The 72,089-nt window shown below is 32.7% G+C and overlaps 1 protein-coding gene and 2 non-coding genes across 6 annotated transcripts; 2 read left to right on the top strand and 1 right to left on the bottom strand.

Annotated features, from left to right (window-relative positions):
- The first annotated feature begins 30,747 nt into the window (after positions 1-30,747).
- Positions 30,748-30,854, top strand: LOC121220608 (small nucleolar RNA R71). Its single transcript, XR_005917828.1, has one exon. It is a non-coding gene; the product is annotated as a small nucleolar RNA R71 (small nucleolar RNA).
- Positions 30,855-32,448: 1,594 nt separating this feature from the next.
- LOC107917568 (sphingoid long-chain bases kinase 2, mitochondrial) lies at positions 32,449-36,851 on the top strand. 4 transcript variants are annotated; one of them, XM_016846903.2, is made up of 9 exons: positions 32,449-33,138; positions 33,231-33,307; positions 33,376-33,429; positions 33,576-33,616; positions 34,278-34,387; positions 34,621-34,774; positions 35,441-35,503; positions 36,240-36,369; positions 36,449-36,851. In XM_016846903.2, exons 1-6 carry the CDS (start codon positions 32,937-32,939, stop codon positions 34,647-34,649), a joined length of 513 nt encoding a protein of 170 aa, XP_016702392.1. In that variant the 5' UTR covers positions 32,449-32,936; the 3' UTR covers positions 34,650-34,774; positions 35,441-35,503; positions 36,240-36,369; positions 36,449-36,851. The 4 variants fall into 4 exon arrangements, with proteins under 4 accessions (XP_016702392.1, XP_016702386.1, XP_040954068.1 ...); XM_016846897.2 differs by having other exon boundaries at positions 36,467-36,851; XM_041098134.1 differs by lacking the exon at positions 34,278-34,387 and having other exon boundaries at positions 36,467-36,851.
- An 11,911-nt stretch (positions 36,852-48,762) lies between these two features.
- LOC121220567 (small nucleolar RNA R71) lies at positions 48,763-48,868 on the bottom strand. Its single transcript, XR_005917785.1, has one exon. It is a non-coding gene; the product is annotated as a small nucleolar RNA R71 (small nucleolar RNA).
- Between the last annotated feature and the right edge of the window lie 23,221 nt (positions 48,869-72,089).

The following is a 72,089-nucleotide window of genomic DNA, read 5'->3' on the forward strand; positions in this document are numbered from 1 at the left end:
TCTTTGGACAAATGGGAATTCAACTTTTAAGGTGCTTCAGTTTCTCCAATTAGAAAGTAGAGACCAAAACTAAAAAAGCTTATCAACAACCTTGAAAACATGTAGTAGTAATTAATTCAATGGAGGCAAGGCAAAGGCCGCACTTTTCTGGATCCCTTTTTATTATCTTTTACCCAATTCCTTTCCATATATAAACATTTTAATCCAAGCATGTGCACAACTTTCTCCACAAAGCTTTGGAGCTTTGCTACTTCTACTCCTCGCATATTATATGTGAATTTAACGTATAACGCTTAACAACAACATTTCCTTAATTACCATATAACTTGTGAGTTTTTGTCTTTGTGTTTCGTGAATGTTTATCCATTAAATTAATAAACTTTGATCAAACTTTTGTAATTAATATAAGTATTTTCCACTTCAAAATATACTAGAGTTTCGCACTGAAATGGTATCTTGTCATTTCAAGTTAAAATGGATTTGTTTACTGGACTACTTTCAATATTAAATATACCGCAAGCATATTAGTTTGCATTATAATATTTTAGTTATATTAGAAAACACCAATATTAAAAACATTAATCTTGCTAGAATAAAAATTTTGATCTAAATTCTAAACCATGAATTATAAATCTATCAGCGCCAATTTTTTTTTGACCGTTACTTTCCATACAAAAGCAATATATATGTTTTCCTAATTTTTATATGCTTTAGTAGTTATATTTTAGAGAAAATATTTAGTACACCCTTAATGAATAAATTTCATACATCATCAATAAATAATAATATAATATATTATTAAATAAAGAAAAAAAATATTGCAGCATTTATAAATAAATATTAAAGTTCTAAATTCTAACTCAATCCAAAACTTTAAACTAAACATTCTAAACTCTGAACCTAAGATATTAAGGGAGTTATTAATATTTATAGTTAATTAATATTAAATTATGATTAAATAAAATTATAAGTATTTATTTATAAACTCTGTACAATTTTTATTTTATTTAATGATGATATGTCATTATAATTTTTGGTGGTTTATGAAACTCATACACTAACCGTGCATCAAATATTATTCTTTTAGTTTTATAAGTGATACATATAAAATTTAAGGAAATAAATAACAAGACATTATTTGTTCAAGGGATTTTTTTTTTTTTTGATAAATTGGTACTGAAAACTTTTTATTCCATAAGGATTAAATGTTGCTGACTGCTCTATTTTTTTAAAAGGGTTAATATATACTTTAGCCCTTGAACTTGGTAATATGAACTTAGTTGACAATTTTTTCTGGACTTAATTGAGATTTAAATTTGAAAATCATTAATCAAGTTGGTACTTTTGTTTTGTACCAAACTAACATTGTTAGATTTTGGGCTGACAACTAATAAAATGTTGCCATGTTTCCTAAAATTAAAAGTTATATTTTTTTAAAAAAATGAAAAATTAAAAAAACTTTAGGAACTTTTTCTAAATCACAAGCATAATGAATTTGGACCAAGGGTTGTCCAAATTCATTTGCATCAAGACAACAATTTATTTAGATTCGTTTTAATGTGTATTTTTTTAGTAATTTTATATTTTTATAATTTTAAAAATAATAATATAAAAAATATTTTTCTAAAATGAATTCGAGGCACTTTAGAAACATTTCAGTTTTTTTTATATATATATTTAGAAATATTCTTAAATTTTCGAAATTTTATCTTTTTATTTCAAGTGCCTAATGAACCTGCTCAAATGTTGCCATTTAGTTTTAAAATTTCTAAAATACCTAAAATTTAATTTAAAAAATAATTTTTATAGTATTATGTTTTTTGAAATTATAAAAAAAAATTACTTCAATAAATGGTTTCCCATATTCAAATATGGATAACTGTTTATTCAGATTCATTATACACATGAATTCAGAAAATCCTAAAGTTTCTAATTGAAAAATATTTTTTTAGTTTTTGGGACATGTGTTGACGTTCTATTAGCTATCACCCCAAAATCTAATAGTGTTAGGTATTAATAGAAAGTACCAACTTGATTAACAACTTACATTTGCAAGTACCAATTAGGTCTAAAAAATATTTAGGCGAGAATTACGTAGTTGCCAAGTTAAATAACTAAAGTATACAATAACCCTTTTAAAATATTATTTTTTTATTATTATTTAACTACACCAAAAAAATATGTCACCCATTTAACACCGCTCGTGGAGTTTTTAAACTCCACTAGTAAGTTAATGTAAAAAGGAATTTGAAACAACTCAGTTTTTAGTGGTGTTAAAAAATATGGTTTCGGAATCCCATTTTAATAAATCGAGTCTGTAAATATAAAATACACTACACCAAAACAAGCTTTTAGCGGCGTTAAAGCGCCGCTAAAAATATTTACCGCGCTTCCAAAAATTTCGCAAAAAATGTCGCTATTGACAACGTCGCTAACATTTGCGGCATTTTTAAGCCATGACCTTTAGCGGCACTTCTCCCACAAACGCCGCTATGATCGTGACTTTTAGTGGTGCTTTTCCCACAAACGCCACTATAGAACATAAGTTTTAGCGGTGCTTTACCCACAAACACCGCTAAAGAACATGACCTTTAACGACGCTTTACCAACAAATGCCGCTAAAGAACATCGCCAAAGAATATGATCTGTAGCGGCGCTTTTATCACAAACGCCGCTAAAAGTACGGTTCTTTAGCGGCGTTTATAAAAAAATGCCACTAATTTTGACAAATTTGTAACACCCAATTTTCATCCATATACAATCCTTCCTGTAACATAAAATCCAACCAAAAACGACAAATTTAAATGATACTTTAAATTCAATGAAAGATATATGATATAAATTGATAACTGAATTATAATTCAAAATATTCTTACAATAATATTAAAATTAATAATGTTAAAAATATTCTTACAATAACTAAAGCACATTAAAATGTTTACACAATCATCTCCCAGAAACAGGGGCAGCAGTAACCACAAGAAAAAAAAGGAAAATAACAAATCCAGAAACAGCAGTTTTTGGCAATCACTTTTTCAGGAGTAATACCGAAAAAGTAACCCCCTGGTTTCAACAAAAATGACATTACTTAGAAGTCTCCTTGCTGTGTCTTCAGTTTCAAATCTTAACTGCAAATAGAAGAATAGAAATGCACTTCAGATTCATCATATTTGTTCACATGACAGATCAAAACTCAATGTTCACAACTTAAACTACACAAAATACCTGCAAATGCTGCAAGCAACAGACTAGATCAGCCTAAATGTCCTCTTGCAACAGGATTTCAAAATTATCCTGTCAAATGAATGTGCTGTCAAGGGCAGGAGAAGAGAAAAGCTTTGAATAGATTCAACCTTTTTAAAAGTTAAAGGCTAAACTGCCACTTTTACCATAATATTTTTCTCTTTTCTTTTCTTTTTCAAACCAAATTCACAAAAGAAATCATTCAATATTAAAAATAAACTCAATTTATGTCATTAACCCCTGTACTATGCATAAATTGCAAATTTAATTTAACTACTTTTAAAATTTTGAATTCCAAAAAACATATGTTAAATTCTATTCTTTTCAAGATCTTATACAACAAACATATTATTATCATTAAAACGCCTAGCTATTAGCGTACTTCTTTAAGTGCTTCAATGGTTGATAGAAAATCCTGACGCTCTTTCTCTAGGCTAGACATTTTCTTTCTGCAAAATTCAGAATGAATAAGATGTCCTATAACTATTAGAAGAATCAACATGAAAATATATCCAAATGAAAGTCTAAACATGATAATATATAGCAAACGGAAGGAAACAACATTAAACATTTCACACAGGAAACCTACTTAATAAGCAAATAACTAACAATTAAATATCTCCCACCCTATAGGCACACATATTCTTTTTCTTCCTTTCTGGTTCTTTAGTTGTAATAAGTAACAATAATAAATTAGATATTTATTGCCAATAATAGTGATAAATATTTGTTAAAGAAATAAACGATCAATCTTGAAACATACATACATGTATATATACTTACATACATATGAGGCTCTAAATATGCTTTTTTTTTTTAATCCGAGACTCCTAGTACCTCAACTAAACTTGAAGTTGAGCCAACCAAATTTTTAAATGATAAGCAAGTTTCAAACCCAGAATTGAACATTGAATTCCATCCCATTCAATCAACCGATAACATACTTGGTTTATATATATATATAAATGAGTCCCCTATTCTATTTCCTCCATTCCCCCCTCCCCGGTACGGATGAGTAGGCCTACTCTTTCTTTCATAGTTGTTTTTTAGCAGATTTAAGAGATGAAAATTCAGACAATGCAATAGGGAAGGTCATTGATGTACACCAAAGAGAAACCCCAATCATAAAAGTATATGCGACAAAACACTTTGAAATTAAAAACCAATGCCACCCTACTGACCCACTTAGCTCTTCTTTTTTACCAACAATAAATTTATGTGTTGGTAAAAGGTCACACGACACGACAACATCATCAATTATACATTTTGGTTATAATATACACATATATAATATATCACTGTATATTCTTGCAGAGAACAATCACGAGGCATTGGCCCCTCCATTTTTTTTAAAAAAAAATTGATCTGATAGAAAAAAGAAAGAAAGAAAAAGAAGAATATTAGTGACCTTTCAATGGTGAAAAATAAAAAAAAATCTCATTTAATGATAAACAAAATGTCAAACAGTCTGACAGCTCCTGCATGAGTTTCAATTTTTTTTTCCTGCAGGCACATACATAAGAATACAAACTAGAATTCAATGGTTTTTTTTTTTCTGAAATGACTGCTTATAGCCCAACAATCATTTCAGTAAAATGGAAGTAAAACTAAAACACATGAAGCTCCTTTGACTGCATGATGCCATTGCCATTTTTGTAAGGTAAATAATATTCTAGTTTTTTTTATTGTGACATGGTAGCTCAGGAGGGATAGACAAGGTAGAAGATGATGAGTTAGGTGAGAACAGGAGGGATAGACAGGGAAGGAGATGATGAGCTGCGTAATTACAGAGTTTCAGAAATGTTAAATTTTGATTTTATTTCTAAAACTATTTTTTACAATCAAACATGACAACAGCATTCAGTTTAATCTCTTAACTGTTAAGTAATTTATTCTCATCTTTTCCTCATTACCAGCACTTTTATGAGAGAAAATCAGTGGTCAAACCCCGTTTCTACTTTCTAGTTTCTACCTTGTTGCTTCCCAATGTTCTAGCGATTAGCAAATACAATCTAATCTAAACTAAATAAAAACAGTTGTGCAAATGCTCAAAGGAAAAGAGTGCTAGAACAAGTTAACCACGAAAGAGAAAAAACTTACTTTTCTCTAACAGTCTTCATAACATTTGCATACTGAGAGACAGCAGCTGGGTCATCTGGGTCAATGGTGATTTTCTCCTTCCTAAATATTCCCAATGCTGTCTCGAATTTGTTCTTAACCTCCACAAAGATATTTTTCAATATCTCTTTCTTATCGAAGCAAAATCAAATTCATCAGTAAACCACACACAAGAACAAGAATCAGTAACAGATAACATGAGCTCAACATGAAAAAGACACTTCATCCTGCTACATTCACATATGCATCAAAGCATCAAACCTCTAGGTTATGGTAAATGAAACCACATCGACAATGCACCAAGGCCCAAGCATAAAACAGGTAGTCCACAGAAACATAATGGTTAGGTTCCAGAGAAAACAGCAAAAAATCAATAAAATTAAGTCTCAAAACGAGTAACATAAAAACTGAAGTTCCTCCTCAAAAGCTCATATTCCTTGACCTTCAAACCGCTCTCAAGAAGCTGCATAGCCTTCTCTCCCCTCACTGTCACGCAGCAAGCAATATTCTCATTACGCCTGATTCCAAAAGATCTCACAGTGTACCTAGCTGCTCACATCAAACCCACATTCTTATTTTCCATAAAACAACAAAGGAAAATTAAAAAACAGCATTTGCGTTTCGGTATTTTACCTTTGGAGAAGATAGGGGTTTGACCACTGAGTTGTTCCAAAACCTAAAGAATACCAAAATAAAGAGAAATAAACAAAATAAAGAGAAATTAAAAAACAGCATTTGCGTTTCGATTTTCGAGATTTTGACGAAAAGATAAAGATAGAATAATCGTCGGTCGGGAAATCTTTCGGGACAATTTCCGGAAAATACAGACCGGATAAACGAGAGAAAAACAAAAAATTGAGACTAAGCGGTGAGAAATGGGAAAGCGAATGAAAATTTGGGAGAGAAAAACAAAGAATTGAGACTAAGCGGATGGAACTTTTTAATGATCAATTTGTATTCACGGAGGGTTGAAAACAGCGGTGGTAGAGTGATGAAGGGGCAGTTGCGTGATTTGGTCTTTTAGGGGAGAAAAAAGAGGGCAAGAATCAGATTATTGCCCTAAAGTTCAAGCAAATGCAGAGACTGTGTTTTTTATTAGTTCCCATAGACCGTGAACTCCCATTTTGGCTTGCTCAGTAAGAATTCAAAATCTTACTGAAGTAGGAGGAGGAGGAGTTACTGCTCTTGATGAGGGTGGTTGAGAAGAAGAGGAGATTAAAGTAGCAAAAGTAGGGGAACGATGATGATTAAGACGATTGTGGCGGAGAGAAACACCTAAAGGGTGTTCTGAGGATACCAATTTCCGGGGAAAATTTTGGGACGAAGCGCCATTTTTTAAGGTGAAATAATTTTTTAAGGCCTTTTTTATAAAAATGTCACAACGTGGTTTTGCTATGTTAAAATTTTTTTATTTTCTCTACTAAAAATTATTAGTTAAGTAATTTTATAAAATATTTATTATTATTATTTTTTATAAATTAATTTTTTATAAAATAAAAAAATTAAATATTCTTAAAATAAATATATTATATTTTAATAAAAAAAATAAATGATAAAATGACTGTAATTAATTATTAAGTTAGAATTATCTAACATAAGCAATCAATCTCTCATATATCAAATTTTTATTAAAGATTGAGACGTTAATCATGATTTTAAATTATTCTTTTCTGATCTAATCTCCATTTTATTAGAGATTTTTTTTTCTAACTAAAATATAATTACTATTATTTTGCTAGATGTTCGATGTGGAATGATTTTAGTTTTTGTATTTTATTTTTATTTGTTATAATTTGGTCCTATCCAAAATAGATAGTTACCTATCCATATCAATATGTTACTTTTATTTATTTATCAATGTTTTTTTTCAAATCTAATATTTAAATATATCAAATGGTTTAGATTAAATATTTTTAAATATAAAAGTATTAATTGATTGTATAAAATTTCATCATTTAACAAATCTCAAGTAAACAATAAATCCTAAACTATTTAATATATATAAAGTTTATCTATTATCTCTTAAATAATTTAAACTATAATCATAATGTTAATATATTAAAATTAAAATTATCTCTTTTATAATTAGATAAGAAATTATTTAATATATAAATTAAAAAACACTAATTAATCTAAACCCTAAATCCTTAACCCTTATCTTTTAAACCCTAAACCATAAAACATAAACCCTAAACACTTAGCCCCTAACCCCTAAACCTTAAACCCCAACCCTTAAACCATAAACCATAATCTCTAAACCCATAATTCATAACCCATAAACCTTAAGATAGTAACTCCTAAACCTTAAACCCTAAACTATAAACCCTAAACTATAATGATAATTAATTCAATATTTTAAAATTAGAAAACACTAGTTAATCTAAACCCTAAACCATAAACCTAAACCCCAAAACCCTAAAACCATAAACCCTTAATAGATAACCTCTAAACCTTAAACCCCAACCTTTAAACCATAAACCATAAACCATAACCCATAAACCCATAATCCATAAACCTTCAAATGGTAACACCTAAACTTTAAACTCTAAACCATATACCCTAAACTATAGTGATAATTAATTCAATATTTTAAAATTAATATTATCTCTTTTACGATTATATAAGAAATTATTTAATATATAAATTAAAAAACAATCAGTAATGTACCCAAAAAAATTTAAAATTATTTCAAATAATAGTATTTTAATTTTTTCATTTTTAACAAATATTTTTCTATGTTTTTTATTTCAAATTATTTCTACGTGTCATTATTTTTCTGAAGATTTTAAATATTCAATTAAAAATAAATTGAATTTTAATTAATATAAATAAACAAATTAAACAGGTAAAATGGTTTTTGCGGCGCTTTTTCAAAAACGTCGCTAAAAATAAAGCATTAGCTGCGCTTTTTGAAAAAGGCCACTAAAGCCCAGAGCATTAGCGGCACTTTTTTAAAATCGTCGCTAAAGCCTCGAGTATTAGCGGTGCTTTTTTAAAAAACACCGCTAAAGCCCCGAAAGCTCAGAAAACGGCGCCGTGGGGCTTAGGTTTTTTGCGGCGCCTCCTGGAAAATGCCGCTAATGCTCTATTTTTAGCGGTGTTTTTCAAAAAGCACTGCTAATGTTCTATTTTTAGTGGTATTTTTCAAAAAGCGCCGCTAATGCTCTATTTTAGCTATGTTTTTCTAAAAGCGCCGCTAATGCTCAATTTTTAGCGGCGTTTTTTGTCCAAACGCCGCTAAAAATACCACCAAAAGCCTGTTTTGTTGTAGTGATAGGAATATTTACGGGATTAGTATAAAATTATAATAATGATCAGTTAAGTAATTTAGCCAAAAAGTAATTGATTAAAATTTAGGAATTAAATTGTAAAAGTCTAATCTTGAGTTTTAATTAAGAAAACTCTTGCAAGCCTATATTACAATTATCCAAAAGACTAAAATAACTATTAAACCATTCTCCTATTAAGTTTAGTGGGAAAAGATGATGGATGACACTTAATTTAATCTATAATAAATTAATGTATAAAAATGTCTTAATTAAAGGTTAATAATAGTTAATAAAGTTAGTTAAACTATTAACCTTATTATAAATAGCTAGGAAAGTGGGAAGAAAGATGAAAACACTTCATCTTTTTCCTTTCTATCCACCATTGGTAAAGAATCTTGTTCCTTTCCGTCCACCATTGGTAAAGCAATAAAGAAACTTTCAACATCTTTTTAACATTCAGACATTATTGTAAGTAAGTTCCTAAGTTATTTTTCTTTAATTCTTATAGATTTATGATCATGAGAGTTTGATTTAGCTAGCCCATACATCAATCTGATCACTTGTTAAGTTTTTAGCAAGTTGCCATTATAGAGAAATTGATGAATTAGGCTTAAATTTGATACCTATTAAGCTTAGATTATGAAAAGGGCAAAATTGTAAAGCTAAATAAGCTTATTAGTTAATTTTGTAACATTAACGGCCAAATTGAATAAATTGAAAATCTGTCATGAAATCATGTAGGAATAGAAAGTATAGGGTCCTTAATGAAAGAATGTGAAACTGGATTTTAATTCGATGCTAGATATTGAAAGATACAAATATCTCGAGTATAAGAACTTAATTGAATAAAATACAAAATATGTATGGTTTTGTATGAATGTGAATTGGATGAAATCTGATGTTGTTTTATTATTGGATTACCGTGCGTAACTAAAGACGACGTCGGCTCGTCGAGAGGGAAAAGAAAAGAAAGAGTTGTCTACGAGTGACGAGAGGAATCAATTTGTACTTTTATTATTCGAGATCAATATATTTGTTTGCATATTCATGTTAATTGCATGATTGAGTGTAGAGGCAAGTATATAATTGCCATATGAATTTATTCGTTGTGAATGATATTGAATATCAAGAATTGCACTAAAATGAACAAAATAGAAAGTAGCATGATTTAATTGATACATGATAATGTGATATGAAAATGGAATGAAACATGTTATGTGATATGAGATAATTGTGAATTGATGATAGATTGAAATGAGACTATGAAATTGAAATTGGAATAATATTTGAATTGTATTGTATAATGAAAATTGGATCATTGGTACCCTAGTAATTGTTCGAGCAGAATTAGATATAGTTGACATGCCATAGGATAGATTGTGTATGGGTTACTTCGACTATGTGTCGATCAGCATTGGACTCATATTGCTTCGAACGTTCCTATGAGTTTTGTCTTTGATTATATCGATAAGCGCTGGGCGCAATTTATATACTTTAGACATTCTAATGAGGTACTATGTGCCAAATTGGTGTGTTAGTTGGAATCCTAATATCCGTTCGAGTCCGAGTTAAGTTAATAGGGAATATAAAATGTGAATTGGTTAAATGATATTCTAATTGATTGATAATAAGAAATGGTTCTGCAAATGTACATATGAGATATATAAATATCGATGACATGTGAAAGATCATGCAAACTAGTTATACGAGCCCGAAAAGATGATACGGAAACATGACGAATCAATGGATTTGATTCGAAAATGGAATAATGATACATATAAATAGTTGAAATTGAATGTATTAATGTTAAGTAGAAAGTAAGGTATGTTATGTTACATTGATTGTTAATTGTGATATTTCATAAATTTGGTCAAATGTGATGGTGTATAATCCTAATTTTTGATATATGAATGATAAAAGTTTTGGATGATTACTAGATGTTACATAGAAGGTGTTATATATGATGTTATAAATGTTTAGTTGACTAAAATCACGAAAGCACCTCTAAGCTTTGTCTCTCAGCGTACGATTTGTTTATTTCGTGTGCATGTATAGGTGAATCCCAAGGTTACGAGAAGTGATCCAGCATCTAGATCACGACACTCAACACATCAATTTTTGTATAGTTTCTTTTGTTTCGATAAATAACATATTACCTAGAGTTTGAGCCGACTTTGCATCATAAATGGTCGTTTTAAAATTTGATTGATTAATGTTAATTTTGAATCAAGATTTTGGTATATTTTGGCATGTATGGAATTGGTATATCATTGAAATGGCTAAAATTGAGGTGTTTGAACTTTGTTTCATGTGTTCTAAAATTTGTACCATATGGTTCGTTTGGAACCAATTAGTCACGCCGTGATGACGTACTCTCAACATCACGGCAAGGAATTTCCAATGAGTTACATCGCGATGAGGAACCCTCAAAGTCGCGATGTAAACTCGATAATTTGAAAACTTTACAAATTGGTCCTTATTTAACCTTAAGCTAAATAAAGAGCTTTTATAAGCTCATATAAGACCCGAAATTTATTGTATAATATAGTTTAAAAGTAATATAATTATTAGTTCATGGTTAAATTAAATTATATTTTATCATAGTTGCTTTAACATCGATGGGGCATCCTATGGCTCGAACCTAGCGACCAGATTAGGTAGGGGTTTTACAGAATTCATCCATTAAATACATATAAAAAGATTATAACAAAATTTCAATAAAAAGTGCAATGTTTGAAAGTGAAAATCTCTCCCTCTCTCATGAAGAAGAAGAAGAAGAAGAAGAAGAAGAACTCTTTAATAGTACAAAGAAAGTTAAGCAATATAGTCTTATGAATCAAAAAGCTCATAAGATAGCATCATATAAGGATACCCTTCTAGGTGTAGAGTTTGGCAACTACAAGTAAATGATTGTGAATGAAGAAGAAACAACTAGAGAATTGAATGAAGACATAGATGAAGGAGAAAACAATAGTACCCAAGCTTTAGAAAAAAACAACTATGTTTGCATCAATATTTCGAAAGAAGGGAAAAAATGATAAAGAAGAAATTGTTTAATACACTTATTGTTAAATTCTTTAGAAAATATGTGGGTATTCAACACCTACCACTCAAACTTAATTAGTTATGGACCCTCTAGTTATCTACAAGTTATCGAAATAGGGGCGGAGTATATCCTTATAAAGTTCTAATGTCTAAAAGATTGTAATGAAACCATTAAATGTGGACCTTGGTTTATTAATGGGAACTTTCTTACCATGAGAAAATGGAAGCCAAATTTCAGGGCATTAGAAGCCTCATTCAATGTTGTTGTTTGGGTAAGATTCCAAAAAATTACCAAGAGAATAGTATGATATAGACATGTTTTCCTAGATAGGTAGAAGCTTTGGGGGTTTGCTTAGAGTCGAAAATGCCACGAGTGCTGAATCAAGGGGAAAATATGCTAGGTTTTGCATTCAAGCTAACCTTGAAGAGCCTTTAAGTTTATTATAGTGAAAGGTAAAAAACAAGAAATATTCTATGAAGGTATTGAAAAAATGTGCTTCTCTTATGGAAGAATAGGTTACAAAAAAAAATTTTGATTTGAGAAAGTTCCACTAGAACTTAAGACATATAAATCAAATGGTGGAGAAAAAGAGGAAAGGAAACTTCAAATTGTTCAAAACCTTACCAAGGAACAAGATTATCAACCACTAGCTTCACTAACTACGTCTCAGGTTAAGATTGATTAGCGGGAGGAAGAAAAGGGATATGGCCATTGGATATTGTTTCAAAGGATAAATGAGGAAGAAAAGTTGACCCCAAAAGCCTGAAAGAAAGGAAGAAAAGCACTAATAAAACAAGTTACAAGCTGACTGTAAAGAAAGAAACAAACCTAGTACTAGTAACCACGCTAACTTTTTTAGCTGACAACACATTATTAGATCAACATATAAAAACAAAAATACGGTATTGCCTTGAAATAAAAAGGCAATGCAAATAGTACTATTCAAAAAGAAAAGGACGTGCCTTAAGGTGACTATATGGTGTTTGACATTTCAAAAAAAACAAAATTTATTGCTTTTTAGAAGGCTTTGCCAATGCTTGCATGGGAATAAAAAAATTCTTATGCACAACTTAAGAAAAATGGAGAAACTATTACTTCTAAGTGTAAGAATACGAGAAATCCCTTCCAAAGTCATTTGTGAAAAAAAAAATCTACCAAAGGTATTATCTTCAAGGAACCAACTTCTCAGCTTAGTTCTAATAGAATCTTGATCCCTTCTTTCCACTTGCAAAATCAACACTTTAAAAAAATAGAGATTACTAGAAGTGATGTACTTTAGGGGACTCAACAGACGATTTCTAAGAAGGGAGAAGGGGAACCAAGGCAATCATAGAAGGTAAAGCAATAGCAGGAACTCCCTTATGAAGGGGTCACTAGTTTTGATTGGTCGTACGAGGATAGATGAGATGGTCTCTTACACCTAGAGATAAATCTATTGACTGGTCAATATCTACTTCTCCCAAAGAGAGGTTTTCAAGTGCCGCGAGGATCTTTCGACTACTAGCCAATATGTTTGTTCAAAATCTGTTTGATGCTGATATTGCTACAACCCGGCTAACATTACAAGGTCGAGTTTAAGACCATCAAGGGACTTGAACAATCCAATGAACAATGTAACAAATAAGTTGGCTTGGACACGATGAATCCTCATATCCTTCCTAAGAAGAGCCATGATTACAACACATGCTTGAAGTTATCTCCCAGAGATGATGATGTTAAAGGTGGATACAATGGTGGGAAAAAAATAAAAAATTCTGCTTGACATCCATGATGGTGCAAGGGACTTAAGACATGCTAAACAAGATGGAATTGAGACCTTTGATGGAGAGGGTTCCATTACCAAAAGAGGAAAGGTTTAACAAGTACCTGGGACTACCCTTCGACCCAAAGTATATAACGATAATCATATGGAACAATAATGGATCTCAAAACCTCAATTTTGAGACCACTGTTAAAAATTTAGTTAGGTTGCACAACCTACAAATTCTAACAATTCTAGAAACTAAAGTTAGAGCTAGCGATATCTTGGAAGTTGCGAATAAGATGCCATTCGAATCTTACTTTAACGTGAGCCTGGTCAATAGAAAATGAGGTATTTGGCTCATTTGGAATTCTTTTATAAGGACTATAGAAAGATCATGCGACACTGAACAAGAGATTCATGCCACAGTTAAGGCACCTCGTTGAAACTCAAAAGCTCTTTATTATTTATGCTATCCTTATATTTAAAGAACATAAACTACATTAGAGTAACACTGAATTGTATCTAGTAAGCACAATTTACATTGGTTGATAATGAGTTTAATGATTTTTTCTCAATTAATGATAGAAAATGTGGTCTCCCACCCTCCCAATTGTGACTTAGGAAATTTCATCAATGCCTTAATGATTGTCAAATTATCAATCTTGGTTTTAGAGGCCCACGTTTCAAGTGGTACAACCTTAGTGACTATGAGTTTTTTACTTAATAAAGGTTGGATCATGCTTTTGCAAACCCTAATTAGAGACTCCTATTTTTGGATGCTCAAGTACATCATTTTCCAAGGACCAAATCATATCACTACACGTTGAAGATCACTTTCTTTAATCCTCAATGGTGAAAAGGAAAGAATCTCTTTTGTTTTCGAAAAATATAGCTAGAGCACCCAATCTTCCCTAGTATATTGAATCATTTTTTGGAGGAATAATGATAAATGATAAGTGTGTAGAATTGCACAAGTTCCCAAGTAAATCTGAAGTTGTTTCAAGCTTTAGAAGACTTGTTTCAGCGAGGTTCTAAATCGATTCCTTCGTCTTTGTCAACAAGCAAGGGCATTTATAAGACTTGAAAACAACAAAGGGAATGTGAAAACTCATGTCAATATATGATATAAAGAACAAAAAAAATAAGAAAGAAGAAGAAAATTAAAGAGAGAATTGGCTGGAAATAAGACTTTTTGTTCTCAAGTATGAAAATTAGTAGTAAGCTTGCTGATTTTGTTCTCCTAATTAAATTGTAAGTTCCAGAGGACTTAAGAGTTTGGAGAACTTGATTTTTGATACTAGAAAAAAGAAGAAATGAAATCATCAATTAAACAAAAACAAATTGATGAAAAATGTTATTAGAGTCGATTTGAGGCAAGAATGATAGAATGTCTAGAAGCCTCCAAGGGAGAAACTGGCTTTAGAATATGCTCTCTTGATACCTAAGAACACGAAAACTGCAAGAAAATTAAGAACAAATAGTTAAGATAATAAAATACGAAGAAATTGGGAAAAAGATATAGTTGTGGAAGAATGAATTTGATAGATCGAAGGAATAGAAGGGTTAGTGCCCAATTAAACCTTTCGAGAAAGAATACTCGAAAAGCTCAATTAATGGCTCTAATTGACCCTCAAGGAAAGAATTCTTGGCAACATAAAGTTTGAATAACTTCCCACAAAATCTTGAATAAGATTAAGTAACAATAATTTTCTGAACAAAAAACAAGAATTGAATCTTGTGAAATAAAATACTGAAAGTATCTTTAGATAGGATGCAAATTGAAAAAAAAACAAATTCCTAATTTAATTAGACTTCTAATTTGGCTAAGCAAGAAATAATTCTAGTTGAACTAAACCTTCTTGCAAACTAAAAAACATAAAAAAATTCTACAGAAGTTAAAACACATAAAATATCTTAAAATTCGAAATAAATAAATGCCAAAAATATAAAACTTAATAAATACAATGTTGGAATTATATATAATCAAAATAAAGTCTTAAAATCAAACATAATATGATTTAAACATGAACTAGAGTACAAAACTCGTAATTCTTGTAATAATCTTGTCTAGTAATTTCTACTCGCCTAATTTTCACTAAAGCGATCATAACTTGAGCTCTGAAACTCAAAATATGGTGATTCAAAGTGTGTTTCAAAGCTATGTGATAGATATTTCAATGGTTGTAAGATATCTCGACAAAAAAATGTCTAGATCTCATCAAAAAATGTGTCACAAGTTAACGAATTTTCCAAAGTTGAAAATTGGCAGTTTTAGTGATCATAAGTTAATAAATTTTACCCTATCCATTCATGTATCAATAAGCCTCTAACACATACAGTTGAAGATTCACTATCTCTTAGAGTGGAATAAGGTTACATTCATAAATGTTTTCAAGAGGAAAAAGAAACTTCTTTTGATACACATAGGAATTGAAATAACAATCACTCAAGATTCGAATGATTTTGTAGTCAATATTCAAAAATTGCTTATTGAGGTGTACCAAGAGGTACTTAGAAAGGAGGAATCAATTTGGTCATTTAAATCTAGGATTTAATGGATTTTAAAAGGGGATAGGAACATAAGGTTTTTCCACACTACCACTTTGATTAGAAGAAATTAAAACAAAATTCAAAGCTTGAATGGTAGTGTGGGAAATTAGATCACCGACCAACCTTTATTTGAACGATTAGTGTGCGGTTACTTCAAGGGACATTTTACCACTGCTATAGTCTCAACTGGTAGGTATATCAACAATATGGACATGGCCTGAACAACTCTTAATGCCTCAAAAACTTAAGCTTTAGGTTTAGAGGTTTTGAACATTGTAATGTAAAGGCAATGTGGTCTTTCAAACCCTTAAAGCACTGGGACTGGATGAATTACACCATTTTTTCTTCCAAAAATGTTTGATATATGTGATAAGCAAGAACTAACAGTGAATGAAACTTTCGCCTCTTTAAAACTATTGACGGGTAGTAACGAAACTTTTATCATGTTAATTTTAAATATTAAAAGGGGCCATTTCAATCTAGAAATTCTAACCTATAAGCTTGTGCAATACAACTTATAAAATTACTACTAAAGTCATGGTGATGCAGATTATACCACTCCTCAAGAAACTATTTTTCTTGCTTTCAAGGAAGCTTTTTGATTGGGAGAAAAACATCAGATAATGTAATTATTGTTCGAAAGGTAATACACTCCTTCAAGCACATGGAATGAAAGAAAGGAATCATGGTTATTAAGCTTGACCTAGAAAATGCTTATGAAAAACTTAAGTGGAGCTTTGCTATAAAAGTTCTTATCTTTTTCAAGTTCTCAGATAGTTGGATTAATCTTATTCTACAATGCATTTCAACCTCATCAATTCAAATATTTCTTAATGGTTCTAAACTTGACAAGTTCATTTTAACACAAGGGATTAGATAGGGAGATCATTTTTTCCCTTACATCTTCATTTTGTTTTGGAGTACGTCAACCACCTAATTCTTAAAGTAGTTGAAAACAAGGCGTGGCATCCTATTCGAGTCTAGAGTGGATAAGAATCTATTGAGACTATAAAAACCATTCTTAAAACTTCTGTGCAGCAATCTGGGTAAATAATTAACTTTCAAAAGTCAAAAATCCTTTTCTCACATTGGATGGAAAAAGCAAAAAAAATTTAAAGTGTTAAGAACTCTAAACATGAAAGAGACAAAGGACCTTAGGAAATATTTGGGCTTTCACTCTTCATGATATTCTAAAAAATATTTTTGATTTTATCATTAAGAGAGTACTAGGAAATCTTAGTTCTTCGAATGCCAACTTATCGTCCTTGGCTGGAAGATGTCTTGATTAGGGATAGTAAAAAAATATGAATCCAACATATTCTAACTCGATTCAATCCATTAGGGATGGAATTTCTTTTTGAAAAATTGGGTTTGGGGTGGGTCAAATTTGGTAAAATTACAAAAACAAAGTCAAGTCAAATCGAGACTAGGGTTGAAGTAAATCTACCACTCATCAAGTTATTTTTCACATCCAAAATTCCTAAGGACCTAAACTCAAAGAAAAGTCGGGGAGTTGATTGCATAGAAAAATAAATTTTTATACTTAAATAGGATATTTAAAAACTTAAGTGATTGGTTGGGAGTGATTAGATTTCAATCCTGGTTCAATTAGATTGGAACCGACTATTTTCATAGTGGGAGACAAAATGATTAGAATTTAGTGATGGTATTAGTTTGTGAAGACTTTGCCAATGGAGTTTATATAGGTGTTTGTGGAAACAAAATTCTTTTCAATTTTGTTTATCAATCTTTTTCCCTAGAGCATTGTTTTCTATAGTAGTTCTGAAGAAGAAGAGGATGTTACTGAAGGAAGCTTTGCATGTTGCGACCGTTGCGAGGATTGAAGTCTGATGGCGGAGAAATTGAGAAAATGGTAAGCTTTCTTACCCCTCTAAACTTGTGAATTTAAGGAAGGATTAAACTGCCAGGGCAAAGGAGGCTCTGGCATTTGGACAAGCTAAGCTGACAAAAATGAGAAGCAAGGTGAGCTTCAGTGTTCTATTTTTGAGTGATTGTCAACCATGTACTATTTGAATGATTTTGTGTTTAGTTGTTCTAAGTTTTCTAAAACTGTTGCTATGTATGGATATGGTAAATAAGCATGCTGGACATGAATTCGTGTTGAGTTCTGTGAAGATGCATGATTTTCCGTTGGTTGTAAATGTTAGGCATGTATAGGATGAAATAGGTAATTGATTATCCGCAGGTGTGGCGGTATGTTGAAATGGTTATGATATTATGCTCGAAAAGTAGCATACCTCATGAAAATATGTTATGCACTGCATGTATTGCATATAGTGGAGTATGGAGGGAAAGATATGGATAGGATAGATGAAGCTAGGATTTGAGAATTAGAGTTTCAGTTAGATATTGCTATACGGTATTATTGAGTGCAAACCCTGATGTACAATGCTCCGGGCCATATAGAGGGAACACAATGATGTTCGAGCATCAAGCTATACAAATGGAGAAATGGGAGGATGAATGAGAAAATTAAGTTACGTTATCATACCACAATATGGGGTTGCTATCTCGTGTGAATATGATATATGAATTGTGCAAGTCTACACATCGGATCAAGTAATAAAGTGATGAGTGAGTATTGTTCTCATGAGGATTGGATTGAGGCACAAAAGTGGTCAATTTATTATAATAAAATGCGATTAATGCTATGGTAAAGTTACGATAAGTATGCAGTGGCAATTAAAAGGAATAATGATGTATGCAATATGTGGAAATAATGACTACTTGGAAATGCTATGGCAAAACGTGAGTAGAAATGTAATGGAAATTATGAAAATGATTATATGAATAATATGTAACTTGACAAATAAAAAACTAAGGATGCGATGTATAACAGCCCAAATTTGACCCTAATCAGACAAAGTGGTTTTGGGACCACAAATCCAAGTTAGAAAAATATTTTAAAATTATTTTTGGCATTTGAAGTATGTGAATTAATATGTGTGAAAATTTCGTATAAAAATTTGCTCGGTTGAGTGCTCAATTTGATAAAAAGGGCTTAATCACGTAAAATGAAAACTTAGGGATTTAATTTAAAAGCATCTAATTGTTGTTGTCTTTTAAATTAGGAGGTTTAAAGCTTCAATTTGACCACTATTTAGATAGTGGGTGGCTAAGGTCAAAACTAACCTTAATATATATGTTATAATTATTTTAATAAGGTTAAATTAGTAAATTATTAATTATTATAATACATAATAGTTAAAAACATAATTCTATAGCATATATCATCTTCCTAGCCAAAACTTAGATGAAAGAAAAGCCATTAAACCTTGAAGAAGGTTCGGCCATGTCTTTGCATAATTAAAGGTTCGTTTTTGTTCGGTTTTTGAAAATTTTTATGTTTTTGAGATCGTTGCTTTGTGTACTACAAGACCCATACCTTAATTTTAGAATTTGGTGTTAATTTTGTGATATGCCATTGATGAATGCTTGAGCTTTTTGTTAGTTAATGATGAAATATGAAAGATGTGTGAAAGATTAACATGTTTTGTATTTGAATTTTTGGTGAAATTGAGTAATTGGGCTAAATTGTGAAATTAAATTTTTAAGGGACTAAAATGTGAAATAAATGAAATATGTGAACTTGTATGAGCACTAGGGATATTCGGCCCTTCTATAGTGTGGGCAAATTTTATATATTTTGTGTTTTATGCAATAGGGACTAAATTGCAAAAAGTGTAAATGTTAGGGGAAAAATGGTAATTTTCCCATTTAACTGTTTTTGGACTAAATTGAATGAAGTAATATTTAAAATAGTTCATTTTGAATATATTTAGATCAAGAACCAAAGAAATCGAAGTTGGATCGGGGAAAAGCTAAAGTCGTCGACTAATCGTCCGGTTCCGATTTTTAACTGTCCGAGGTAAGCCTATTAGTTATTTAATGTTATTATATCAGTATATATGTATGTATATCTATTTTATTTTTGTTGAGCTATAATTAAAAGTACTTCGATTGAATAAATTTGAAGTATAAATGGTATACATGTGTATATACAATATTCGAATATATAAGGTATATACTTATATAGATCTTTGAATTTAGTTAAAGTAAGAAAGGTATATAGGTACATAGATATATATAAAATGTTCGAATATTTATATATGAATCTATATATATTTGTGATGAATTTAATTGAATGTATGAGAGTTATATGTGTGCACAAGGTTCGAACAAATATGAGTATATATATGTATATATTCTAGGTTTAATCAAAGATATGTATATTATATATATAAGATTCGAAGATATATACAGAAGAATATACATGTATAAGCTTTTGGGTTGATTAAAGGTATGTATTTTAAATTGTTTAAGTAGTTTCGAATATATATTCATATGTAATTTTGAAATATGTATGAGATTATATATATGTATATGTTTTTATATTGAACTTATGTATGCAATTATATATATGTATGTGATAGATTCAATTATATATATATATGAATAAGTTTTGAACCTAGTTAAAGGTAAAAATTGTGTAAATAAATACATTTATGTTCGAATATAAATGTATATACATGTATGGGTTGTTGATTTTAGTTAATGGTATAAATGTTAAATATATTCATGGGATTCAAATATATATATGTATATTTATGTATTGGGTCTTGGATAGAATTAAAGGTATAAAATCTATCTATTTTTTAATTGATGTTCGACTTTATATATATATATATATGTATATATATATGTTTATGAATTTATAAGCACTTGAGTTGAATTGAAGGTATGATTGGTAAACTCTGTTACGATTTGAATATGGTATATAATGAACATGTGATTGTTATTATGAATGATATGAGGGATTATTTGTACATGTGAAATTGAAATTTTAAGCTCATAGCCTAACAGGTTTATTGACAATGAAGTAATCGAGACATTACGTCTAGAAAGCTTGATGCCGGTGAAACATACCAGACATTACGTCTAGCGGGCTTGATACCGGTGAAACATACCAGACATTACGTCTAGCAAGCTTGATGCCGGCGAAACATACCTGACATTACGTCTAGCAGGCTTGATACCGGTGAAACATACCAAACATTATGTCTAGCAGACTTGATGCCAGTGAAACATATCAGACTTTATGTCTAACAGGCTAAGTGCTGGTGTACTAAAACTGGCTTTAAGCCTAGCAGGCTAAATGTTGGTGATATTGTTTATATTATGTATATACATGTATTGAATGTGTATATGGATTTTGTGGTATGAAATTGAAGAATATGATTACATATTCGGTCTTCATATTTGATGAACATACAAACATCCGTTTATACGTATCTGATGAGTATGTATATATGTATATACAGTTTTAAGCACTTGATAGATATATGCCCATTCACATATATGCATGTGATAAATTTTATTTGCATTATGTATATGCTTTTATTAAGCATCTATGTGATTGGTTATATGCATTTTGGGTAAGTATAAATGTGCTCTGTTATATTAGTTTGATGTACATATATATATGTATATTCAGTTATAACAATTGTTGAGTATATATGTATAAATATGTGTTCGATTATACGCATTTGAAGTGTAGTGTATTCGGCTCTAAGTATTGATAGTAATGTATGTAATTGATTTTAAGTAAGTGATAAGTTCATGTATTTGGTTGTAAGTTCCTGATGAGTATTTAAACATACAATTGGTTGTATGTATATAGAGTATATATATATACTCATTGGTAAGCATTCTACGATTACATATATTTTATATAAATAAGATGACTATGCATATTAAATAATCAGTTAGTAAAATATGTGGTATTTGTGACATCTATAAATGTAATTAGGAAATTATATGATTTTTATGTGTTTTATTTATGTGTTGTTTTAGTTATGCCATAGACTTACTAAGCTAAACAAGCTTACCTTGTTCTTTTACGTCTCTCTGTTTTATAGATTTAAAGATCAAGCTTTAAGCTCGGGGATTGTCAGCAAAGATCATCACTCTATCTACTGTCTCGGTATTAAAATGTTTGAATTTTAGCTTAGGGCATGTACATGCTAGATAATGTTATAAGAGTGTACTTTAATGTTTTGTAAATGAGTTTCATAGCCAGCGAAAATGGCTTATTTCCTTATAGTCTAGTTGGATTGTAATGTTTTCATTTTGTTTTAAATGACTAAAAGAAAAGCTTAAAATTTTGTATGTTTAATATTAAACCTAGCTTATCTGATGTAACTACTATAATTATTGAACTTTAATGAATGTCTATTTTGAGTTGTATTTTGATTCGCAATGCCTTTTAAACCTAATTCGACGATGGATACAAGTTAGGGATGTTACACGATGGCAAAGATACTACGGCAAAAAATGAGGGTTACATGATGTTGATTGGGAAGTTCGGGATTACTAAGAATCTACTTTTTCTGTCAGCAATGCCTCAGCAAAATCATACTTAACCTACTGCTTAGAAGAGTTCTAAAGTGGCCTGCTTCTTTCGAGAGCAAAAACCTCAAGTTACCTTGCCTGTGTCTATAGGCCTTTAATATGGTACCCTGCATTGTTTCTTTCTGTATGAACGCTGCTATATATCTAAAGTCTATTACAAGTATCTATCGAGTACTTGCTTATATAATTCAACCACAGTCTAACTAATCTAACCTATTCACAATTTAGATTAATTTAAGGGTATGTTGCACAGTCGAATATGTCTAGGGATCGCTCACATACATTTTAAAGAATAAAACAATAAAATGGAATAGTAAAACAATTCAGATTTGTACTGTAGCCATTAAAGACAGTCAAAGTTTCATCAAAATAATCCCAACCCTATGAGATTTACCTCATAGGTTGGCAAATAAAATTAAACTCAAACATCATTTTCATCACTGTAATTCACGAAGGAATAAATTAGAAATAATAGAAGAACGTTGGGAAGACAACGTTCATTTGCCCGATCCACACTTCAGCTGCGCAATGTCCTGAGGTGACTGAAAGGGACTACCTTCATTTTTCCTCCTCCTTTCTCTATTCGGCCGCTACCTTCTTATTTCGCTTAAGGATCTTCACCCTTATTCGCTCTCTAAGGTTTCCACATTTTCTTCTTTTAAATTTTTTTTCTTTTTTCAGGATAATTCTAACGGCCCAAGATTTATCTTCTCCTCTTTTCTAGACAGATTTATTTGGTACAAGTTGAGTTGGGCTGAAAATGATATGCACTGGATGCTAACTGGATAACTTCCCGGCATTGCCACGGGATACGAGTTGGCAATCTGACTACCCTTTTGCCCTAGAAAAACTTCACTCCTTTTGTTTCTTGTTCCTCACCCTGCACTTGCCAATACCAGAAAACACTTCCCTTACGCAAGCAATTAAAAGTACCTAATATTTAAATGCAACCCAAGTTCTAATGTAATGCTAAACATACTAATGAAATGTCCTAAAATGAAACTAGATGTACTTAACTGCAGGCAATTAACTAGGTCCAAAGGCATGAAATATAACTCTTTTCAAGAGTTATCACACCCCTAAAGCTGATTTATTGCTTGTCCTCAAGCAAAATATGTATTCATACATAAATGCCAACATTTTTCCAGCGCATCAAACCAACTCATACTGCTAGGCTATTCGAAGAACAAGTACATTAGTTCTCAGTAACCTCCTTTTTCCTCAAACTCGTTCAAGTGTCAAAGGGTTGCTTAACAAAGGCAGTGCAAAAATTTCTCCCTAAACACAGAATCTCCTAAGTACTAATGTATTCTCTCTTTTGGCCTACAGCAACCATCTTCTAATTTACTTAGTTCATTTATTACCTAAACATAAGTTACTTGCATTAAACCCATTTAGAATATATTAATCATATTTATGCTTTTTTAATAGTATTATTTTTAAGATATTTACCATGTTACAAAATTCTTTGACTTGACTACCATAGTGAAGCATACACCAATTTGCCGAGTATTCAACCATGTCATAATTTAAACCAAAAGTCGCCCACGAAGCTCAAACTTTTAATTAAAAAGATGGATGGAGCATACAACTCCCTCCTTAGCTACTCTGTCCTTTTTGCTACAACGGAGTGCCCCTAATATTATTTCCATGAAACACACTCTTTCTTAGACTTACCTTTATTTAAATAATGTTGTGGCAATATAACTAATGCTTGGCTTTAAAAATCCCTAAGTTCATTAAGAGATACTTACTATATCCTAAAAAAACATACCGAGTATAAGACATCCTATTTTTAGGAATTAATTTTCAAGCATCTTAACCTAAACTAAATTCACCCAATCCACTGTCACATGTTCTAGGTATATCAAAAAATGTAAACTCATCATCGAACATCATAAGTATAATTTTTCCTTCTTATAGACAAAACAATACTTCGATGGTTACAATGCAATGGCAAAACATCTATATTATATAAAGTGCAATCTAAATGCACAATACACCTCAAAACCTAAGGGATGCATTGTCCTCAATGCATGTGCATGCAACAAAAATATAGCTATGGACAAACAAATGTCATGGAAAAATGAAATGAAATGAATGATCGTCAAAAGAAAAAAAACTTATTTGGATTAGATTGTATTGTAGGTACTTTATTCAGTTCTTCATATGGACTTGCGGGCACTTGCCTTGTACCTCATATTTCTTTTCATGGGGTTTACTTCTTCACCTTCTTTATCGGTCTCCGTGAGATAATCGATCAACTGATCAATTGCACGATCTTGTGCAGTCACAGAGGCTGGTGGAGATGGTGGTACATGAGTTTTTCCTTTTGTGGCGGTAGGGGTTGTAGTAGTAGTAGGGTCATTCTGTCCTTCCTTTCCTTCTTCTTTATCCTTCCCAGGATCAACGGATGTTGACTTCTCGGTTTCCTCAATAGCTTGTCCAACATTAGCATTGATCTCTTCATTTACTGAGTCAAGTCCGACAGTAGTTGGAGCTGGTTCTACTTTAGTCTTAATAGATGGGAGCAAAGTCGTGGGGAAGACAGGAAATTTTGGCACGGTCTTCAAAAAATTCTTTTGTAGATATCGTTTAACTGCCAAATCCTTATCCCTTACATATGACCAATACCGAGCCTACTGCTCTTTAGCTTGGACCAACTCTTCAACTAGTTGATACTGCTGACTTTCAAACAGGGGGATCCTTTGCCCTAGCTGCTTTAGGGAATTCAACACTTGCTAGTTGAATGATCCCTGAGTGATTGAAGGTGCTGCTGTAGGAATGCACGTTGCAGTAGAAGCCTGATTTTTTTGAGTTGCCGTGGTAGTATCAATACCTTGGAGCTTGGCAAAAATTACCCTTGTGAGTCCACCCTTATTAGGGGTAATATCCTCAGCATCAGTAATAGGAACATTAGTAGTCTTGCATAATACAATAATAAGAGAAGGAAATTTTAAACTTCCAGCATTCTTCTCAGTACAACAATAGACTTCTTGAAAAATGATCCTTCCTACATTAATCATTCTTCCCTTTATAATAGAATGCAACACGAACATCCCTTCCTTGGAAATGGTGGTATTGTGCATTGAAACGGTTTCAGTGAAGCCCTTTCAATAGTGTAGCATTCTTGACTAAAGACAATCCATTGTGTGCCCTCGACACATAAATCCTTCAAAACTTGTGTCAAACCCTCGGTTGTGATGTTATCTGTAAACTTGGTATGTTCATCTTTTACCTCTCTAAGGCCAAATGATATAGAAGTGCCCTACCCATAAATGAAAGGAGAATAAGGAGAGTTCATATGGGCATAAAACTCCCTAACTACTCTACCCAAGATATCCTCTTGGTGCAAACAGAAAATGCCCACCCATGCTGTTCTACTATCGAAAATACAGACTCGTCATATCCCATGCAGGGTTCGTCCTTAAACAAGAATCCCTACTCAAAACAAAAGGGATGCTTTTGAATGTTATTTGAGTACCTTGCGGCCACAACAAAGTTGAATAATGTCTTTGGTTAGGGAGAACCAGTGCGCAATGATTTAGCGATTTTAGAAGTATTCTTGATGCGAGCCATTAAGAAAGAATAAAGAGGAACCTTTGAGACATGTAGTGTAAGGAAAGTGAGTAGAGCTTAAAGATAAAGAAATCGTAAAGGTGGGAGCTTTATAAGAAACGTAAAACATGAACCGTTGGGGAGAGGGAAATAAGAGGGTTAATGATGACAATTTTAGGTAGATAAAACATGCTAGGGTAGTTTATGATGTGGCGAAAAGAAAAGAAAGAAATTTTAAAGGAGAAAAGATAAAATAAGCTAGCCCTACAATATAGGATGTCTTCCTAAGGCTTCCCAAAAAAAATTATTAGGTTAATCTGCTCAATGAATCTCTCCTTCGGACTTTTCCTCCAGGTCAACCCTTGATAATTTAACACCTTATCACCTAGTTTGTCATGATATAATGCTCCTTTGTAATGCTACCTCTGTAATGTTACGACAACCGTCCTCCCAGTACATACTAATGAGTTGATTCCTTTATCCTGCCTTTGAAAAACTGCACTAATGTATAAAAATCAGAAATGAAATGACATAAAAATAAAAATTTAGCACATAACCAACGAACATAAATAACTAAAAAATGAATTTGAAGTAAAGAAAATAAATAAAATAATATAAAAATTGCAAACTCAAGCATTTCGAAGGTCGATGCTTTGCTTGTCACGCTCCACATGAGCACCCTAGTAGTGCTTCAAGCTTTGTCCATTAACTTTGAATGTAACACCCATTTTCATGTCTTTGATAACAATAGTTCCATGTGAGAATACTTGAACTACTTCAAACAGGCCTAACCAGCGAGATTTCAATTTACCAAGGCACAATTTGAGTCTAGATTAAACAGTAATACCTGTTGTCCTGGTTCAAATTGTCCTTGCATAATTCTATTATCATGTCATCGTTTGGTCTTTTCCTTGTATATTTTACCATTTTCATATACTTGTGCCCAAAAATCTTCCATTTCATTTAACTCTAACAACCTTTTATTGCCAACAACAACCCAATCCATGTTCAGCTTCTTAATAACCCAAAATGCTTTGTGCTCAAGCTCAAAAAGTAAGTGACATGGCTTCCCATAAACAAGTTTAAAAGGCGACATCCTTAATGGTGTTTTAAAAGCAATCCTATAGGCCAACAAAGCTTCATCTAGTCTGGTGGACCAATCCTTACGAGATGGGTTCACCACTTTTTCCAGAATTTGTTTAATTTCTTTATTAGAACTCTCATCTTGTCTATTTGGCTGGGGATGATATTCCGTAGCAATCTTATGATTCACCCTATACCTACACAAGGCATTGGTCACCAATTTACAATTAAAATGGGATCTTTCATCGCTGATAATAGCTATAGGTGTACCAAATCTTGTAAAGATGTTCATATGTAGGAACTTCAGTACTGACTTAACATCATTAGTAGCTAGGGCTATTGCTTCTACCCATTTAGAAACATAATCTATCGCCAAAAGTATATACAAATTGCCTACTGACAGTGGAAATGGACCCATAAAGTCTATTCCCCATGCATCAAATAACTCAACCTCTAGTATACTTTGTAGCGGCATTTCATACCTCCTAAATAGATTCCCTGTTCTCTAACAACAATCACATGATTGATGGAATTCATGAGTATTTTTGAACAGATTCGGCCAATAGAATCCCGATTGAAGTACTTTAGCGGCGATTCCCATTCCTCCAAAACTTCCTCCACAAGGAGCTAAATGGCAGTACTGCAAAATACTGTGTATTTTGTCATTAAGGACACACTTTCGAATGAATTTATTAGCACAATGTTTAAATTAGAAGGGTTCATCCCAATAATATTATTTAGCATCATAAAGAAATTTTCGCCTTTTGTGGGTGTTTAAAGCAAGCGGCATTACACCACTTACCAAGAAATTCACTATATCAGTATACCATGGTAATGCCCTTGCTACTAACAATTGTTCGTTTGAAAAATCTTCTTTAATAAAGTTATCACTTCCATCTTCATTACCCGATTCTAGCCCCGACAAATGATTAGCCACTTGGTTTTCAGTCCCTTTTCGATCCCGAATTTCCAAGTCAAACTCTCGTAGTAACAATATCCACCTAATCAATATTGGCTTGACATCTTTCTTACGCTGCTCCAGCAGTATGCACAAGGGTTTAGATATCTTTGAAAAATCTTTAATAAATCTTCTATAAAATCTTGTATGACCTAGAAAACATCTAACACCCTTAACACTGGTGGGAGGTGGCAATTTTCTAATACTTCAGTTTTTGCTCAATCTACTTCAATTCCTCGCTGCGATATCCTATGTCCTAAGACAATTCCTTCACAAACTATGAAGTGGCCTTTTTTCCAATTTGAAACAAGATTTGTTTCTCCATAGCGGCTCAAAACCAATTCTAGATTTTTCAAACAATCTTCAAAATCGTTTCCAAATAGAGAGAAATCATCCACAAAAACTTTAAGGAAATTCTCCACCATATCCGAGAATATGACCATCATACAACACTGAATAGTTGCCAGGGTATTACATAATTCGAACGCCATCTATCTAAACGCAAAAGTACCATATGGACACATGAAATTTGTCTTCTCCTGGTCATTAGGAGCTATGGCAATCTAATTATACCCTAAACACTCATCTAAAAAACAGTAGAAAGCTTTCCCTACTAACCTATCCAACATTTGATCAATAAATGGCAAGGGGAAATTGTCCTTCCTAGTTTCCTTATTAAGCTACTGATAATCCATGCACACTCTCCATCTCGTGACCGCGTAAGTTGGTATGAGCTCATTATTGTTATTACTAACCACTATGACACCTCCTTTCTTGGGACCTATCCGAGATTAGGAAAATAATGCCAGCATTAAGCCACTTGATAATCTCTTTCTTGAAAATTTTTTTCATTAGATTCAATCTTCTCTTCTATTAATAGATTTGCTGTGCCAATCCTCTAACAAGATTTTATGCATGCAAAACAAAGGACTAATTCCCTTTATATCACCAAGGGTCCATCCTAACGCCTTCTTAAATTTTCGTAGGACTTCCACCAACTTGACCTCTTGTTCGAATGTTAATTTCGTAGAAATCACAATTGGCAAGGTGTTGTTATCTCCCAAGTATTCATACTTTAAATGTTGCAGCAAAGGTTTCAACTCCAATGTAGGAAGTTCCTTTATAGAAGGTTTAGGAGGCTTGAACAAATAAGTCAATAAATCTAAAGAGTCAAACTTTTTCCCTGGTGTCTCCACCATATATTTGGCTTCCATGAATTCACCGAGTTCTACTAAACTTACTTCATCAATCCTTTCTAATGAGTCTTCATTATCATCAGAATTACTGTGGCAAAGTCTAGTAAATTCCTCTACAACTATTTCTATCAAACCAATGGCGTGGCATTCTTTATTTTCGTTGACACATTTCAAAGCATCAAAAACATTAAAGGTAACCTGTTGGTCATTTACCTTCATGGTTAGTTTACCTTTCTGTACGTTAATTAGAGTTTTGCCTGTAGCAAGAAAAGGTCTTCCAAGAATAATTGACACATTTTGATCATCTTCAAATTCTAAAATAAGGAAATCAGTACGAAATATAATTTTATCTACTCTTACCAGCACATCCTCAATTTTACCTTCTAGATAGGCGTATCATCGATCAACTAATTACAAAGTCACCATAGTAGGTCTTCCTTTTCCAATTCCTAGCTTCTTGAAAATAAACATAGGCATTAGATTTATACTCGCTCCTAAATCACATAACACCTTGCCAATATAATGATTTCCAATTGAGCAGGGGATAGTGAAACTTCCTGGATCCTTCAGCTTTAGAGGTTGCTGATATTATTTTACTATGGCATTCTAGTTGGCAACACGATCTAATTCTGTCACAACATATCTCTGTATGCCCTTTTTAGGTGTTGTCTGATGTTGAGTAGGTTCTGAGATCTTTTCCTGATTGTGGCTGGATTTGTCTTCCTCTGTCATGGCATCTTGAAAAACTTCATCCAAATGAGTCCCAATTCTAAGAGTGATGGCCTTGTACTACTCCTTCCTTAGGTTCTCGAATTTTTAGTATCACTTGGTAATGCTCCTTGTGGCTTTGAATTTAAAGCATTCGCTATTTGACCCACTTGATTTTCAAGAGCTTAGAAAGATACAGTCTGACTCTGAATTATATCATCATTTTTGGCCATATACTCACTCAAAAAAGATTCAATAGAATTAGAAGATGATACCTGACCTTATTGAGCATTTTGCCTCGGCATAGGATGATTATAACTATGCGGGTGCATTATGGATATTTTGTCTTGCAACATTGTGTGAACTTCTTGCACATTGATTATTCCAACTAAAATTTCCGATGCTGCTTCCACCCCGGATTGTAGCTGTCAGAATAGGGATAATTATTTTGGTTAAAATTACCCATGTAATATATCGATGCTGGGTTTGATAGGCATTCATCAGACATATGATTTTCACCACAATAAACACATGACAGTTCGCCTAAGCTCATCTCCTAAGTTGCAGTAGGCTTCTTCATTGTTTTGATCATATTAGCTAAAGAAGATACATGGGTTGTCAACAAGTTAATTGCATCGAGCTCAATGGTACTTGTAGCTCTCTTATACGTCCTAACTCTTGTGTTATGGTACTGAGAGTCATTGTTGGCAATCTTTTCCAAAATCTTATATGCTTCGTTGTAAGATTTATCCAACAATGTACCATTGGTAGATGCATCAACTGCCATTCTCGTATGTACATTCAGCCCATTATAGAATATTTTCATCTGAGTTCGGTGCTGAAAACCATGCATCAAATATTTCCGTATTAAATCTTTAAATCACTCCCAAGCTTCATATAATGTTTCATCCTCTAATTGCCAGAAATATTTGATATCATTTCTAAGCTTGGCATTCATATTTGGTGGATTATATCGTAGCAAAAACCTGTGACAAAGGTCATTCAATGATATCATTGTCCCTGACAACAAAGCATTCAACCATGCTCTCTCACGATCTTTTAAAGAATATGGAAACAATTTAAGTCACAAGGCGTCTTCAGGAACCCCCTGTTGTCTAAACGAGTCACAGACCTCTACAAAAAGTCTTAAGTGCAATCTTGGGTCTTCATTAGGTAACCCACTAAACTGTCCTCCTGTTTGTAACATCTAAAACATTACTAGTTTCAACTCAAATTGTCGAGCCTATATTTGTGGTCTGATTATCCATGGATTCAAATCATCTAAAATTGGAACAACATGCTCACGAATGGGTCTGTTTCAGTCATCTATCACCTGAAGAATATGAGGATTAACATCCTGACCATTTGGACTATTATCAGACCTGGACCATTTGGATTATCGTTGAGATCAAGGTCAATTCCATTCCTAGCCATTTTCGCAGTTCTTTCCGCCTTCTTCGTAAAATTCTCTCGATCTTTGGGTCAGAGGGATACTCTTTGTCAGTAGGAATGCCTCTTCTCATATACTTCCGGCAAACCTGTAGAAATTAAATTCAATTAAGTTAAATAAAACTAACAGAATTAAATAAAATAACCAAACCAAATTACACCAAATTGCTGATCCCCGACAATGGCGCCAAAAACTTGTAACTTGTAAATATGACATGTGAATTGTGAAAATATACATGTTAGATTAAGTAATAAAGTGATGAGCGAGTATTGTCCTCACGAGGATCGGATTAAGGCACAAAAGTGGTCAGGTTATTATAATAAAATGCGATTAATGCTATGGTAAAGCTATGGTAAGTATGCAGTAGTAATTAAAAGGAATAATAATGTATGCAATATGTGGAATTAATGAATACTTCGAATGCTATGGGAAAATGAGAGTAGAAATGTAATGGAAATTATGAAAATGATTATATGAATAATATGTAACTGACAAATAAACAACTAAGGATGTGATGGAAAAGATACTACGGTAAAAGATAAGGGTTCACTATACAAAAACAGGCTTTTAGCGGCGTTTTTAGTGGCGCTTGGATAAAAAACGCCGCTAACAATCAAGAATTAGCGGCGCTTTTAAAAAAAAGCCACTAAAGATCGAGTATTAGTGGCGCTTTTTAAAAAACGCCACTGAAAATGAGCATTAGCGGCGTTTTCCAAAAATGCGCCGCAAAAACCTTAAGTCCAACGACGTCGTTTTTTGAGTTTTCGGGGCATTAACGATGTTTTTGGAAAAGCGTCGCTAATGCTTAGGGTTTTAGCGGCGTTTTTTAAAAAATGCCGCTAATGTTAGGGGCTTTAGCGGTAATTTTAAGAAGTGCCGCTAATGCCTGAGGCTTTAGCGGCGTTTTTGAAGAAGCGTCGCTAATGCTCGGGGCTTTAGCGACATTTTTAAAGAAACACTGTTAATGCTCGAGGATTTAGCGACACTTTTGAAGAAGCGCCGCTAATGCTCTATTTTTGAATGAAATAATTTTTTGTGGCATTTTTATAAAAAACGCTACAAAAATCATTTTACTTTAAAAAAATCGCGCCAGTTTAGCCCAAATTTCCCCCCTTGAAATCCCTAATCTTCCGATGGCGACAAATATTTTCTCATAGAAAATATTTGATTCTCCCTCCATCTTCCAATCTTTTTAGTTCCCTTCCCATTACAAATCAGTTTTCCATTCCAAACCCTAACAAACGTTTAACAAAAAAACACCCCTTCTTCATCGTTTTGAACTCCTTCATCGTTTTCTCTACTTATTGAAACTTCTTCATCACTTTCTGAGCTCTACAGCAGCAATGAACGGCTACGATTACAGCGAGGAAACCAAGGGAGTGGGCCCTGTTCAACTACATTTTTTATTTTATCTCTTCACCCGAAGAAGTTGTTCATCTTAAAGTTACCGCTAATATAATTTAACACCAATTGCAGTCGCGGCTTCCAATCAGGGAAACACCCGCATGTTTAAAAGATTCCTTGTTCGATGCTCAAAACCCAGACGGCCAATATAATTATTAACTCCACTCAAAGCGAAATATGGTAATGGTTTGCTATTATAATCACTTACTGACGCCTGTTGGTGGGGTACGATTTCCGATTGCCAAGCCTTCCGTTTTAAGAGCCGAGACCAACAACCCCATGGCTTCTGATCTCTCCTCTGACCGCTTCGTCTTCTGCGGCATCTCCTCCTTTTCTCCTATCCGCCGCCGTGATCTAGTTTTCATCTTCAATCCTCGAGGTTCTTATTCTTTTCTTCCCTTTTACTCTAAAAAATGTCTTTGCGTCCTGGATTTATTACGTTTATTTTAACAAGGGGATTTTGAGGAGCAGGTGCTAATGGGAGAACCGGTAAAGAGTGGAAGAAACTGCTTCCTTATCTTCAATCTTGCCTCGGTAGTAATTGTAATGTGAGTGTTCTTTTTTCCTCTCTTTTTTTCGGTTAATATAATAAGAAAATCTCTTGTATTTGTCTCAGATATGTGAATCTTTGACTTCGGGTCCTTCTCATGCAACTAACATTACTAGGGAGGTAAGAATTAAGGGCTTGTTTACATTTTATTTTATTTTTCCCAATTTAGACAATGAAATTGAATTTGGTGTAAGATGCCTATGGAAAACTTGAAGTTACGAATGACTATATATACTTGTAAGTTATAAGTGGATAATGGTTTGCAGGCAATAAGGGAGGGTGAAGGAGTATGCAGTGCCTGGGATGGGTATGCTTCTTTTTCCGCTTTATTTACCAAGTTATGTACATAGACAGATATGGTATTGGTTTCATAATCACGTCTAAGAATGCATGTCTAACCAATATTTTAAGATGCTAAAAGCCTCTTATAACCATTACTTTTACGTTGTACAAGCTGTGGTTATCTGAAGAGTGCATCTTAACTTTTTATCTCAAGTCTGCTACATGCTAAACATAGTGTTTTTTTTAGTAATTTGCACTAAAGATCTATCCCCAATCATTGAAACAAAAGGTTATTGCATTACATTCATGGTGATGTGAATGTAGTCATAGATATATATTATTTATATTATTCAGATTTCGCTGTTAAATATGAGTATTTTAAAGGAGTTTTTGAAAATTTATATTCATATCTAAATATTTATTGAGCACTGTTATAAAATAATTTATCTTAACCTGTTTAATTTATTACTTGCATTACATAATAGTACCTTGTTTTTGCACCAAGATTTATCCACAGTCATTGAATTTAATGGTTATTACATTAGATTCATGGTAATGTGAATGTAGTCACTAGGGCTCAAGTTTATTCGATATTGATGTATACCTGACATAACTATGTTTAATATCTAAGTTTCACCCCACAAGTTGAAGGAATGTTTGCCACTTATTCTTATTCTGCGAAACAGACTGAAGTATGCTTTGACATACAAAGAAGTGATTGCTATTCTTATGCAAAGGCATGTTATAGTAGATGGGAAGGTTAGGACTGATAAGACCTACCCTGCAGGTTTTATGGGTATGTGGGACTTGCCATTGTGAATCAATTAAAGTACTTGTATTTTTATTCATATTATAAAGTCATATAAAGTAGGGTGAATATCCTACATATAGACTTATGAAATGTTGTTGCTTTTACTGAAAGATCAAACTGCATGCTGACAGTATTTTGTTAATTTTGCTGAAAGATCCAGATCTTGTTGGATATCCTACATATAGACTTATGAAACGTTGTTGCTTTTGATATTTTAGGGTGCACATGGTTTCATGAGGACACATAAATGGCGTGATTCCATAGGAGCTTTTATAAATGTGGAAGCATCTGGGACAAGGAGGTCCTGGTTCTTGGCCTTCTTCCGTCTATGCTCAATCAGTAATTTATCCCATGGCACATAGTGCAGCCCAGGTTTTACTTCATTCTTTTATATATTTTACATTCATACAAGAGTAATTTTGTCTTTTTACATTTCAAATAAAACCATTTTTATTTTATTTTATACATGTTGACATTTGAACTCATGACATTAGCATATATAAAATCTCAACTTTACCACTACAGCAAATGTTTCACCTCACTGAATTAGTGTCAATTGTACATTGAGTCGGTTAGAGAAATAACTTATATTCTTACAAGAATTCTTGTCTTTTTTCATTTTAAATTATAAATATTGAGATTTGAAACCATATCATTAACATATAAAAAATCTCAATTACTAATATTATTACATAATCAATGCTTCATTTTAAATTTTTTGTACATATTAATATTATTAAACAAAATTTTTCACCTACACATATTGCATATTTTATTTTGTTCATATTGCATATGTTATTTTTAAATAAAAAATAATTTTATTTTTGTATGTGTTTTAAAATGCAAATCTAAGTTTTAAAACCGTAATTTTAAAGACTACATCTTTTAAAGAAATTATCTTTTTATGTATGATCTCATAAATTTGGTAATATTTGTTTCTTTTCTTCAAACAAAAGCACTAGATGTAGTACTTAAGTGTTCTTTGTTCAGAAATTGATGACAAATAGGCTAAATCTTTGATAACTGGTTTGGATGCAGGGAAGAGAATTAATCATTGCAGAGAAAACAAATTATCTGGTTTTTATGATCAATGCTTTTCAGGTAATCTAGCACCTAAGTATGCATTTTAGTGAATGCTTTTGGATGTTACAAATTCATGCTACTTTATTGATTACATTATCTGGTTTGGATGTTACATTTGAGTTTTAGAAAATGAAAATATTAGAAAAAATTTGCAAATGGTGGTAAAAGGTGGTGGATCTGTATCCTGATGCTACTTTATTGATGGTGGATTTGTAAATTGAAGTGTTTAAATGTTGTAAATTGAAGTGTTTAAGTACTGCAAATTGAAGTATTTAGTTGCTGGAAATTGAGATGTTTTATCGCTGTAATTGAGGTGTATAAATGTTGTTAATTGATATGTTAAAGTGCTGCAAATTGAAGTGTTTAAGTGCTGCAAATTGAAGTGTTTAGTTGCTGGAAATTGAGATGTTTTATCGCTGTAATTGATGTGTATAAATGTTGTTAATTGATATGTTTAAGTGCTGCAAATTTAAGTGTTTAAATGCTGTAAATTGAAGTGTTTAACTGCTGCAAATTGAAGTGTTTAAGTGCTGCAAATCGAAGTGTTTAGTTGCTGGAAATTGAGATATTTTATCGGTGCAATTGATGTGTATAAATGTTGTTAATTGATATGTTAAAGTGCTGCAAATTGAAGTGTTTAAATGCTGTAAATTGAAGTGTTAAAGTGCTACTTTCCATTGTCACCTCCTCGATTTCTTTATGCATCAATAACTATATTAATGAAATCAAGTACTACAATTATATATTATGATAGATGGGGGTTGGAGAATACGATCAAAGGGAAAACATCAGATATGGTGATTCCCAGCCAAGCAGTGGCTTCTTAGGCACCCAACAGTTTGCACAACCAAACATGACCAGAACTTCTAAACCTACATGTTGAGGTTGCTACACACAAGTCGCTTCCTTTTTTTAGTTTATGTGCTATGTGATGATTGTGTTTTAAAATTTAACTTGTTTTAGTTCCTTACATTCTTATAGGATTCACACTCAAGGAGCAAGAAACATCTCAGCAACTCATTGGGATCGAGCAGTCAAAATTCAGAATCAAGTGACACACAAGAGCTAGATTTGGAGCTTAGACTGTCACTGTAATTAGTAATTTTTTTTGCTACTTTAAATGCATGCTCATGGAACTACATTTTATGCTTTCCTAGAATTGTAAGTTCAAATAAGGTGTTGATCTGCAATTTATACATGCAACTTGAGCAAGTTGATATGAACTAGTTTAAATTTTTTTTAAAAAAATTTCAAAGGAATCTTATGTAATCAAAGGCAATTTGACTTGTTGCATGAGATATAGTGAAAAACATTGATCTTGTTGTTCATGAATTTCCATTTTAATACGTCTTCAAATTAAATTATACTTTTTTTAGTTGGTGCAATTTCACTTTTGTTGTTGCTTCAATTTCTAACCAAACAATGGAGTGATGTATGTACTGATAACAGTTCTAAAGGGTAAAGAGATAGGAATGGATTTGTGGCATTTTTATAATAATTTATTTTTTTTATTTTTTATGACCTTTAGCGGCGTTTTTAGAGAAAGCGCCACTAAAGATCATGTTCTTTAGCGGCGTTTTTTGGGAAAGTGCTGCTAAAGGTATTGTTCTTTAGCGGCGATTTTGGGGAAAGCACTGCTAAAGATTATGTTCTTTAGCGGCATTTTTGGAAAAAGCGTCGTTAAAGGTTATGTTCTTTAGCGAATTTTTTAGGGAAAGCGTCGCTAAAAGTCATGTTCTTTAGCGGCGTTTGCTGGAAAAGCACCGCTGAAGGTCACGACCTTTAGCGGCGCTTATTTTTAAAAACGCCGCAAATGTTAGCGACATTGCCAATAGCGGCGTTTTTTGTGGTGCTTGTGAAAGCGCCGCAAATACTTTTAGTGGCGCTTTAACGTCGCTAAAAACCTGTTTTGGTGTAGTGGTTACACGATGTTGAGTGGGAAGTTCAGGATTACTAATAATCTACTTTTCCAATCAACAATACTTGAGCAAAATCATACTTAACCTACTGCTTAGAAGAGATCTAAAGTAGCCTGCTTCTTTCGAGAGCAGAAACCTCAAGTTACATTGTCTGTGTCTATAGGTCTTTAATATGATACCCTGCATTGTTTCCTTCTGTATGAATGCTGCTATATGTTTAGAGTCTACTACAAGTATCTGTCGAGTACTTGCTCATATAATTAAACCACGATCTAACTAATCTAACCTTTCCATAATTTAGATTAATTTAAGGGTATGTTGCATAGTCGACTATGTCGAGGGATCCCTCACATACATTTTAAAGAATAAAACAATTGAATGAAACGACAAAATAATTAAGATTTATACTGCAACCATTAAAGACAGTCAAAGTTTCATCAAAGTAATCCCAACCCTATGAGATTTAGCTCATAAGTTGGCAAATAAAATTCAACTCAAGCATCGTTTTCATCACTGTAATTCACTAAGGAAAAAATTAGAAATAATGGAAGAACATCGGGAAGACAACATTTGCTTGCCCAATCCACACCTCAACTGCGTAGTGTCCTGAGGTAGCTAAGAGGGACTGCCTTTGTTTTTCCTCCTCCTCTCTCTATTCAGCCACTACCTTCTTATTTTGCCTAAGGATCTTCACCTTTGTCCTCTTTCTAGGGTTTCATGCTTTTCTTCTTTTAAATTTTTTTTAATTTTTTTAGGATAATTCCAGCAGCCCAAGATTTATCTTCTCCTCTTTTCTAGGCAGATTTATCTAGCACAAGTAAAGTTGGGCTGAAACTGATATGCGCTAAATGTTAACTAGACACCTTTCCAGCATTGCCACGGCATATGAGTTGGAAATCTTACCACCATTTTGCCTCGCAAAACTTCACTCCTTTATTTCTTGTTCCTCACCCTACACCTACCAATAATACAAAACACAACCCTTCCACAAGTAATTAAAAGTACCTAACATTTAAACGCAACCCAAGTTCTAATGCAATGCTAAAAATACTAATGAAATGTCCTAAAATGCAACTAGATGTACTTAACTATAGGCAATTAACTAGGTCTAAATGCATGAAATATAACTTTTTTCAAGAGTTATCAATTGCTTAGTGCAAATTGTGATGAGTGAAGCTTCGGGCTTTACAGAGGGACACTTTGGTCTTCAAGCATCAAGTTATAATGTAAAAGTAAATAATGTCAACTGGTCATTTAGGGTGGCACCATGAAGATGGTATTTAGGTTCCATAGAGTAATACTACGACAACGGTAAGGTCCTTCAGGACGACACGTCAATAAAGGTTTAAAGTGTAAGACCATAGCTCGGTTATGGCATCATGACGAGTCTATTAGGATACTAAACATGGGGAATAATATTTAAGACCATATCTCAGCTATGACAACGAATGGTACTCTGCTGGGACAATAATGACGGGTAGTCGGCCATGACATTAAACATGGGGAATTATGATGTGTAAGACCATAGTTCAAATATGAAAATGAATGGTAATATGTTAGGATAATAAAAATGGGGAAGTCCGCCAGGACGTTAAACATGGGGAACTATGTAAGACCATAGTTCGACTATGGCAACGAGTGGTAGTCAGCCGGGATAATAAATACGGGGTAGCCTATTAGGATGATAAACATGGGGAAGTATGGTGTGTAGGAGCATATCCCGGATATGGTGACAATTAGACGTCCGCCAGGATAATACATCGAAGGTTGTCATGATGAGGAAAGGAAGCTCTTAGTACAACACTCGTGGAGAGTAGCATGATTTGATAGAATTGGCATGATTGAGAACACAGGTGTAGGTAAATAGATGATTGCTAGTAGATCAGGATTAGTAATGATTATAAGATGATCAAGCGAAACCTAAATCTAGGGGTCCACCGGTAAAAAGGAGAAGTCCATGATTGGTAAGTCTGCTGAAGTCCACTTTGAGATAGTGGTTACTTTGATTGCCTGGTGGTGGAGGATACCATAACATTGCCAATAGGTAAGTCAGTTGACCAGAGTTATGGAATATAGGAAGTTCGCCAATGGCTCATTGGATTGAAAATCTGTTGGAAACCAACGAAAGAGTATGGTCTGATAGGGATTCATCGAATCCGTGGAAATGATAAGGATGATCAGAGAGTTTAATTTCTCCGCATTAAATATTATTTTAAAAAAATTCTTCAAAACATAAGTGTGAATCTGATTCATCGAATCTCACTAAGCTTATCAGAGCATACAGTTGTACTACCTTGATTGCAGGGTAAAAGATTATTGTAGTGGCCATGGGAAAGGACCAATCCAAACTCCGCCAACTTGAGCAAAAAGGGGAACGGTAGCCATAACATGCATATAGAGGGGTATTTTTGGAGGCTTCGCGTCAGGGGTTAAGATAGTATATTAAATTCAAAGTTTGTAAATACTTGTATCGAAACCAAGTTTCGTGAGCTTAATACTGGTTCTGTATGGCAGTAAATAATATATAGTCCCTTATAATTAAGTAGAGAAAGTGTATAAGTAGATAGGTTCAGGATTTGTTAAATTCTATGATTCTCTGTAAAATTCGGTACCCGACTCTAGCGATTGGGTCGGGTATAGGGTGTTACAAATTTAGTGGTATCAGAGCTTCAGTTTAGCCTATCCTCTAAACATGAGAAGTTGGGAAAAGGCCCCTATAAGCTTGTTACAATAGGTTTAGCTTGGTCTCTCAGGTGGATGAAATTAATGTGTATTATGAAGTGGATGCAATTATTTGAATTAATAAGCTAATATTAGGCGTGCTATAGTTGAAAGAGGGATAAGTAGAGTAAAGTATGAAAAACGAAAAAAGAGAATAAAGAAAATCTTCATTAAGATGGTAGGGAAGACTTTTACAAGCACATGTATATTTTAATTTCCTCTAGAGTGGACTCTTTTGGAGAATCAAGGACGGATGCCTTCACGTCTTGATTGTGAAAGAGTCAAGATTCCATTTATCCCTTTTGAAATTCCTCCCAACTAGAATCAGAGGGGTTGTAAACATGGAGGCCAAGGTTCGTGTTGGTAAACTTAGCTCACGAGGCCACTCTTTAATGATAAAATGGAAAAGGAACCTGCCAGCTCTTGGAGAGTGGGCGTGTGAACACTAGAGGAAGGGGAGGAGGGGTAAGCGATCTCCTTTAATTTTGGATACAACTCTAGGTCTTATCACTGTTGAACAACAAAGGGAGAAGAAGGATATTGATCTGTACTAAGATGATTTTTCCAAGAGAAGAAGATTTGGATTTCCCTAAGGAGGGCATATAAGGAAGGGAACCGATAGGGGAAGCATGGGGTATTGGGATGGTGGAAGGCGGGTCTGCAACATTAGTAGAGTCAACATAAGGCTTGAGAAGAATTGAAGGTAGAGACAAATAGTGTATTGGAGAATCAGAAGATGAAAATGTTGTATTCGACACCGACGGGGGAGCAGGGAATTCAACCTCTGTAAAGACTAGTTTCTTGCTAGGGTTGTTGTAGGAAAATATGTTTCCACTACTTTATATAGTGCTAGAGAACCCCCTTTCAAGCCTCAACCTCTTGCAGCTGCTACTACAAGTTTGAACACTTTAAGCAACCACATCCATGGTTTATTGTGCAATCTCAAGCAAAGCCTCAATATCCATGACTCTGGGCTAGGACAGGGTTGTTAGGGGCAAGAAATTAGTAGGAACTACTAGGGGAACAGCGAGTTCAACAACATTTTCAATTAAGTTCCTACTCGAAGGTTCACCCATGAGCCTTGGAGTTAAGGTAAGCCAGCGACAGAGATAAATATTGCAAACGGTAAAGAAGAAATTGGTAGGCTCCATGAATTTTCTTACAAGAGCCCAATCTAACACTTCATTGGCCCCAAATGGCCACGCCTCTTCAACGGATTGAACCATTCTAGGATTCATACATAGATGATGATCGTATGCTTTCCAACCATTTGGGATCCTACTTTCTGACTAGTATCGAAAGACATTTTTGATAGTAAGGAGCCTTCTTAGCTCTAGAGTTTGCCCGTAACTCAATCTTTTAACTTGCGTCACAACGATCTTTGTGGCCAAAGGCTGGATTGGTGACAAGTGGCATTTGTGGGAATAGACTAGCTCATGAGAAAATAAAAATCACCAGGAAGACTATTTTTCCCCAAAATAAATTTGTTATAGTCCAAACGAAGGTTTGGAGCCCAATCTTTGAGTAGGGTTCACCGCCCTGGTGAACACTAAAGTAGATCATTCCAATTGAAGGCCTCTAATTTAAAACTTTCAATCGATAAAAGCATTAGAAGATGCTAAGTAAGGGTGGTTCATTTCGACTATAGCAATTCAAGAACTATACCTTCAAGGTCTACCAAGATAAACCAGTCAATTGCCCTGGTGCAATTCTGTACTTTTTAAGTATTGTGCAAAAAAATGGTGTAAGGGGATATGAAAGCCAGTTTCCAACAAGTAAAGGGGTAAAATGAGGCCCTCACTGGAGTCACTCAGACGTCACTCCATTGAGACGATCTCGAAGTGATATGCAAAGTTAGGCAACCAGATACCACAAGCTACCAAGTAATTTACCATCTCCTTTAAAGTGGTTAGGCAAGTGTACAACAACATTCTCGCAAAGATAGCCTACCTTGGGTGACCCATTTGATTATGAGGACTAGAATCCCTAGCCCTTACTCTCGATGTCGATGTAATGTCGGACATAACAATACAATTTAAAGCTAAAGAAAGGAAAGTGAAAAAAATTACTTGGGATATACGAAGTGCTCACGAGAGATGGGTAATTCTAGTAAAAAAAATAAGAATGGAGAAAGGTAGGAATGAAGAAGTTGAAGAAAAAAGATTTAGGGTTCAAAAACGAACTCAAGTAATAAATGAATTAGGGGGAATTCATTTTTGATGAAAGAAAGCCTATACGCCACGGTTTAAATAACTAAGCCTGTAAGAGAAGATTCGATTGAGAAAGTTAATAAACTGTCCAACTTCTCGAATCTGTTTTTAACATCTATAGATCCAAAGAAGAGTTTTCCATAAACCCCTCGATAAATGCAAAAATTGGAGGGGTCCGTTGGATTAAGTCAACTATCAAGTTTCTGCAAAATGAGTGTATATAAGGTGGAACCAGATAAATAAATTTTTCCATCAAGACAACCTAGTGCAAGGTGTAAGCCAAAGGCTCCATCAGAGAGGCAGATATTCACTGTGCATGAGAAATACGACTCCACCATTTAAGTGAGGTAGTTTAAGGACTTTTGAAAATTAGAAGATCAACTAAACTGCTCAAGTAAGTAGGAACGCCTATCTCGAAATTAAGAAAAGGGTTGTCCTAGGAAGGAAAAATTTACTTGAAGATTGCTCAAGATTAGCCACGAGAGGAAATTTCGAGGACGACATTTTCTTTAAGGGTGAGAGAGTTTTCATGTCCGAAATTCCTAAAGACCCAAACTAAAATAAGAGTCAGGGAGTGGGTTGCATAGAAATAGGAATTTTCAAACTTAAATGAGATTTTTTTGAAACTTAAGTGGCTGGTTGGGAATGACTAGATTTCAATCCTGGATTACTATGATTGGAACTGACTGGTTCCATAGTGGGAGACAAAATGCTTTAGATTTAGTTGTTGTATTGGTTTGTGGAAACTATGCCAATAGAGTATATATGGGTGTGCGTGGAAACAAAATTCTTCTTAATTATGTTTATCAATCTTTCTCCCTAACGCATCGTCTTCTTTAATAGTTCTGAAGAAGAAGAGGATGTTGTTGAATGAAGCTTTGCACGTTGTGGGTATCACGAGAATTGAAGTCTAGTGGTGGAGAAATTGAGGAAATGGTAAGCTTCCTAACCCCTTTGAACTCGTGAGTTTAAGTAAAAAGTAAAATTTTAGGACAAAGGAGGCGTTTGGACAAGCTAACCTGACAAGAATGAGAAATAGGTGAGCTTTAATGTTCTATTTCTGAGTGATCGTCGACCATGTACTATATGAATGGTTTTTATGTTTAATTGTCTTGAGTTGTCTGAAACTGTTGTTATGTATGGATATGGTAAATAAGCATGTTGTACATGAATTGGTGTTAAGTTCTGTAATGATACTTGATTTTTTCGCTGATTGTGAATGCTAGGCATGTATAAAATGTCATAGGTAATTGGTTATCCGCAGGTGTGGTGGTATGTTGAAATAGTTATGACATTATGCTTGAAAAGTAGCATACCCCATGAAAATATGTTATGCATTGCATGTATTGCATATGGTGGAGTGTGGAGGGAAAGATATAGATAGGATAAATGAAGCTAGGGTTTGGGAATAAGAGTGTCTGCTAGATACTTCCATACGGTGTTGTTGAGTGTAAACCGTAATGTACGAAGCTTTGGGCCTTACGGAGGGAACGCTATGGTGTTCGACCATCAATGTATAGGAATGACAAAATGTCAGAATGGGCAGATGAATGGGAAAATAGAATTTCGTTATGATATCGTCATACGAGGTTGCTTAGTGCAAACCATGACGAGCGTAGCTCTGAGCCTTTTATAAGGGACCCTTTGATGTTCAAGCATCAATGTATAATGTGAAAAATGAATAATATCGACTAGTCCTTTTGAGTGGCACTATGATGACGATATTAAGGTTTCATACAGTAACACTGTGACAATGGTCAACATGCTCCATGGGGCAACACTGCGATGGCGGTAAGGTTCTTCGAGGCTACACCTCAATTGAGGTTTAAAGTTTAAAATCATAGCTCGACTATGGCATTATAATAAGTGCTTCAGGATGCTAAACATTGGGAATAATGTGTAACACCATATCTTAGATATAGCACCAAATGGTAGTCCACCAGGACAATAAACACGGGGTAGTCTGCCGTGACGTTAAACATGGGAAATTATAATGGGTAAGACCATATCTCAGCTATGGCGATAAGTAAATGCTTGGAGGTTGTAAAGAAGAAGAAAGGAAGGTCTTGGTACCACTCTCACAGAGAGTAGCATGATTTGATAGAATTGGCGTGCTTGAGAACGTAGGTATGGGTCAGCAGATGATGGCTAGTAAATCAGGATTAGTAATGATTATGAGATGATAATGTGTAACCCAAATCTAGGGGTTCGCGGGTAAAAAGGAGAAGTCTGTCAAGGTTCACTCAGAGATAATGTTCGCTTGGATAGCCTGGTGATGGAGGAGACCGGAATATTGCCAATAATAAGTCAATTCACCAAAGTTATGGAATATGAGAAGTTTGTTAAGGGTCATTGGATGGAAAATTTATCGAAAACCAACAATAAGAGTATGGTTTAATAGGGATCCATCTGTATTATGAGTCGTTTAAAGAATCGGAGTAAGATGAATAGTTAGCTAGGGCTAGATGGCATAGTACGAAGCTACCTCGATGGTAGGGTGACCACTCAGATGGTTTATCCATAAAGTTAGAATGGTGAAGATCGAGCTGGTTAAGGTAAAGCAAAAATTTGGACGCATTGGTGTCTAAGACAGTGAATAAGATCGCCAGTTATGAGTTGGGGAAAATAGGCAATGAAATGACCTCGTCTGCCTTAAAAATTGTTTCAAAAACATTCTTCGAAACATAAGTGTGAAATTGATTCATCGAATCTCACTAAGTTCATTAGAACTTACAGTTTTACTGCCTTGATTGTAGGGTAAAAGATTATTATAGTGGCCATGGGAAAGGATCGAGCCAAACTCCGCCAACTTGACGAAAAAGGGGAGTGGTAGTCGTAACATGCGTATAGAAGGGTACTCTTGGAGGCTTTGCGTCGGGGGTTTAAGTGCATTAAATTCAAACTTCATAAATACTTATATGAAAACCAAGTTTCATGAGCTTAATATTGGATATGTATGGCAATAAATAATATGTAGTCCTTTATAAATAAGTAGAGCAAGTGTATAAGTAGATAGGTATAGAATTTGTTAAATTGTATAGTTCTTTGTATCATCCGGTACTCGAATCCGATGATTGGGTTGAGTATACAATGTTACATTATTTACAAAAAATCCCTTGATATATATATTAAGTTTTTTCTTTCAATAAATAAATATATTATTTTAATTCTAAACTAAAAATAATAATGTTACCTGCTTCAAAATAAAAATAAAATAATTAAAAATGTAATCTTCTTTGCTTCAATATAAAAAAATTAATTAAATTAAATTCGGGTCGGGTCAGAGTTAGAGTTGGAGTCGAGTTTCCAATTAAATTTTGGTTTTGGGGCGGATTTTTGTCTTAAGAGTCGTGGTCAAGTTGCGATCGAGGTAGGTATCTCAAGTTTTAGGTCGACTTGGGGTGGGAAAAAATCCACCGCACCTCGTCTCGTTGCCAACCTTAGTCTTGATCCAAGCAACTACAATGACTATTCTGAACTACTACATGCAATGTAGGCTTATACCAGCTAGTATCTTGTAACTTGATTGCACAAATATTAACTTTTTTAGGGTGGGTTATAGAAAGAAAGAAAGATACATATTAATAATTGGAATAAATTAACCCAACCCAAAGAGAATGGTGGCCTAGGATTTCAAATTTCAAAGCATAAGAATCAAGCTCGCATTATGAAGTTGGCATTGAGGATCTGGCAAGAATAAAATAAATTTTGGGTTCGAGTGCTTCTCAACAAATATTTACCAAGGAATCAATAGGGGCGCAAGAGAAGAGTATCTCAATAACGTAGGCCATCCTTAGAAAAGAAATCCCTAAATTCCAAAGATGACTTAGATGGTCTCTTCGTAATATTAACTAAAATTTTGGAGGATGATTGGTGCGGGCTAAAGCTTCTAAAACTATTGATCGTTGGGCCCCTTAACCATGAAGATAACACGTTGTCCTTTAAAACTGCTAAAGACCTTTTGGAAAATCATGTTTTAAATGGATTATACATACAAATCCATAAATAACTTTATAATGTCGCACTTAGCATTCCAATCTCTTTCAATGAAGCAAACAGAGATGTTTTAGGCTAGAAGCAAACAAATGATGGAGACATTTCCATGATTAATGTATACGATGTGGCAACACGAAGTGTGAAGACTCAACCTTTTGAAAACAAGGAAAAATAGAGATCATTAAGGAAATCCAAATTACAAATCTGTAAAGAAATTATAATGCCACACTCCGGATTCCAATCTCTTTCAATAAAGCAAATAGAGATGTTTTATGCTAGAAACATACGAATGGTAAAGACTTTTCCATGGTCAGCTGAGCTGCCACCTATTGTGGTGATAGTTTTGGTACATTTCGACACTTTAGGAGCTTGTTTTCTAGGCATTTTAGGTTTAATTATGTTATTTTCAGCATTAGTAGCTTAAGTACAAAAATAAGTGTTTTACAAATAAATTGATGTTTATTGACCTATTAGGCCAATTTGGGCCTTAGGAAGTTTTAATGTGTTTCATTCAGTGTGTCAGATGATTATTTAACAACCAAATAGCCTCATGGATGACACCTAAGTGGAGCATGAGTTCCCGAGACGCAACACACGAAGCAAAAGACCAAGTGGGAGTTGTCGGGATTGTGTCGCGACAAAAGGCTAAACGTGGGGAGCAAAGACTGAAAAGGCTAAATTCATTTGTACAATCAATATATTCCGAGATGAGGGCTTCCAATTGACCTAAATATGGTTTCTAAACGTCTCTATCAATAGTAAGGTTATTCCTAATATGTGGGAGACTGTTAGGAGCCATATTTAGTAGATTTAGGTTTTATTATGTTTTTATTTCATTTCAAAAACTTCTTGTTCTTTTAGACTAGGTTCAGTTTGAACCTAAGTCTTTTCTATTGAAGTATTCAGTTTTATTTTACTATTCTTATTCAAACATCGAAGATCAATTAACAATCACGAGATTACACAACTTCTAGCGCATTTGATTTAATCGATTGAGCAATTTCTTATCTTTTTATTATTTAATTTATTTGTGTTGGTTTGCATGTTTAAATTAAACTTAAGAGTTATGGCATTTAGATCGAGGCTAAATCTATAGGGAGATTAATGATAGATGTGGGAGTAATTAACAAATGGATTAAGGTTTCCCAAGAGGAATTAATTGGTTTTAAATTACGTGTGATTAAATCCTAGGAGCAACGATCCTTTGAAGTAGTATAGGATAAACGAGGTCAAGAGATAAGTTTACCGAATAAATCATAATTTATCCTAGTGGGGAAAGTGAAGTCAGGAGATAAGCGAGTACTTGTTGATTAATTAGTTAGTAGAGGTCAGGAGGTAATACCAGTTAATTAATTGTCAGTTCCACCCAAACCCTAACTCTGAAGTTAATTACAATCACTGAAATGAGTTCATCTTCTGCTTGTTATTCTGATTTAGCTATTCATTATTTTATGTTTATTTAATTTCCCTAATTTAGTTATAATTGATTCGCTCTTTTATTGTTCATTGTCATATAATTTTTAATTATTACTATTTAGACTTATTATTGTAGAAATATATATTTTTTGTTTAATTCATCCTCCATTGGGTACGATCCTTGGAATACTTATCAGTGTTTTGTTGTAACACATCTATACTATAATTTGACCCGTATACTTGCGGACACCGCTAATTTAATTATATATATTTGTTGTGACATTATACTATAAATGATAACACGTTTAGAGGAGGTTAAGTTTTTGGCGTTGTTGTCGAGGCGTTTCGGCATTAAATCAAAATTTTAATTTATGCAATTAATAAGATAAATAGGAAAGTTAAAATTTATAAGTACGATTTCTTTTATGTTCTAATTTTTATTTCTTTTTTTTGTTTTAGGTCTTAGTATGACTCGAAGTGGAAGCATCCCAATCAAGCCGTACTATGATCCAAATCAACTTGTAAGGTGTAACCATCAAGTAAGAGGAGACGACCCAATCTCGATAATTGATTTATCTTGGGAGGACCTATTATTTGATGATCCACCCAAACAACATGAGCAAATTTGTGGAGAGCTATTGATGGATCAACGAACATTGTGCAAGTTTGCATTACCAACATTGTATGTCGTATAAGGCAAAATTGAAAGGTTGATAATCAATGCAAATAATTTCAAGATAAAGAAAGCTACAATCCAGATGATCTAAAACACCTTGCAATTCAAAGGAAATGTGATGGAGGATTTGAACCAACATTCGAAGCGATTCTTTCAATTTTGTGATACCTTTAAATACAATGGAGTGACTGGTGATGTTGTTTATCTCTAGTTATTTCCATTCTCATTATGCGATATTGCGACCGAATGGCTAGATTCACTAGAACCATGCTTAATCACAACATGGGACGAACTAGTGGAAAATTCCTCCATAAAATTTTCCTTATCAGCCGCACCATTCAACTTAGACACGATATCACAAATTTCAAATAATTCAAGGTGAAACATTATACGAGGCATGAGAGTGATTCAAATTGATGATACGTAAGTGTCCCCATCATGGACTGCAAGAATGACTCCAAATTCAAATCTTCTACAACGATGTAGATGGTAACATAAGAGCTAGCATAGATGGAGCAAACGAATGATCTCTTTTGCACCACACATATGAGAGACCATATCAAATTATAAATGGTATGTGATCAAATGAGAGATTCACATACAAACCAAAAACTACAACCATGAAGACAATTAGCAAAGAATATATATATCAATAAACTTTAGAAAAGTTAAATTGTTTGGAAACAAGCATCAAACCTACAAGGGTAGAGCCATACATGAAGAACCAATCGGAGGATGTTAGCTATATTAGTAATAGGGTGAGAAATCCCTATTCAAGCACATATAATCCCAGTTGGAAGGATCATCCGAACCTTAAGTGGAGAGGTAACCAAGGAGGAGAAAATCAAGGGTAGAATAGATCGAATCCTCCATACCAACAACACCATATGCAGAGATCGCTAGAAAGATCTATGGGATACGACCATGCTGAATCTGGCCAGAGATTCGAATGAATTGAAGGGGATATGTAAGCCATGTTTGCAAATACAAATGCCATGACGGAGCAGATGCGACAAATGATGAGTTTGTTACAAAAAAAAATTGGTTAAGGCATCTCCAATAACACAGAAAACAATCCTCGGATAGATGGGAAGGAACATGTCAATGCGATCACTTTGCGATCAGGTAAGCAACTTAACAACCCAAAATAACCTATACATGAAGAGGATAAGTTAAGTTAAGTTGTTGATAAGCCCATGGAAGAAACTGAGCACGAAGAGTCGATCGAAGAAGTAATAGAATCGGTAGCTGAACTGGTGATCTCAAAGTCAAGCACGACTAAAGTACCATTCCCGTCAAGATTAGACAATAAAAAGAGGGATGAAACAAATTTTATAAGCTTCCTGAACTTGTTTAAGTCCCTAAATGTCAATTTACCCCTCTTGGAGCTTATTGATAAAATTTTGAAATATGCTAAGTACTTAAAGGAAATTATGACTAGGCAAAAAATTTTGAAAAATGGTGAACAAATCAACATTGATGTTGCATATAGTGCTATTATTGCAAAAAAAAGATACCTCCAAAATTAAAAGATTTAAGTAGTTTTACAATTCTAGTAGAAATAGGGGATAGACATTTCAGTAAAGCCTTCTATGATTTCGGTGCCAATATTAACCTAATGCCCTTATCTATATACCAGAAGCTCAAATTAGTGGATTTAAAAAATACTTCAATAACACTACAACTAGCCGATAGATCTTTAATATGCCCAAAAAGTGTGCTAGAAGATGTATTAGTTAAAGTGAGGAGCTTCATAATACCTGCAGATTTTGTAGTCTTCGATTTTTAAGAGGATCGAGAAATTTTCATTTTGTTGGTAGGCCATTTTTTGCCACGTCTAAATGGACCATAGACCTCAAAAAAATGAATTGATAATGAAAATCTATGGCAAAATATAAGTGTTCAAATGTGGCCATGATTCCAAAAATGAGGAATTAATAGAGGAGGAATGTTTTTTCCTATTCGACTTAACCCTTAATGACCTTGAGCTAAGGTATGCGTGTAGTCATGCAAGTGTGTGTGAGTCTAATCCATGGACATACAACAAATGGAGAGATTCTGGTTGAAACGAACTTTATTAGACAGAGGAGGATGATCGACAAAGACAGAAAAAAGGCGATGGTAAAATCCAATAAATTACCGGATGATTCTGATAGTAACACATAAATGGTTAAACAAATAATTATTTTTTTTCGAGACTTCATGATTATTATTTGTTTTATGACTTGGATATTTATTTTGCTTGGTTGGACAATTTTAATTTTTATGATTAGATATTTTTAATTTATTAGGTAGAACGTAGTTGTATTTTTTATGTAGGATCTCTGGAATTTTTGCTAGCACTACAATATTCATTTTCATTCACGAGGAGATCACCTACCAAAATCTGAGGATTTTTCAAGCTTATCAAGTACTCTCTTCCCTTTATTTATTATTTGCACATTAGAGACAATGTGTTGACTAAAGTGTGGGGGTGACATAAATTTTTTTAAATTTTTATTAATTTTGTTTTATTTTTAGTTTTTTTTAATTTTATTTCTCTTTTCTGTTGTGTGTTTTCTATGTGCTTGAGCTTGAGCTTATAGAAATACAAGTGATTGGTTAGGAGCATGTACATAGGTTGATTGTCTAAATTGTAAATCTAGGCTGAAAATAAATAATTTAGGTTGTTTATATTTATAATAATTAGTTCAATTTATTAAATTGTGAATAGGAAAAAAATTAAATATACTAGGTGATAAAGGTAAATACGAATAGGTATTTATGCTTGTTGAATTATAGGATGTTTGAAATAAGATACTCAGCAAATAAATTCATGGTTACTAAATGGTGCAGTATAAAAAGCACAATCGTTACAAGCATGTGCTTAAATTAAAATGTACTGTGAAGATTAAAAGCATTGCGAGTGTGATAAAAGCATAGAATGGGATAAAAGCTAATAGAGTGTTAAGTGTTCACAGTGTAATAAAAATATGAGGAATTGAGAAAAATATCATTCATATTGGCACAAAAACTCATAACAACTTATGCTTATAAATATTGTATTAGAGTTCAAAGCATGAATAAAAATAAGCTGAGTAGGAAAATTTTGAACTAACAGTATTCTTCACTCATAAATACTACATTCATATGTACATTTTGATGGAATTCTATATTTAATTTTCTTTAACTTTTTTTCCTTTTAATATTCTTAACTAATTTTTTTGAATATAAATAATTGTAATTTGTTTAATTTTCTAACTAGAATTATGAATTTAGGCAATTCTCCCTTGTGTCAAAACTCTGATCTGGTCTTGTGTATGAAGCCAGCTCAAGTACATTTTCTTTTATTTCATGTTTAGTTTTCGTTTTTTACTTCTGTTTTATTTTTTGTTTGTTTGTTTGAGGATAAGCAAAAACTTAAGTGTAGGGGTATTTAACTTGCCACCAAATGTAGTGGTAGTTTTGGTACATTTCAGTACCTCAGGAGCTTGTTTTCTAGGCGTTTTAGGTTTAATTATGTTATTTTCAGCATTAGTAGCTTAAGTACAAAAATAAGTATTTTACACATAAATTGACATTTATTGACCTATTGGGCCAATTTGGGCATTAGGAAGTTTTAATATGTTCAATTGAGTGTGCAAGATGATTATTTAGCAGCCCAATAGCCTTATGGACGACTCCTAAGTGGAGCACGAGTTCTCGAGATGCAACAAGTGAAGCTAAAAGACCAAGTGGGAGTTGTTGGGGTCGTGTTACGACTTAGGCAAGGTGAGTCACGACACAGGGATAAACATGGGGAGCAAAGACCAAGAAGGCTAAATTCGTCTGTAAAATTGATATATTTCGATACTATGGCTTCCAATTGGCCTAGTTAAGGTTTCTAAACATCTCTATAAATAGGAAGATTATTCCTAAGATGTGGGAGGTCGTTAGGAGCAGTATTTAGTAGATTTAGGGTCAATTACATTTTTATTTCGTTTCAAAAAATATTTATTCTTTTTACTAGGTTCGGTTTGAACCTATGTCTTTTCTATTGAAGTATTTAGTTTTCTTTCAATGTACTTATTCAAACATTGAAGATCAATTAACAATCACGAGATTACGCAACTCCAAGTGCATCCAATTCAATTGATTAAGCAATTTCTTACTTTTTTCTGATTTAATTTATTTGTGTTGATTTGCATGTTTAAATTAAACTTAAGAGTTATGACATCTAGATTCAAGAGAGGCTAAATCTCTAGGGAGATTCATTAGTGGAAGTGGGAGTAATTAACGGATGGATTAGGGTTTCCCAAGAGGAATTAACTGGCTTCAAATTATGTGTGCTGGGACTGGCGATCCTAGACAGTAATATAGGATAAACGAGGTTGGGATATAAGTTTACCTAATAAATCATAATTTATCTAATGTGATCTAGGTCACATCATGTGTTGATGCTGCTAGAAAGGCTCAAGATAGGCCCAAACACGAAACCAAAGTACAAAATGAATTCCATCATTCAAGTTCTTCACTTGATTCTTCCTTGTTTATTATTTTAATTGTCATGCATCATGTTTTTTTATGTTTTAATTTACAACATGCATATGTCAATTTTGTTCTATACTTCTATCTATCATGTTTTCTGTTTCATTTGTGAGCTGATTTGCAAGTGAAACTAATGGTCTATTTATATTGTTTATAAGTACATGGTCTGTCACCGAAGGACACCATATGACCCTTCACATTCGAACCAAATTCAAGGTCCCATCTACCATGCATGTACGATTTAAGGGGGAAGAATGAGCCTTTATGAAGATTCAAGGAATTCAAACATCCATGTAAGGCAAGGGGGAATATTTGCATTTAAGTTGCAACATTAAATATGAACATGCATGAACCTATACAAATGGGGATGAATTTGCTTCTTCATGCACTTAAAGTGTTCATGAACCACCAAGGAAAATGAATATTATCATACATGAACGACCAAGGGGAGGGCATGTGACCATTCGGCTGAATTCTTTGAAATTTGAAGACACATGTATTACATGGATTCATGTACAATCTAGAAACTTCATTTAGTGGTCCATTACTAGATTCATGTATGGCCAAGCTCATGTACATCATCAATGGCTGAAATTTTCCATTTAGCTATCTAGTTAGTTTTCTATAAATAGTTTTCATATGTAAACTTTTGAAGCTAATGAACTTTGTTATATCTTTGATAGTTTACCACTTTGTTCTTTAACAACCCAGCCCAAACTTATCAAGACTTCGTCTTATGGCATTCACCTAAAACCGATCTTATCACTCCCTTTCTCATCTATTTTTGGAGTGTGGCGATCACCTTTATACATATGGTTCCTATCTCTTTATAGATAGCGGGTCAAGGTTTTTCTTCTTTTCAAACTTCTAGAGTTTAAAACAATCTTATAGAAATCAGGTTGCTTTGTTTTACAACGTTGGTTCATTTCTAGTTTGTTTCAAGTTCGTGAGTTATATCTCAAGCTATTTTTTGAACTTTTGTTTTGAATTTCAATCTTATTTTGAGAGAGTGCTTGTTAAGAGCGATCGGGAACTTAAAATTGTGACAAGTTAATTTATCACATAGCGACATATCAGAGCTAGATTTCTTCTAGGGTATCGTATATTTTCTCTCTCTCGAGTTTCAAAAAAAATTGAAAAAAATCATGAAAAAAAGAAAACGAAAAGGAAAAAGATGGTTTCCAATTCGTATAAAAAAAATTCTAGAAACCCTTCTAGAAAAATTTATTCAATTTATGTTTTTTAGCCTATTTTACATATTTTGGTAAGTTACTAAGCTAGCAAAATTTTTCTGAGCCTAAGATTTTCATTTTACCAGTATACCCAAAATACATCATATTCATCATTTTAAGCCTTTTGAACCATTTTTGCCAGATTGTTTTTTCAAGCCTACCATTTTATTCATTTTTGTCCCTTTCTAATAACGCTTCAAGATTGTGTTTTGTTAAGTTCTTAACATTTCAGGTTCTTAAAGAATTCAAGAGTTCGAGTGGTAAAAGTCAAATTTCATTTCGAGTGAATTCGTGAGGTTTGTTTTGGTGAGGTACATTTCTACTATTTAAATTAATTCCTTTGATTACTAATATTATTTTATAAAATCATGTCCCAAGAAGAGTTTTCAAATTTTGAACTTTAAAATGTACTGAAAGAAATGCATAGATTCATGCGATCTCAAGTCGAGCAAGTCTACAAGAGATTAGATCGAGTGGAAAGAAGGTTGCCAATGAATCAATCATACATGGCTTCTATTATGCAAAGAGAAAGAAAGGATTCCTTTAGAAGGGACCAATGTGTTGATTATTATTCATCATGGAATTCAAGTTAGAGCAAAGAGGATCACAAGTTTGAAGCCTCTTGAGGCAATAAAAATGTACACGAATCAAGTACACAAATGTTACCTATTGTGTGCCAAAGTATTCATCCATAGACTTCCAATTGAAGGAAGATAGATGCACTTCATATGACATTCATTTCAATCATTCTCAAAAGAAGTCCATCCGTGAGGATACTTAAGACACAACCCCACTTTATAAAGATCAAATTCGATTGGTAAGAGATTCAAAAGTTAGTGAGAATAAGAGAAAAGAAAAAGAAGAATTATTGATGAGAGAAAATGAGAAAAAAATAAAAGTGCTTGAGAGAAGAAGAAAAGAAATTGAAAAGGAAAAAGATATTACGAGAAAAGATATTGAAATAAAAAAGAGAGTGTAAACAAGAACAAGAATTGAAAAGGAGTGAGAGAGAGAGGAAGAATGAGGAAATAAAAGAACGTGTAAGTGATGAAGATTTCATTGTAGACAAAGAAAGTGAGCGAGAAAATAGCCAAGCAAGAGTGACGAGTGATTTAGTTTTAACTAACGATGATTCATTGTTGTTTGGTTGTGTTTCTTTGTCACGGGTTTGTAAAAATCCATTGCTAAATTTTTCGTTACATTACTCCACCATCGAAAGACAATTCCATGTGATTGACAAAGGTAAGTTGGAGAATGAAATTTCTCTATGAGAACAAAAAGGTAAGAACAGTAAAGAACTTTTTGAGATTAAACCGAGATGGCATTCTTTGAGTGTTGTTGATAAGTTTTTCATTGATTTTGGTTTAAAAAGTATCCCTTACTATGCGCCTTTTCATTTGGTTGGTGCTTTTAACAATGAGTTTTCACATAATAATAAACTTGAACTATTTAATGTTGATAGTTATGTAAAGTTCATGTTTCATAATTGGAAACATTTATAGAAGTACATGTCTATTCAAAGAAAGTTTGAGAGCCTCCTTTATTTGAACATTCAAATACCTAAATGTTCTTTGTTTAGCATGTGTGAATTGTTTTTAAAAGACAAAATTTTGTTGCATTCTGAGATGAGTGATCAAAACTACTTGTTTAGACCCCGAGTGAAAGTTAAAACATAATTTTTACAAGGTTTTGAGTGTAAAATTTTCATTTTGTATTATTGTGTTGGTCACTTTCGATTACTCAATGTCTCACCTTTGTTATTGAAAATGAAGTTTGTGATTTCTGATGAGATGCTAATGCAAAACCAAGTCTTTGATCTCGAAGTTTGTTTGTGTATTCACTTTATGAAAAGGGATTCGAGTTTTGTGTTCATAATTTGCTTTGTCTTTGATATATATCATTTCTTTGTAGGTGACAATCTGAAACTGTACTTATTTAAAGAGGGAGGGTTTGAGACGGCTTTATCGAAAGAATGCCCTATAATTGTATGTTCGTACAATAAGGGGTGTCCAATTAACAATCCTTCTTTTCAAACTATGTTTGATTTTCAGATTTTTGGAAGAGATGTTGTCAAGTTGATTTCTAAAGGGGATTGTGGCCATGAAAGATTTTTCTCGAGTAAATGGCTCGATTTGAGGACAAATCACCTCAAAAAGAGAGGGTATTATGTGATCTCGATCACATCATGTGTTAATGCTACTAGAAAGGCTCGAGATTGGCCCAAATGTGAGGGGCCCAAGTTCAAAATGAAATCTATCATTCGAGTTCTTTAATTGATTTTTCCATGTTTATTGTTTTAATTTTCATGCATCATGTTTTTTATGTTTTAATTTACGACATGCATATTTCTATTTTGCTCTATACTTCTATCTATTATGTTTTATGTTTCTTTTGTGAGTTGATTTGCAAATGAAACTAATGGTCTATTTATATTGTTTATTGGTACATGGTCTGTCACCAAAGGACACCATATGACCCTTCACATTCGAACCAAATTCAAGGTCCCATCTATCATGCATGTACGGTTTAAGGGGGAAGAATGAGCCTTTATGAAGATTCAAGGAATTCAAACATCCATGTAAGGCAAGGGGGGAAGATTTGCATTTAAGTTGCAACATTAAATATGAACATGCATGAACCTATACAAATGGGGATGAATTTGCTTTTTCATGCACTTAAAGTGTTCATGAACCACCAAGGAAGATGAATATTATCATACATGAACGACCAAGGGGAGGGCATGTGACCATTCGACTGAATTCTTTAAACTTTGAAGACACATGTATTACATGGATTCATGTACAATCTAGAAACTTCATTTAGTGGTCCATTACTAGATTCATGTATGGCCAAGCTCATGTACATCATCAATGGCTGAAATTTTCCATTTAGCTATCTAGTTAGTTTTCTATAAATAGTTTTCATATGTAAACTTTTGAAGCTAATGAACTTTGTTGTATCTTTGATAGTTTACCACTTTGTTCTTTAACAACCCAGCCCAAACTTATCAAGACTTCGTCTTATGGCATTCACCTAAAACTGATCTTATCACTCCCTTTCTCATCTATTTTTGGAGTGTGGCGATCACCTTTATACATATGGTTCCTATCTCTTTATAGATAGCGGGTCAAGGTTTTTCTTCTTTTCAAACTTCTCGAGTTTAAAACAATCTTATAGAAATCAGGTCGCTTTGTTTTGTAACGTTGGTTCATTTCTAGTTTGTTTCAAGTTCGTGAGTTATATCTCAAGCTATTATTTTAACTTTTCTTTTGAATTTCAATCTTATTTTGAAAGAGTGCTTATTAAGAACGATAGGCAATTTAAAATCGTGACTCGTTAATTCATCACGTAACGAGATTCACGTTATTATTCCAGTCGAAAAAGGAGGGCGGGAGATAAATGAGTAAGTGTCGATTAATTAGTTAGTAGAGGTCAAGTGATAATACTTGTTAATTAATAGTTAGTTCCACCCAAACCCTAATTCTGAAGTTAATTATGATCACTGAAATGAGTTAATCTTCTAGTTGTTATTTTGATTTGGTTGTTGATTATTTTTTGTTTATTTAATTCCGTTAAGTTAGTTATAATTGATTCTCTCTTTTATTGTTCATTGTAATATAATTTTTAAGTCATCTTTCTTTGGGTGCGATCCTTGAAATACTTATCAGTGTTTCGTTGTAACACATCTATACTATAATTTGACTCGTATACTTGCAGACACCGCTAATTTAATTATATACCTTTGGTGTGATATTTATACTCTAAACAATAAAGAGGCCGTCATCAATGCATGCGATGTGGAAACACGAAGTGTGAAGACTCAACCTTTTGAAGACATGAAAAAATGGAGATCACTATGGAAAGCCAAATTCTCACCCAAGCTAAACTGTATTCTTTGGAAATGTGTTAATAAAATACTACCTACTGCTACCTTATTAAATGTTAGAGGTTTAAATTTCTAGGATATATGTCCTTTCTAAAGAGCCAATTGTGACCATATTAGTCATATTCTAAGAGTATGCAACATTGTCAGGGATTGAAGGACAGTCATCATGGCGCATCATAACCGACTACCTCCCTTGGATAGTGATTGGGAAAATTGGATTTTCTCCAATATGGAATCTAAGGCTTGGAATATTAACCCAAAGCTCCCCTGGTGCCTCTTTTTCTCCTTTGCACTATGGGAAATATGGCTGCTAAGAAATGCTATGATCTTCAACAAAAATATTAAACAGGAAAAGTGGGGCTTAGGGATTTGGCAGGGTAAGTGAATTTTTTACGATCTCCTTTGCAATCAAACTGGATATCCACCTTCGGCAATGGTTGTTAGATGGCAACCGCCTGCTCAAGATTGGAAAATATTAAATACTGATGGTTCCTAGATCGGTAATCTTGGAAGAGCAAGATTGGGAGAAATTATCAGGGATCACAATGGCGACCAGGTGAACGCTTCTTGTCAACATATCCAAGGCTAGCAACATAGAAGCTAAACTTTGGGCATTGTGGGATGGCCATAAGCTAGCATTGAATTGAGCATTTCATATCTTGAAATTGATGTTGGTTCTACTATAGTTATTTCTCTTGTTCCAAATGTTTCATTTTGTGATACTTTTTGCTGTTATGATTAATGATTGCAGGATGCTCCGAACTTCTATTCTGATATTAAATTCAATTATATTTTCAATGAAAAAAAAATAAGAATATTGATGCTCTGGTGAATTTAGGTAGCAACTTTCATCCTATTGCCCCCAAGATAATCTATTTAGATCTACTTTTGCTGTTATTTATGATGAGCCGCTGGAGCCTTGTTGTTGCTTATTTTGACTGAGGCATGTGCACCTCTAATGCGAATAATTATGTAATATTTTGCTTTAATTTAAGACAAAAATAAAATAAAAAGGCTAAATTTTTAGTCTATACGATATAGATATGAAACAGTTAAAAGCTTTAATGCGGGAAATACTAGTTGAACTATAAACTTTGTACATCAATAGTAAGATTTTAATTAGGATAATTTAAAATTAAATTATGGGCCGATAGCTTTTTTTCATTAATGAATTCGTAGCAGAAGAAGATATTAGTTAGAAGATGATTAATTTTTGTCTTTTCGCAATTTATTTGTTAACAGGCCATAGCACTTACCAACTGTTGGAAGTTCCATCAAATATAAAAGCTCTATTTTATCCTTATTCCTTTCTTAATTAATCATAAGATTCAGAGATGAAGTAAACTAAAGGCTACTGTTTCCATGTACTCATAGGAAAGGAAAGGCTAAAGATATAATTCCACACCAGCTGTACGTTCAGAATAGAAAATCATTGGCAGCCAACGGCCTACAACTCTTTGTCTCTTTCGCTTTGCCCAACATCACACTGTTGCAATAATAAGTGTTATTTTGAATTTTGATCCACTACAATAATAGATGACACATAATATTCAAACTTATAAAATGATTATAGTTGGATTATAGGTTTGATGAGAGATCGATTAGAAGTTTTTGAAACATTTGATCCGTTTTCAATAATTAAAAGTATTACTATCATGATTGATAGTTTGAGTCTTCTTCCTTCATGTAATTCTATAATTATTTCATGTTCTTTTCTTTTGAGTTTTGCAATTTCATCAATAAAAATGTTTTCAATTTTGTAAATCAAGTTCATTAGGTAACCCCTCACAGTAATTTTTTACTTTTGGCAGGATACGAAAATCAAAATTTTCATCGAACAATACTTTTAATTATAAAAAAATTAATTGACCCTAATGGGAGACTTTGAAGCGGCAGCAACTACTTTATCTGACGTTCAAATTTGCGAGAATAAAACCTCTACAAATTCGACACGTATTTGGATATTTAATGATTCTTCTTTTACTTTGAACAGTAATACAAAGTTTTTGGCTCTCATATTCTTCGACTGACATTACTCGCTTCCTCGACGATCAGCATAAATCCATGCCTTTTTCTTAAAAAAAAAAGTTCTCTTGACACGTTTTCCTCCACCCATCACCTATAGAATTACATGCTCCATGCTTTAGTCAAACTAAACTCGTTTTAACTTATGGTTCAAGAAGAAACCCTATCGATCTTTTACGACAGTGATCGTACTGTGTTTAATCTTTTACAAAGCTCAAACATTAATATGACACGGATATTTAGTCTTACCTAAAAATACAAATACGATTCCATCATTTTGTAGGAATATTATGATCGTAATATGCTTCTTACTCTTGTTGAGATGGCATTATATTCATATAGGAGTTTTCCTTAGTTTTTACACTTTACTGACTGTTGTTTCTCAGCAAATAAAATTGAAACAATAATTTAAAATTTTCTTTACTCTTCACTTATTCTAACAATATTTCCAATTTACATAATTTGGAAAACATACTAATATTTTTAAAAGATCTCAACCCTCAATGTTGCCAAATACATTATTAGTATAAAATTATATGCCAAATCTTATGTAGTTTTTTTTTAAATGTTATCATGAATCATTTTTGATTTTTTTTTCGTTTATGTTTATATTATAAGCACCATAGAATTTTATATAAGATATTAGAATGAAATTTTATAAAATTATAGAATTTAGAAAATATATATTGCTGTAAAAAAATGAAAGTTGGAACTATATTTACAAGTGATGATGGAAAGAAAAAGGCTTGATTATTGGGTTATTCTTTTCATTCGAGATAAAAGTGACATTTTATTACTGATGTTGTAATACTGATGTACAAAAGAATTTTTTTCCTCGTGTTATCGTACTTATGTAGAGATAAATATCAAAATTATATATAAACATTTATGTGTAATGTGATACGTGGGCATTAATTTTATCTAATTATATACATGTATTTTCTTTATTTGATTCAATTTCTACAAATCACTAACATTGTTATCGCAATAACTTCATTTTAATTTACATTTTGTATACATAAATATTTATATTTATCCAACATGAAATTAAATAGGTGTATTTATCTTTATAGATGTATACAATTAAATCAAAATCAAAATTTTAGATGTAAAATTGAACCAAAATTAAACATTCACATAGATATAATAATTTTTTTTGTTTTATATTTCACTTTCTTTCAATTATGTGGTTTATAAAAAAATTTGAACTAAATCAAAATGTATGTATGAAATTTTTTTTGAGTCAAAATAAATGTATAAATTTGAGATTTGACATTTTTTAAAGTTATTAATAAAATAAATTATTATAAATATTAAATTAATTTTTTTAAAGTTATTAATAAAATAAATTATTATAAATATTAAATTAAATAATTATTTCAGCATCTAATTTTATTCGGATTAGATTTCATTTTCGATAATGGGATATATCAACTTTGTATGGATCCTTTCAATTGGCTCCTTTATCAGCAGTATTGAAAGCCACTTTGCGATGGGTATGGATCTCTTTTTGCTCTTCTCTTGTCTTTGTTGTTTATGATATTAAGGTGTTGAAGTTTGTGTTTGATTCTTGAGGTTCACGCGTGAGTTTAGGTGTTATTTCAGGCTTTCCTTTTTCTGCATTGAACCTTGGTTTTTTTTTTTTTAGTCATATGTTAATTTTGTATAGTTCTGGTTTCTTAATAATAATATCGCTTAGCTAAAAAAACAAAAAAAATTAATTTATTGAATGTTTGTTTTATTGTATCCTATAGAATGATTCATTCATATATGGATCACTGATGTGACATGCTAGAGGTAATTAGGTATCATGTACAGTGATATGTTACCCTCTAGTGGTTACACATGTCTTAACTCTTCAAAAAATTATCAACGAGCAGAGTAAAAGCATGCAAATAACGGACACTCAAAACAGAGAGCCCACCAGATTAATAACGGACAAATTTATATATAACGTTTTATATTATTTATATAACAAAATTCAAAAAAAAATATCAGATTTCATTCTAACAGTTGAGCCAAGTACTTTAACTTTTGAATAAGTAATTTAGTGCCAACGAATAAATGGAACTATTACAATGGAGCTGAGTGCTGTTAACTTTTAAAATTTTGATTTGAATCAGTGTACGGGAAATTAGTGGTATTACTTTTGTAGTCCAGAGCTGATTCATATGATCCAAAAGTTAGGTTCATAGTCAAGAAGGTAGCCAAATTAAGGCCATGAAACGCCTTAGTTCCTATCCAATATAGCCTAGCAAGCCACACTCCTCTCCGACAATCAAATTCTGCTACATTCAATTATTGACCTGCATTTCTGCAATAATAGGCTTAGGACCACACACCGACGTGGCTTTTTATCAATTAGAGTCATGGGTTTTAAAAATGAATATTGTGAAAATTTCCACTCTGAAGGCTCGAAACTTGAGTTTTGATGGCTTCAAATTTTAAGTTTACTCTTTTAGTGTTTTAAATAAAATTTGAATTTTTTTATACAAAGATTTTTTTTAATTCCTTTCAAATTTATCTTGTAAAAAAATAAAATAATTTTGTTGGTGTAAATTTCAAAAATTAGCAACTGATAAAAATCAATGATGATATTAACAATTTCCGCTAAATTAATTTGATGTGACAATGAAGAAAGAAAGAAAAACTGAAAATAAATAATTTAAAACAGGTGTGAACTATTTATTGGCTAAATCTTTTACCTAATTTCTATCTAAAGAAAACTGAACATTATCGTTTTCTCAATCTATCTATCTACCAAATTAACTTTCATTTTTTATTTTTCGTAGAAGAAGCTGTTAAAATTGTGGAAACCCTTGATTCATCAAAGTAATTAACACCTCATCAAAGCTTTGAATTCAATTTCATAGTTAATTCAATTTATTTCCCAATTAAATTATTTTTTTTCAGCTTCTTTACCATGATGATTAAATATTTGTGTTTTCCACTCATATAGCCCAAGTTCAAGTCATCTTTCATGTTTATTTGATTTTAAAAAATAAATTTTAGTTGAATAATAAATTTAAAATTTTACTAATCTTATTGTTGTGAGTTCATATCTCACAATGTACATATTTCCCAATTAAATGAGGTTGGAAAAACCCAAAACACCATATGTCATCCGCCATGGTTCTATTGAATATCAACACCAATTTATTAAAAAACATATTTTATCCGTGTTTATTATTGTACAAAGTTGCTTTTGTGTTTAGTCTTTACGAGCTAAGTTTAACCTTAGTCTTATGTTAATAGGGTAATGAATCCCGCATTGCCTAAAAACAAAATGCAAAGGGATAAAGGCTAACGGATTATGAATCTATATAAAGACCATATCCCACATTGTTTACTGCTTTAATTTGCTATATTTATATACATCAAATTAAGCTCTTTAAACCCTTAAAGAGCTTATTCTTGAGTATTTTGTAGTGTCTTTTATCGCTTTTTTGCATTTATCAGGTTTCATATTTAATCTTAGTTTCTATTTTATGTTTTTGAGAATAAAATGGCAACTTTGTACCATTCAGAACTTAATCTCTAAGCTGAGATTGTTTTAGGCACTTGGTTGATTCAAAAATGAGGAGAAGAGCCTAAACTAGAACCAAAGTCATGATGCCAATATGTCGAGGTCGCGACACCAAAGCTTTTGCCATCAACTAAGGAGAAGGACTTCAACAATTTGCACTTAAGGGTGGACTACCTTCAAGGTCGCGACATCAAGCAGTTGATGTTATGACACTAGCATTCGTGGTTGCAACATGACCATGACCTCGACGTGTGTGCATTTGGGCTGAGAATCAGCACTAAAACAAACAATATAAGTATGGTGTGTTGCAAGTGTGACAAGTCATTGTAATATTTGTAGTGTTTCAATGGAACACCCTAGTATTTAAAGGATCGAACCCAAGAGAGTTCCAAGACTAAGTGATTTCTAAATAATTAACATGTGTAAACTTGGAATTATATAGGATTTTTCTATATATATTTACCACATTTTGACTTAATAAATATGTTAATCTTGAGTAATTATTATTGAATTAAATGATTTTTACTTAAATACTAATATTGGACAAGAATTTATAAAGTATGTGTGTAACACCCCCAAACCGTATCCCTCACCGGAACCGGATTTCGGAGCATTACTGGAGTTTACAGATCAAACAAACAGAAATTTCAAACATTTCATATCATCAAAACAAGTCATCAAAGCATCATTTTAATCCAAATTATAAACATATCAAATCTAGATCAATTTTGCCTAGTTCATGAGCACTTAAACATAGAATTAAATTCACATGCACCTATCTAGATTTAGTTCAATTTATCATGCCATAATATGGCTTCAGAAACAAACACATATTTATATGTATAAAACAACTAAAATTAAACTTATAACCTCATTTACAATCAAACCACAAAATAACTATTATTTAGACACCCTAGGTACATGCCGACACAAAGGATAAACATCACCATATTTGAGTTCGGGATTGTTGTTGGATGTTGAATCGGCGATCAAAAGTTAAGTATCTAACTTGCGCATGGGAAACAAAACTGTAGGCTAAGTAAAACTCAGTGGTATTTCTATAATCCGAAATATTTAAAGACAAAATAATATAATATGAACAATTAAATATTAAGCACAATTGAATATTTAAAATTCACATTTATTTATACAATAGCATTAACCATTCAATACTCAAATCATAAATACATCATTTTATACCATACTCAATTCTCATTATTTGCCATAAAATAGCTTCTCACAATATAATACACATTTCACTTAAACAACAATAATGTTCATTTCATATCCAATTCATGAATACACAATTCATGTGCCTCAATCCATATTTCAATTCACAATCCCATTTTCATTTCACATATAATATCATCCAACATCGATCATAGTGTCATTTCATTTAATTACCCCTATTAACACGACTCGAACTCAGACGGATACACATATCCAACCAAAACATATCAGTTTGGCATCTAGTGCCTCACCGGATAATTCGAAGTAATAAATTGACACCTAGTGTCTCATCGGCTAAACCGAAGTAAATTGGCACCCAATGCCTCATCGAATTAATCCGAAGTAGTAAATTGACACCTAGTGTCTTATCGACTCGAAGTCGAAGAAATCCCGGAACTCTTCCAATCCTATGGCATGCCATCTATATCCGACTCAACCCGATACAATTAATAGGGTTTAATTTCACTTTCTAAATACAACCAAAATTCAATTATCATATTTGCACACATAGATATATTCATTTCAATTCAATAATCAATATATTCATAATATATATATCACTTCAATCCATTCAATCAACTTTAATTCAATTCAATGTCAAAATGTCAAATACTCACCTCAACCACTTACCATAAGTATTAAATCAAAATAAAACAATTAATAACTAGATTCGGATTATAGAAATACAAACCAAGAATTTTGAGCTATTCCATGTCGACTTTATCTTTCCCCTTTTTAGTCGAGGATTCCGATATGACGTTAGCTACGGAATTAAAACAATTAAAATTCATCAATACAATACAATACAATTCAATTTCATACTGAATATTTTAATTTTTACTCGACATTTGTCTAAATTCCAATTTAGCCCCTAAACCGAGAGTAATTTTATTTCTTCACAATCAATTCTATATTTTTATTCAATTTCAACTTTAAACTAGATTTAACTCTTTAATTTCACTTAAATCCCTAAATTTCAAAATTTTCACAATTAAGACCCTATTACTCAAAATTTACAATTTATTCTACAATTCAATCCTTTTTCACTTCTATCTTAAAAATCTATTAATTTAATCTTTAATACTAAAATTATTCAACATTAAAAACATTTAAAAACTCAATAGTTTCTAAAATTTTGACATGGGTTGGGTAGTATTTAATACCGGGATTCTAAAAACATAAAAATTACAAGAAAAATGGATTAAATTGACTAACCAGTTGAATTTAGAACTTTTGAAACCCTAAGGCCCTTCGTCGGCTTCTTTCTCCTTTTTCTTTTTCTTTTTTTTTTTCGTTTTGCTTCTCTATTTCGTTTCTACCTTTCTATTTCTTTTTCTTTATTTATTTATTTTGTTTGTTTTATTATTATAATATATAATATATATACTTATATATTAAGGAACATTATTTTAATATAATATATATTAAATTCACATATATCTAACTTATGCCGCCTCACCTAAAGAACAATGGCATAATTACTCATTTAGTCTCTTTTAGTTTTTCTTTAATCTATAATTCAACTTTCACCCTATATGCAATTTAGTCTTTATACCTAATTACTCTTAATTTATGCAAATTCACCTAACCAAAACTAATTAACTACACAACTAGCTTCGCAAATATTTTTAATAAATATTTACGAGTCTAATTTATAGAAACGAAGTCCCGGGAATGAAGTTTTTTTAATTTGACCCTTTTTAATTAATTAACCATCGAAACGTTAAAATTTCTTAACGAAACTTTAATACCATCTTAATGAAACTCCGTAAATATTTATAAAAATATTTACGGCTCAGTTTATAAAAACAAGGTCCCGATACTTCATTTTCTAAAACCACTTGAGCTTAATAAATCACTTATATAACATAAATTATCAAATAAAAAACCTTTTTTTTTAAATCACATTTGACTCGTAAATATTAAATAATAATATTTATGAACTTACTCGTCAAATTTGGTGGCCCTGAAATCACTGTTTCCAACACCACTGAAAAATGAGTTGTTACAATGTGAAATTATGTTTTATTACATTATTTTTGTGCATAATTTATATTATTTCATGTTAATTATTAATATGTGAATTTTCACTATGCAGTAGGACCATGGAAGATGAGATTAATATAATGTTCCATGGATATGCATACATCCACCTCATCTGGACGGCAAGACCATGAAAAACTGGGTCATAAAGATGTTAATCTGACCCAGTAAAAATGTTGCCACATGATGGACTAGTTTGATTATTTATTGGACTAAGAAACCATCCAACAAGGAGGAATTAAAGCCCAATTTTGGCACAGGTACATGGCTGCCCAAAAATAAGCTTTGAGATATTTTGTTGAAGGTCCCTACAGTTGGAAAGATATTAAAAATCAGCACACAAGTTTTCCCTTTGAAACCGTCCATCTTATGGCTATTAATAGCAAAGTTTTGAATTCAAAATGAAGCAACCAAGTCATCCCCTTTTCCACAAATTGTGGCTGGCCAAGCATGAGAAAAAATGAAGAATTTTCAAATGTTATTTTTAGTAAACTTCACCCTTACCTTCACCTATAATTACCATACAAGTCCCTCTTCTCAAATCATCCTTCATCCCTTATCACTCATTCATCATTCTCTCTTCATTCCACTCTCTCATTTTCATTTCCTTTTTTCTTTCCCTTACATATCTGTTCCATTTCCCGTTCCATTATTTAGCAAACAAAAGCATTGTCAATACACTACCTTGGCCAGCCACATTAAGAAACCTTAGCAAAAGAGCAACGAGCAGAACAAAGGAACACATCACTTAGAAAGATCCGAAAGGCTGCTGAATTGAATTAGAGTTTACTCTTTCCTTCTTGTTATTTAGTTTAATTATGTTTGCTATATGTTTATTTTTCTTGACATCAACGATGATAGCTTAATTCTATTTGCTAGGATGGTTATGTTAATTCAATAATATTTATTGATTCATGTTTAACATGGTTGTGCCTCAGTCGATCGTGTTTTCAATTAAAATCAAGATTTATTTTATTCATATGTGATTGGATGCATTCAAATTAGTTTAGTGATCCTAACCAAACTACGACTAGTTGACACATAATTGAAAAGTGCAATGCTCAATTTAGATCATTAAAACCGACTAAATTAGAGGTTCATAATATCTTTAATTAGCTTTATTATCTTGCATATTTTTTAGGTTTATGTGATTAAACTATTTCAAACGTAAATGTCCCTGTTACCTCACATAAATTCTAAGAAACCCTTAGTTTAATATGACTAGTGAAATGCATATTTCACTAAGTAAAAGATTCCGAAAGGACTTAATTTGGTTTTCAAACTCGTGAAAGATCGAGTTGCCATGGAATATTTCCAAACATTGTTAAGCATGATGAAAATGAATTGAGCTGATTAAGATAACTATCCTAGCCTATTTTATGTTGATTGTTTTTGTTGCTAAAGTCATTCATTCATAAATTTAGATCATTTGCATTTAGATTTAATGGCATAAGGATCATCTTGCATTTAGATAATTTAATTTAATCATCCACCACTCAAAATATTGTATTTTTACCACCAATTTGTGAATTTATAGTTTTGCAAATAATCAATTAACATACACAGTCCCTATGGAGACGATATCATATTTTACTTATTACTTGAATGACTGTGTACACTTGCACAAATACCGTTACAACATGCAATCAAAGAGGCTAAATAACTATTCACTAAGTTTTATATTACGCCAAATCATGGTCAAGATTAATTGTGCTAATTATTATCTAATACTAAAGAAGACTAAATTGTAAAATAGGCAAAATTACGAAATTCACAAATTAATAACGAAAAGCAGTTGGTTGACTTCCACGTGGCTAACTAACTTTTAGATTAGGGATCTAAACCACTTAAAGTCCTAAATTGGTTCGATTTCATCTTTCAGTATCTATTTTACCAACTTAGACAAATTAGTTTGATTTATCTCTCGATCTTACCAACTAATCTGACACTATCAAATTTGTGCTAAATAAGATCTCCTCTCGATCTCACTTATCTAAATTTTCCCTTAGAGGCATCAATCTTAATTTTTGAAGTTTATTTGATTTAGTCCAATTTTTGCGATTTAGTCTCTAAACCTAAAATTAACTAGCCAACATTTTCATCAACCAACAACCTAATATTTAGTTACTCATGGTCATTTTCAAACAAGCAATCATCCAACATGCAAGAAACATATTCATCAATGTGAAGCACAGAAAAAAGTTGAGAAAAGCTTTGGCCTTTCTTAAGAGAGCTTGAAGTAAACAATAATGGTAGCAATGGTGGTGCAAATAAACACAAAAGATTAGATTTTTCATAAGAACAAGTAAAACAAAGTTGAGCTCTATTAGATCTAAAGATTAAACTAAAAATACAATAAATTTTGAAGGACTAAAAAGCAAATAGAAGAAAACTACAGTATTAACTTATTAACTAACTACTGATTTAACTTAACAAAAATTAGAAAAAGTCTGAAACCTAAAAAACTGAAGAAGACAACTGAAAGAAACTAAGCTAAAAAGATGATAAAGTAAAAGTCTCCTTTCTTTTTAGCCAAAAAAAAGCTTTTCATTTTATTACAACATATTTTTTGTGACCAAAATACCCCTAAGCTTATGATTTTGATTGGTGTTGAGGTTGGAAAATGGAACACCCCAAATTTGGCGAATTCGAGAAGAAGGCGAGTGGATATGAATGATACCTGGTTTGGCGTATTATTTTACTATAGTCTTTCATTTCTCAAAATTTTGATAAGTTAAATCCTAGCACATAATGAGTCCACCCGTGTAGAATCTGAAGTTTTCACCTCGGGATATTTCCCAATTAAAGATGATTACACCAATTGAAGAGTACACCTTAGAATGTTAACTAAGAATGATGTGCATATCAAGGGTCTGAGAAAGTTTTGAGAGATTAGATCGTCTTTGAGTGCATGCCTTATGAGAGCTATCACCAAAGTTATGATATACCAAGTGTACTCAAATGCTTTGAAAAGTGGGTTTTATAACACGTTTGATTAAGAGTCAACTGAGTGGATTGACTGGTCAAATAGTATCTACATTCAGATTTCCCTTTTTATATTTTCCCAATTTTTTTAGGGCACTTAAGGGACAATTTCTATAAACATTTGACACTTGTCAAGATCCACTTAGAGAGACTAGGCATATATATATGGTAAAAAGGGAATATTCAAATGGTTTTCCTTCCTTCCGTAATACTCTTTAGTTCTTCTCCTTAAACTTAAATATTTGTTTCTTCTTCATTAAACTAAAAGCTAAGGGTTTAGGGTTAATCGGTGGACGTTTCAACCTCCTGGTAAGTCTAACAACTCTGCATGTTATGATTTTAAATGAGTAAGGATGCTAAGAGGCATAAAAATAGTAAGGTGTGAATAAGAGACCCTACACCCATCTGTAATCAAGATGATAGTAAACCATTTGTAAATAAGATTTTAATGGAAGTTTCATGTTCCTTTAAGCAGATGTTGTTGCTGGATCGGGAAGGATGATTGGTTTTGGAACTCCGAGCTACAGTAAATGTGAGTTTGAGGTGAGTGTTATCTTGACTCATGCATGTTAATTTATAATGAAGATTCATATATTGATTTCATCCTTAGTAACTGGTGAGTGTAAGTGTATGAGAAGTATCATAAAGTTGTTGCATGTTTACAAATGAGATATATGTGTTATTGCATGAATAAGATGATGTATGGTACGTATACATGTAAAATTAGGTATGAGAGAATATGAGTTTGTCTGAAATGTGAATGAATCTGAGTAAGTACAACCTGTGTTAAGTGAGTAACACAACCATTTATGATGCCTCAGTTGGGGCAGGTACATTGCTAACCAGTCTAGCAAATCACAACATGTAGATATGTGTAAGACCATGTGGTAGAGACCGATGACATCATATGACAATAAAAATATTCATGGTATTGCCTCTAGTAAGATGTAAAGCGGACTGACAGATCATGACATGAAAATATGTACAAGCCTATATGGGAGAAACCCATGGCACCCTCTAAGATAGTTCGTCGAGACAGTAAACACGCAATGTTCTGTACAACCTTTGTGACATATTTTGTAACACCCTTGTGGCGAGATCTAGATAACCACCTTTGTGGTGAAATCAGGATAAGTTTAGAGACTTCGTTATTAAATAATATTGTGGTAGAGATCTGAATAAGTTTAAAAACATCTTTGTTTGGATAGCCTTGTGATGAAATTGAATATGAGTTAAAGGCATTTCCTGAAAGAGTGCTCAACAGTATTTCTGAAGGGTGAATCTGCCATAATAGTCTGTCAGTACAGGTAATTTGGCATATTCATAATTATAAGTAGTCTAAGAGTTTGTCAGATCTAAATTTCTTTACGCTCTGTAAGGAAGTAATCTAAATTATCTAATATCTGCCAAATTTGAGTGTTTCATGCTGTATATAAAAATGTTATCTGAAGTATAATTATTTGTCAAATCAGAGCGTTCTCGTGATACGTAACATGGTTGTCTGGAATTCTTTTAGATGAATTTAATATTTCATTTATGAGAATAAGTTGTGATTTGGGGTTGTTTTAAGATATTATCTGATTGGTATTCTAATAGTTGCCAACTAAAGTATGAGAGTTCACCAAAGGTAGGATCCGTATGAAGTTCAACTTAAAAGATCAGTTAGTATAAGTATCTTCCAAGAACACCATCCTAGGTGAAGTATTTAATATCCGTCTGAGTGAGAATCTGCCAAAGGAAGGTTCTGTATGGATATTCTTCTGAGAAGCACGTTCATTTTCTAAAAAGGAAATAAGATTTGTATTGAGTGTTGAAATTTTCCCAATGAAAGAATTGTATGTAGGTTGGTCAAGTATGGAAGTATCTGTTTAAGACATAGAGGAAATCCAAAATTTAAAGATAAAGAATTCAACAAGAAATGCTTCAAGGTAATCTGAGTTAAAACTCACTAAGTTCGTATGAACTTACAAATGTTTATTTATGTTGCAGGTTTGCTTTAAGAGTGAGTACACTAGGAGGGACCAAGTCAGGATTGCGCCAAGGTAGCAATTTGAGTTGCTTCATTATGCATACAAGGGGTACCGTAGGAGTATGGCACTTAGTACACTACGCCATAAAGAATCTGTCTTTAGCAAAGTTTTAAGTTGTAACGTCTTATGCTACTTTTGAAAATCTGATGTATTCTTGATTATTTTCTTTATTAAATCTTTGGTTTTGAAGGCTATTAATAAAA

This window comes from Gossypium hirsutum, chromosome D08 (assembly GCF_007990345.1).
Source record: "Gossypium hirsutum isolate 1008001.06 chromosome D08, Gossypium_hirsutum_v2.1, whole genome shotgun sequence".
Lineage (NCBI taxonomy): Eukaryota > Viridiplantae > Streptophyta > Magnoliopsida > Malvales > Malvaceae > Gossypium > Gossypium hirsutum.

Bases quoted from the DNA above. Each gene is read 5' to 3' on its own strand.
- LOC107917568 (XM_016846903.2), top strand. From the start codon at position 32,937: ATGGTAATGGTTTGCTATTATAATCACTTACTGACGCCTGTTGGTGGG. The intron at 33,308-33,375 runs GTGAGTGTTCTT...TATTTGTCTCAG, and splicing joins GCCTCGGTAGTAATTGTAAT to ATATGTGAATCTTTGACTTC. The intron at 33,430-33,575 runs GTAAGAATTAAG...AATGGTTTGCAG, and splicing joins CAACTAACATTACTAGGGAG to GCAATAAGGGAGGGTGAAGG.